The 71,093-nt window shown below is 38.5% G+C and overlaps 5 protein-coding genes across 10 annotated transcripts in view; 1 reads left to right on the forward strand and 4 right to left on the reverse strand.

The window, feature by feature from the left end:
- The first annotated feature begins 1,685 nt into the window (after positions 1–1,685).
- LOC143887907 (TatD related DNase) lies at positions 1,686–7,644 on the forward strand. Its single transcript, XM_077392150.1, has 8 exons — positions 1,686–1,912; positions 2,045–2,118; positions 2,258–2,339; positions 4,830–4,880; positions 5,039–5,139; positions 6,445–6,598; positions 6,702–6,929; positions 7,353–7,644. The coding sequence occupies exons 1-8, from the start codon at positions 1,772–1,774 to the stop codon at positions 7,470–7,472; spliced, it is 951 nt and encodes a 316-aa protein (XP_077248265.1). The 5' UTR covers positions 1,686–1,771; the 3' UTR covers positions 7,473–7,644.
- Positions 7,645–9,079: 1,435 nt separating this feature from the next.
- Positions 9,080–21,384, reverse strand: LOC143887908 (Methyltransferase MT-A70 family protein). 6 transcript variants are annotated; one of them, XM_077392153.1, is made up of 12 exons: positions 20,859–21,384; positions 17,155–17,404; positions 14,406–14,545; positions 14,047–14,080; positions 13,846–13,921; positions 12,470–12,647; positions 11,857–11,946; positions 11,647–11,746; positions 11,134–11,332; positions 10,122–10,224; positions 9,552–9,602; positions 9,080–9,397 (listed from the first exon to the last, which is right to left on the reverse strand). In XM_077392153.1, exons 1-9 carry the CDS (start codon positions 21,132–21,134, stop codon positions 11,181–11,183), a joined length of 1,296 nt encoding a protein of 431 aa, XP_077248268.1. In that variant the 5' UTR covers positions 21,135–21,384; the 3' UTR covers positions 9,080–9,397; positions 9,552–9,602; positions 10,122–10,224; positions 11,134–11,180. The 6 variants fall into 6 exon arrangements, with proteins under 6 accessions (XP_077248268.1, XP_077248267.1, XP_077248270.1 ...); XM_077392152.1 differs by having other exon boundaries at positions 9,552–9,636; XM_077392155.1 differs by having other exon boundaries at positions 9,552–9,636; positions 10,122–10,240.
- Positions 21,385–25,631: 4,247 nt separating this feature from the next.
- SIP1A (small and basic intrinsic protein 1A) lies at positions 25,632–44,571 on the reverse strand. The gene is made up of 3 exons (XM_077392157.1): positions 43,607–44,571; positions 40,986–41,258; positions 25,632–25,980 (listed from the first exon to the last, which is right to left on the reverse strand). The coding sequence occupies exons 1-3, from the start codon at positions 43,910–43,912 to the stop codon at positions 25,834–25,836; spliced, it is 726 nt and encodes a 241-aa protein (XP_077248272.1). The 5' UTR covers positions 43,913–44,571; the 3' UTR covers positions 25,632–25,833.
- A 4,366-nt stretch (positions 44,572–48,937) lies between these two features.
- On the reverse strand, positions 48,938–52,222 carry LOC143887222 (uncharacterized). The gene is made up of 5 exons (XM_077391332.1): positions 51,973–52,222; positions 51,110–51,761; positions 50,387–50,974; positions 49,260–50,266; positions 48,938–49,161 (listed from the first exon to the last, which is right to left on the reverse strand). The coding sequence occupies exons 1-5, from the start codon at positions 52,084–52,086 to the stop codon at positions 49,102–49,104; spliced, it is 2,421 nt and encodes an 806-aa protein (XP_077247447.1). The 5' UTR covers positions 52,087–52,222; the 3' UTR covers positions 48,938–49,101.
- A 3,018-nt stretch (positions 52,223–55,240) lies between these two features.
- Positions 55,241–71,093, reverse strand: part of LOC143887910 (heat shock 70 kDa protein 17-like) — a 24,123-nt gene continuing 8,270 nt past the window's right edge. Inside the window, exons 3-15 of the mRNA XM_077392158.1 lie at positions 68,033–68,265; positions 67,298–67,457; positions 62,397–62,642; positions 62,142–62,278; positions 61,576–61,915; positions 61,265–61,426; positions 60,640–60,714; positions 60,366–60,463; positions 59,940–60,009; positions 58,700–58,756; positions 58,497–58,558; positions 55,842–55,914; positions 55,241–55,741 (exon numbers count right to left, since the gene is read on the reverse strand). Of these exons, the coding sequence (XP_077248273.1) occupies positions 55,538–55,741; positions 55,842–55,914; positions 58,497–58,558; positions 58,700–58,756; positions 59,940–60,009; positions 60,366–60,463; positions 60,640–60,714; positions 61,265–61,426; positions 61,576–61,915; positions 62,142–62,278; positions 62,397–62,642; positions 67,298–67,457; positions 68,033–68,265 (1,917 nt within the window). The 3' untranslated portion in view covers positions 55,241–55,537. The remainder of the gene's footprint in view (positions 55,742–55,841; positions 55,915–58,496; positions 58,559–58,699; positions 58,757–59,939; positions 60,010–60,365; positions 60,464–60,639; positions 60,715–61,264; positions 61,427–61,575; positions 61,916–62,141; positions 62,279–62,396; positions 62,643–67,297; positions 67,458–68,032; positions 68,266–71,093) is intronic.

The following is a 71,093-nucleotide window of genomic DNA, read 5'->3' on the forward strand; positions in this document are numbered from 1 at the left end:
TTAGCTTTTAAACTTTGTTACAATTCCCAAAATGCTCTCAACATAATCAATCTAAAAACTGTAAATAGTAGGTGCCATTATTGATACGAGGGAGTTGCAATATCATTTCCCCATTTGATGATGGAGGAATTTCATTTCAGTGTTCTCCTCAAGCAGGACGTACATAAGACCCTCCTGACATAGTATAAAAGTTAAGTGAAATGATATATTTGCCCCCTTTTCTTCCCCCGAGCCACCCTTTGTGTAAAAAGAGTAGTCATAAATAATTAAAAACAATAGGGGAAAGTAGCCTAGCGAAGCTAATTTATCTATATAATAGCAGCATCTCCATTTGCTTGTTATATTGCTCCTCTCATAGGAGTCTCATTGGTTTTTGGTCCGTGTTAGACTCATGACTAGTGTCCATATGGGGGTCAATAATTAAAAGAAAACAGAGAGGAAAGCCCTTTTTAGGTCAGAAGACCTTACTTACGTATCAACCAAAGAGGTCCTCACTCAGAGGAGCTTTTATCGTCACCCATATTCACCCCTCATTTGTCTTTCTCTCTCCTCTTCTCTCTCTAACCCAGAGGAGAGAGAGACATAGGGGGTCGATTTATCACTGCCATAGTTCAAGTTTCATTTCCAGAGACCCTTAATTTAGGCTAACGATATTGCAGTTTGACACTATCATGTATTAGCAATTGCACAAACTCAACTTCTCTTTTAATTATTGGAAAACGATTCCAAACCCGGATTTTCTTTGGAAAATAAAGACAGTGAAATTGATCAACAATTTTGTGTCCGCGTTTTTAGGATTTTGTGGGGGATTTGAGCTCACATTCTTGCCTTCTCGCACGTGTCACAACATGAAATTTCGTATTTAATTTTCGAACGAAATCCGAGTTGGTGCAATTATAAAAACATGGTAGTGCCAGTAGCTTTAATTTATAATGGCTACTCTTTCTGCACACTACAGTCTACAGACATGGCCCCAAAAGAAAATGGGGGCACGAATTTATCATTTTCCTTTAAATTGTGAAAAAAAAAAAAAAAATCTTTCAGCACAACCATGCTTTAATAATTGCACAAAACCAAATTAGGGGTGCAACTCCCTACCTGAGAATTATCATGGGTATGGTCTAATTTTTTTACTGGAAGACCCAAGATCCGTAAACCGGACTCTACCCAAGATAGTTTCTCGGGTCGGTCGGGTTTTCATTTTTCAGAGTAGGATAGTGACTAATTCTAAAGATTGTAGAGAAAAAAAAACAAATGCTCACACCAAAAATCTCTAAATTTATGTCATTAAGTGTATAAATTTAAGGACACTATATTTTCACATAATAGACATGATCACCTCAGTGTAAACAATTGTATCAATATATTTGAAAATAATTTGCTATGTTATTCAAGAGATATTTAAGAAAGTAGCTGTACACCCATATGAGTCACATGTTTCGGTTTCTTTTGCTATAAAACCCAGCCTACTGCCTACCCATGATTGAGTCGGGTTTCCCAATTTAAAACCCGACCCTAGCCAAGACCCATGATTTCTAATAACCCTTGAGGAGCTCTTTAAATAATAAAAGACAAGATGGTTCAGTGCAATTATCAAAACATGGTTGTGCTGATATCATTTAAAAATTTCCTTCCCTTAATCCCAAACAGGGAGCTAACAATAATTAATAAAGAGAGGGTTGACCAAAACACAGGCACCAAAACAAAGTGGGTGAAATTAAAGACACCAAAGAGGTTTTCTAGAGAGAGAGAGAGAGAGAGAGAGAGAGAGATGAGGAGCAACAGAGGGTTGAAGCTGTTTGATGCTCACTGCCACCTGCAAGACCCCAGAATCTATGATTTTGCTCCCCAAATCATCCAAACCGCTCTCAATTCCGGTGTCCTCCGATTTGCAGTCAATGGGGTCTCCCAGGTATATTATTATACTTTAAATCTAACCCAACCCATTTCTTCTAACCCTCTCCTCTTCACTTTAAAAGGAGAAAAAAAAGTGAAACCCTTTCTGAGTTTAGGGTTTAATGGAAAACTACACTTTGTTTTTCAGAAAGACTGGCATCTTGTCAAACAGATGGGTGAAGATTACCCATCTATAATTCCCTGCTTTGGTCTTCATCCCTGGTTAGCTTTTACAATTCTTACCACATTTTTACCACTTTTTCTTTCTTTCTTTTTTATTGATGGACTCCATTTCTCTGTTCCCTTTTAATTGTCTACTTTTTCTGATGTTGTTGTGAAAATAAATATTGATGAAAAACAGGTATGTTGCTGAGAGAACCCCCAACTGGTTGAAAGAAATGAGGGGATTCTTTGAGACTACACCTCATGCCGCAGTCGGCGAAGTGAGTTTTTTTTTCCCCTTTCATTAGCTCAAATGCCAGTTTTTGAAGTTTTTTATTGTATTGTAGGATTTTGGTCATTGATGTGAAATGGGTATTGATAGAAACTTTTAGTACTAATTCAGTGGTCCTGTACGCAGAATAAGTTTGAAGTTTTATGGAGATTCATTGAATACTGATATCAGTTATGAGGGCCTGTTTTTTTTTTACTCTTTGATTGTAGTTTTTTGGATCTATTGTCCAGAAATTTCTTTATATTAGCGCATAAGAAGAAAATTGGAAAAAGAGAAGAGCATCTGATGCACACACAATCATGCTATTTATTACATCATAGAATTCTCATTAGGGTTGTCGTTCGGATACCAAACCACTATGTTTACTTGCCAAAAATAGAGTTATTGAGCTCCACATTTGTATAATAAGCCTACGCATATTTTGAGCTGTTGATACGTAAGAACGAAGACAAGCTCCCCTCATTTGGAAATGAAATCTGATAGTCTTGTTTATCTTCACATCCAGATCACTCTTGTTGAACTCAATTTTCTATTGTCATTGCTGGGAAACTAACATTTAATCCTCTCAGACCATAGAAATGTGGGACCTCCCCGTGGCAAGAAATGTTATATTAGACTATTCATCCAAACATTTGCTACTATATGCTACATTGGCTTCCCTAAAGATTTATGGAAGATTGCTGCATTGTAGGCCTTGTGGAATGAGAGAAATGGAAGGATCTTTTAGAATAAAAGCTGCACCCCTTGGTAGTTGATGAATGGCATTAAGCTAGGACATTTCTAGAAAAGAATTTTGGGAAATTTTGGTTTGTAATCTTTTGCGCAAATAAGTTGCATAGAGTTCTCTAAATGTGGATGAAACCAAGGCTAGATGGTCTTCTCCTCCCAACTGCCTAAAGTTAAAACTTCATGGTAGTTTCAACAGGCAATTCTGGAGCCATTAAAAAAAAGGAGAAGAAGAAGAAGAAGAGGTAATTCTGGACCCTTCAGCATTGGTGAGTCTTTAAGGAATGAGATGGAAAAGATCATTAAAGCACTCTCCAGCTGGCCTATGCACTAGTCGAATTCCAATGAAGCTGACACGTGTGTCCTCCTAGTATGTCTTTGTAATTTTAAGGAGGAACACTCCAAATCTCTTGAGGAAGGCAATCTGGCCAATTTAATTGTTTGGGTGTCCAAAGTCTAAACATAAAGTGTTTCCATGGAGACTAGCAAATTTTAAGTTGGGAATTTGAGACTTGCATAAGCTATTCTCTCTCTCCTATGCGCACGCCCCTTGAAGTGGCCAATGAAACTGCTGATTTGTTAGCAAGTGAGGGTATTGATTGGGAACTTTTATTCATTGGGAATGCACTTTATTCCTTTTTTTTAATGTTCTCTTTTTATGTTTTTTTTCTCCCTTTGTCAGTCTTTTTTGCTGGGGCATCTCTGCCTGCTCATGTTTCTATTTTTTCTTTCACAAGAAATTTTTCTGTTATCTTTCATCAAAAAGGGAAAATGTGTACCTCACTAGAATGGACTGCACTATAGCCCGGAGTCAATTCTCCAACCCTGCACTAACATTACACCATCAAGGCTGAAATCTTCTTGCGTCAATGCCAAATTGTTGTCTTTTAGAGTACTAGGAACAGGATTAGATTATTTCTACCCATGTTTAAAAACTGACTCATACAAAACTATGCTAGGGTAAAACCTATTGACTCGGTCGAGTTGGTGATTGATGCGGTGAATTTTTCATTAACTTGAGAAATTCAAAGTCGTTTTTGTTGAACTCAGTAGGGCCAAATTCGGACACATACGAGAACTCGACCAAGGTAAAATCAAGTTGACCTCGACCGAGGGTTTTTTTTTTTTTTTTGAAAATGCCGACCAAGGGATTTTTTAAACAGTAAATTCTACATTTTTTTCAGCCCATGGACAACGAGTGGGTCCTGTTGTCTCATATGCACCATGCATACTCCAAGATCCATTTATAGTTTCAGATGTCTCTTTGGTTCTACTGAATAAATTTCAGGGATGCATTGATACTCCAAACCCATTTAAAGTATGTGAGAGAATTTTTTAATGATTTTACTTGAAGAAAATAGAAACAAAATACAAGGGGGCAGAGGTTGCCCTTGATAACCCTTCTCTCTGTGCTCCCAATTTGGCCAAACAATCCGCTAAATAGTTTGTGGTCCAATAGATACAAGACAGTGATCCAAGATGAATGCAACTCCATCCAATGTAGAGATCTGGAACAGAACTTCGCATCACCCATATCAGGCCAAACCTTCTCAATGAGAGGAGTTATTTGTGTCGGCATGGTTGTATTTGGTCTCCAGCATTGAATTGAGTAGATTGATATCTTCCTAACCTTGAACCAGAAAGTATTTAATTAGTTTTCTTGCAGGAAATATCCAATCAAGGCATTTGTTGGAAATATTTTTTATGTCAAGCATCTGCATCTAATGTCTCCAAGCATTTGAAAATTTTTCAGGTGGGTTTGGATAAAGGTTCACATGGGAAGGAAATTGACTTCTTGGATCAGGTAATCACAAATTATCTCAACGTTATCTTTTGGTGGGTTTGTTGGAAAGGGACCTTTTGTAGAGTTGAATTTTTCATAATACAATGTATTTGTTAGAGTTCTTTTTTCTTATATTTCAAGAATCATATCCTGATATCTCCAATAATTTCATCTTTCAGGTTCAAGTTTTCCGGGAGCAACTTGAACTTGCCAAAGAGTTAGAGAGACCAGTTTCTGTCCACTGTGTCCGTGCCTTTGGTGACCTTATAGAAATAATGCAGTATGGTTCTTCTCATTAACCATTTGAATTTTCAAATAATTGTCTCTCTAAAACATTATAATTTTAATACGTTTAACCTTAATATCATCCCAAACCTCAGATTACATTTTGATATTGACATGAAATTCTTAGAATGATCACACATTCTTCATAATTTTTCTCCATTAATTTATACCCTACGATATCTAGTGCCGCAGTTGACGAATTTTGTTACTGTTATCTGATCATTTCATATCAAACAAACAAAAACCCTCCTTTCTTTGTCATATCCATCATCAAACACGATTGAACATATTGATAAAGAAGAAAACTGTCATATCCATTCTTTTTTTATGCAAAACATAAGAGGCGAATTTCACGATGGGCAGGATTAGATAAGATGTAAACATAAAAAATAATTACAGTACCATTCAAGAAAAAAATTACAGATTGCATGCTAAAATTATAAAATAATAATCGGTATATAAAAGTACTAATTACAGAAACTGGTATATATTCTTACTAATAGGCCACAAGTGTATCGGAATTCAGACAAACTGAATAATAGCTACACTATATTAAACGATTTCCATTTTGTAGTGTCTCGTAACTTCCTTTAAAGTTCTCTTTGGTTGATACATTTGCCCCACATAATTTAAGCAAATGGCACTTCTAAGCCATTTGAAAATAATCTCATATCACACCTAGGATATTTACTGTTCTTCATGGGCCTAGTCCATTTTTGAAGTCATTCTCCAAGGATTTAGACTTTTTTAGAAGCTCGAGAAATAATTACTAGAATTCCTTTCAACAACCCACCTACCATTTAACTTGCTGCAAAATAATATAAACATTTACCATTCAAAAAATAATAATATAACATTAACCTTCTAGAAAACTCTAGTTTCTGGTAGCTGTCCTAAATTGATCTCTAGTAAACAAGGAACTCGACTGGGCATGTCAAACACTGTCGAAACATAGTGGAAATTCATCACTTCATTATCTGCTTTTAAATAATCATGCTTTAGAACCAATAGAAAAATAACAAGTGCAGAGAAGAGTTGGGATTTGAAGACCAAACACGAACATATTACCAACAGGAACTCTCTCATGGTCCAGAACCTCAAATCAAACCTTGTAACATGTTGACCACTGCAACCAACTTGGCAGTAATTCACCGATTTATTATTATTTACTTTAAGAAGTGGTGTTGGAAATTGTTGGGGCTTCAGAAATATTTGATGACACATTCTAAGTTCTGATTAAATGCTAATTGCTAGTACACTTTCTTGGCCACTCAATTACCCCCTATATTCTCATGGCCAGATGCACAGGACCATTCCCAGCTGGTGTGATCCTTCACTCCTATGTAGGATCTGCTGAAATGGTTCCCATACTGGCAAAGCTTGGGGCTTATTTTTCCTTTTCTGGACACCTTATGCCCATGAAATCTCAGAAGGCAAAGAAAATGCTGCAGTCGGTTAGTTGACCATGATTAATTTGAACCAGATGTAATTTTAAATGTTCAGAGTTCAACCTCCCAAATAGAAGGTCATGCAACTGAGCTGCAAATTCATTTGTAGGTACCTACTGAAAGAATTTTGTTGGAGTCAGATGCCCCCGATGCATTACCGAAGGCGAGTTTGAGTTCTCTTTTACGGGTTCAAGGGGACTCTTGTGTTCCACAAGAGCTAGAGAGGCAAGGAGGGAGTTTAGGGTCAGATGTTGGCCCTGATAATGCATCCCATACTCTGGAGGATACATCAACTCTGATAAAGGAAACACTTAATCATCCAGCTAACATTCACAGTGTGAGTTGATCGCAATATATTGGTTGTTTGATGCTGATTAGCACATGATGATGCTTTTATTCTCAAATCTTATCCAACTTAATGTCTGTTTATTTTTATCCAATCTGTTATGCTTAATTGCTGACATTATCTAACTATTGCATCTTTTATTCAGCAGCGCAATATAAGCTTCTTTGTTGTTATGTATACTAATTTAAATGTGAGATTCATCGTGCTTATAAGTTTTGATTGCTAACATTTCAATGGTATTTGCCATTTCCAAATGACACTTCATTTGTAATGATTTTACAACTCGGCTATGAATTCTGTATTTGAGATAAAAATGATGCGGTAAGGCAGTTCAACCAATTACGAAAGAATTGTTCTCTAACATCTTGTTGATTTTTCTACGAACAATTTTACATGGGAAAATTCACTTTTCAGGTACTGAGTTATGTGGCTTCTTTGCTTGAGATGCCAGAAGAAGAGCTCGCGGAGATAAGCTACAGAAATGCAATGCGATTGTTCTCTTACCCTGGTTCAAAAGTCTGTGTGGAAGGTTAAAGTCAATTGTGCAGGATTTCTTCTCTTCACTAGAAACATGATTATGTAAATATTATTTGTATCAGAGAAGTTACAGACATTGTTGTAAAGAGACTGGACCAATACAAGTTGTATGCATAATCATCAATCAAAAATCAATTCTAGTGTCCCACATGAGGGCATGTATGTGCAATCAAGAGCGTTGATATTGTAGAACATCATGGAGGGACCCACATGGTCTTAGTGCCATGTAGAACAGGGCAACAGGCATCCTATCTGTAAGATAAAGAACTAGAAAAACCAATGGTTTAGCTTTTACAGAAGGAAAAGCCTGTACTTAGAAAAAAGAGGAAATTGAAAATGCCTGGCGTGTTTCATGGAAATACAGAGTTTTAACAGTTTTCGTTAACTTTGCCTTTATTCATAAAAGCACAAGTTTGAATCCAATTATCTTGTGTTAGAGCTGAATGCTCCTTTTCTGCTGCCTGCTTTATATATTTGAACTTTCCCTTAGAAAAGTTCATTCATGCCTAGATTTACAGTTGACATGTGATACTGAAAAATTCAGAATCTGGGTAAGACTTTTGGGAGGCTGAAATTATTTCTGGATACAATTTGGTTTTCAGTGTAGCTGTGTAAAATCAGTAAAAACTGGAAATTCTGGTTATTTTGAAAACAAAGGGATACTTTCCTATCCAAATCCCCCGAGAAAAAAAAACAAAGGGAACCAAATATGATCGCATCCAATGTGAAGACAGACTCAGCAAAACATGCATCAGAGCTCACAAGTAGCCATCTAACAGCTTATTGTTGCAGAATTCATGTTCTGTGACCGATCTCGAGTTCCCTTACCATCATAAGGGGCCGTTTGGATACGTGGATTTTAGAATCCGGGATTTCTTCAAAATTATAGCTAAGAGTCAAGAGAAGAAGCGGACCAGCCGTCGTTTTTGACTTCTCGCCCTTCTTTCCTAATGCAAGAGTAGCAAATCCTCTTATATTTCCAGGTTTTAGAAATCTTAGAATGCAGGAGAGATTTTTAAAACCTGAATTTCTCACTTAAAATCCAAGAAACGCTGTCAGGACAGTATACGGCAGCTTGGTCATGAACCCTCTTTTAGACTGTTTTCAAACTAAGAACCTGGATTCTAAAATCCGCGTATCCAAACGGCCCCCAAGTGAAGGATTACATAGGTATGGGACTAAGTAGGGTCGTAAGTGAAGGCGAAAGTATGAACTGGGTAGGGCCTAGGACAGGTTTAAAAGGCCTAGCTGTACGCGTACCATCAATCTTGAAGATTTTGACGTATTTGTTAGGTACCAAACATTTGGTATCAGAGCAGTTTGGTATCCGAGCAGTCATGAACATAGATGTGGCAACCTGCGGAGATGTAGAAGCGTGATGGAATGCTACACTCCGAAGAGAGGGCCTACTGAGGCACCAGACTATGTGGGACCCAAGCTGATATGGGACAGGTCTAGCCTAACATGTTCCATCAGTCTTGGGGCTTTCGGCATATCAGTTAGGCACCCAACATATTCTGACTGATGTTCAGAAATTTAGAGCATTAATAAGAATGCAAGACATTTTATAATTTCAATCAATTTCAAAAACAAAGACGCCAATCAAACAATAACAGGTGAAAGAACTACAATAGCACCTCATAATATCTCATATGTTTACAGCTAGCTGAGCTTCCTGGATGGCAAAATTTACTATGGTAAATGAAATGACGAATATGTTCACCTCTATTAAAAGACACCCTTGGCAACACTTCAAAAAATATGCAGCGTTTCTTCTGCTATGCTACAACAAGAGAAACATACAGTCCACAAGTAAAATTCATCTGCGGAAATGAATATTCACAACAGATGCCGGCTTGAATGTCTGCTAGATTGAAAGAGCCAACGGTAAGATCGTGTGGAAGGGGGAATGTTGAGACCATCTGCACCACCAGCCAAAGTCAGCAGGTTAGGGAAATTTTATTTAAGAACATGGCAAAGTCAGCGAGTTGCGTAGCCAGAAACGACTCATTATTCAGTTCTTCGAAGCAGCAAATAAGGTATGACTCAAATATTTAGTAACTAAATCGTACATACATCATATAAGTCAAAGGAATAAATCCGAATATGGCTGACCAAGCAAGTTGCCTGAAATGAGTTGGTCTCGTTACTGTTCATGCAACTGGAAAATCGGGTATGGATCGGAATTATTTAGTAAGAAATAAATCCATCAGAACTAGTTGGCTCATTCAGGTAGAGACGGTTACCAAAATTTCTCTTATAGGCCCTGTTTGGTTGCCAAAATCGTAGAAGACGCTACTTTTTCAATTGTTCCCTTCTCTCATCTCCTAAGCAAATTTCTCCAAAAAGTAGGTTTTTGGGTGGAAGAAAAGTAAAATAGTCTTGTCTTATTCTCTCTCCTTCTCTCTCTCTTCCCTTTCTATCTCTTCCACTCTCTATTTTGATAATGGCACCCCTACATTTTCCACACGTCTTCTATGCCCAACCAAACACCACAACCGCTCTTCCCCTATTCTCCCTATACCACTCTACACATCTTCCATGCTTGTTACCTCCCTTTTGACTACTTCTTCCACTACTCTCCCAGCCAACCAAACAGGGCCCTAAGGAATCATGAGCTGGTTGTCAAGTCTTGCATTAGCTTACCTGGCTTTTATCTTGGACTTGAGGGAATTAGGCTGTGTCTCCTTGAAATGAACTTGATGGGATGCTCAGTACATTGTCTATGCCTTTCTGTTGCAGAAATCAGCTGGAACAGCAGGGATCTAGTATTATGAATAGCTAACCTTAGCTGGACAAATATAATTAATTATTGTAGTAAAGGGTGCAACATCATACATGAACAATCCACAAGCTAATACTAATAATACATATTTCATAAAGCCAATATATGAGGAAAGTGTTTCTGAGCTCGAGCTCAGAAACTCATGTGGGACACATTTTTTGGGTCATCCAAAGCATTCATTTGAAAGGCCCTTTCATGGATAGGGTGTGTACAAAAAATTAGGTGGGGTGTGTACAAAAAATTAGGTGGTTAGGATCATCCTAACCCTTCCATTTGTATAGGGAAAAATTGGCCAGATCCGTGGAGAAACAATATCTGTCCATTTTTCCCTCCACTTTTGGATGGGTAAGGATGATCCTAACGACCTGATTTTTGGGGTGCAGAAAGCATGAATGATAATTCAAGAGCGTGATGCGTCTGAAATATGATTATTATTTTAACCAACAGAATGACCGATGAAGCATCCCATAAGAGAATTGGTATCTTAGCATGCCATATGTGATATGTTGGGCCTCCACAATTATCCAATTGATCACATATTGGAAGACAGTCTTGACTTGACGTGTGAGTGAATGATAGGTGTTGTCATCAATCACCATTGGAGGGAGGGAGCAGCAGATGTAGTTGAGAAAGACAAGGTGAGGAAGACTGTGTCCAGGACAAGGGATGCTTAGGTTTAAGAGGTTAAGGGGGTAAGAAGGGAACTAACAAAAGAAAATAAAATCTTAAAAATTAAAATTAACATTATAAAGAAGGGTAATTTCAAAATAAAATTATTAATAATAGTAGCTTTAGGAAAGGGAGAAAAGGTTAGAGCATTTATTTCTTCATTTTCCTTTGTTCAACAAATTTCCTGGTGTAGAGAAGTGTCACCTCTTGAAGTTTTGATAGAAATTAGCAACCAAGACTCATATATGGCATCATCCTTCCATGGCTTCATTTGTGAAATATCTTGACTCTTGAAAGCGAAGTGGTTCGTTCCCCCATGAAGTCCATCCAGCTGTCAATTCTCTAGCAAAAAGTTCGATACACCTAGCAGGTCTGGGCCCTGGTATGTAATCCGATAGCAACTCTGACAAGGTCAAGGAAAAAATAACAACTTCCCAACAGCCAAGATTGAGTGATGATTTTACAAATGTTACAATGAAGGCACATACAAAATAAAAAAATTGAATATGAGAAATGGAAACAAAAGAAGAGGTGCAACAATTATTACATTTCAAAAGATCATGGAGCAGCTAGAGTAGAATGTATGGAACTGGATTCACCAAACATGTAGCAAATCAAATCAAACAGGAGCTCCTTAAGCAGTTTGAATTTAGACAAACAAAAGAGCAAGGATTCTTACTTTAAATCTAGATTTAAAAGATAATTAGGCTAGGATACTTCCAATCGGGGGCTTCCTCGAGTGATCACCAGGGATGCTAATGATAACTTGATTATCTTGTAGAGGTGTAAATGCTGGCTGGTGATCATAATCTATACCCTGCGAAGGAATATCAAACAATAGTCTACAAATAGAATCTTCTCAAAATAACCAAAGAAGGAAATGTAAATTCCCATTTAGAATAGATATGCTACTATCTAACAATTAACCTTTCCATTGCTGTATCCCAAAATAAGGCACTCATATGGTCTATGATGAAATAAGTCTAGTTCACCAATGAGAGACCCGTCTGCTTTTACCTATATAAAGTTCAGAGACAAATTAAGGAGTCAGCAATGACAACAAAAATTACAAAAACCGATATTGACAAAAGATACATTGTAATGTTAATCTGAGAAACTGGCATCAGTTAATATAAGGGTGTATTTGGGTGTGCCATCTACACACACTCTAAAAAATTAAAGAAATTATAAAAACTGCCGACCAATAGTAGTTAAAAAATGAAAAATAAAAAGAAAAAATATTTTTTTTCCTTTGTTTTTTCCTTTTTTTTTGGTAGGTAACATGGATTGAACCCACAAGCTCGTGGTTGCCATACAAAGCACCTTGCCAATTGAGATAGGGTCGTGCTCAAGCCAGTGACAACAAAAGTAAGAAAAAGGACAAGAAGTTATCTTACACAATAAACATCCAGGAATTATGATATTAGAGACCAAAGAGATAATCTTATGTATGTAAGGGATTAGTGCAACTATAATTTCAAGTAGTGTTGTGTTCCACTTTTTTGCAAGACTAATTGCCCAAAACCAGAAAAAATATCACCTTCAACCAGTAAAATACAGTCGCATCTGTGACACCCCATGCAGGGAAAAGCTCTTTCTCAACAAACAACCGTAACTTCTCCCTGTTGGTCACCCACAAAGCCACAAGAGCACCTTCTGTATGAGCGAGTTGATTAACAGGAATAGACAAGAAGTATCGGTTCGGCATTGTTGGATACCTGCAATGATTTAAAAATTATAAATCTTCAAGTCTTCAACAACATAAAGCTTCCACAAAATGCAAAATGTGATAATCAATTGCAACATAAGTACTTGCAGTAAAAAGCTTGGATGGTAATAAATGACAACACCTGCGAGAGTTAAAATTCAAAAGTATCAACATCAGCTTGATGTTTTGGTGGCCTTCAGGCTTACTTTTGGCCCTCGCTTGACCATAGTTTCCTTCCAAATCATCTTTGCTGAATTTTGGAACTGTTCACAACTTAGCTTGCATCATTTTCTCTTCGCCATTTAGAGGGAAGAGTTTGAAAAGTCGGTTTCTCTCCGTTGTGATTTGGTTGTGATTTGTGGCTATCTCTCTCTAGTATTAATATTATTTGTAAAAATCTCAATAAAATCATTGTCTCTCCCTAGCATTTTAGAATATTTATTGGATTGTTTGTGTGACTGTTCAATTTTCTAGCAATTTTACTACTTTTGGTGGATTCCTAGTAGTTTGCTTGCATCGGAAAAGGCCCAAGCCTAAATCTAACAACTTGAATAGTCGGAAATGTCTTTTATGATAATTCTTTAACCTATATATTTTTTATTTTACCAACAAGTCGGTTTTTAGATTTTATTGAGACTAGACTGGCCTTATTTAAAGAAAACCGGCCATTTCTACAGAAAAAATAACAAAACATATGCACACACTCATTGCAAAAACCATAGATGGTAGTTTGTAGCAAGGGAAATTATATGATGAAATTCAATCTTTAGTTCCCACACCATACTTTTCAGCCATAATTTTTCTCCACAGAACCTCTTTTCCTTCACCAAATCTCCACAACTACTTCTCTAGGGGTGCCATATTCCTCAATCTTAATTTCCACACCCATACATCTTTTTGTTTTGGATATTCATTCGGTTATGAATCTGCAACTATCCCAGAACTCAGTAATAAATTGTAGATAATTTTCCTCAATGTAAGATAAAGCCAATCGTCAAAGAAATCAATCAAAGTCTTTGTTCGCCATCTTTATTTAAGTTTAAAATTCCCTACAATCCTTGCAGTATAATTATTTCCTTTGATAAAAAGCCCATATACATATGCTTTGTACAAAATATACAGAAATCACCCAAATTAAGAAGTTGCATGGCTGAAGGATATGGAATTTTTTTTTTTTTTTTGGAATGATGAAGGATAAGAAATTATACAATGATTTCTGATGTGCACTTCCATTCTCCCAAGGTGGATCAATGACTATAAGGTTGAAGCCATTATGAGCTTGAGCTGCAAAAAAATAATTGGCCATAACATAAGAAAGGATAGAATTAGCAGTAGTTTGAACAGTATCACCTACATGATAAAGAAGCAATAAAAGAAGAGGAAAATGCCAAGTTCTTGCAAAATATTACCAGGAATCAGGTCTTGAATTTGCCCTAAGTCCGACTTCCATGACCAAAATCAATGTGAAAATAAGAAACATGAGAAACCTTTAGAATAACAAAAATAAGCTGCCATCATTCAAAAAATAAATAAATAAAAAAGCAGCCAGTAGACATATGTATGCAACAAATGCTCATCACGTATTACAATGGCCGATTCCAACGTCTTATGCCCAGAAATAATCCAAAAGGGCCCCGTTGAACGAGGAAAAAAAGAATGAGGCTAGGAATAAATTGAGCAAGGATTATATGAGAAAATCCTCTTGCATATCATAGCACCTTGTCAATTTAATCAAATTGGTAGCCAATGATACAAGCCAATTTCATACCATGTGGAAGGAGCTTTTCATAGGCAATATGTACCAGTTGTTAAGAAATTCTGCGTCCATGTCATCATTTGTCTCGTTAGTAACTAAATTATTAAATATTGGCACCACTGTCCCTTCACTATGTTGGCCAAGCGGCATACCTGAAACCAAGTTGATAGCAAAGGTCATCGGAAAGACGATGCACAAGATACCACACAAATCTAACTCCAGAAGAAATTTGATAATATAGGAAATGAGATAAAATGTTATATCTGGGTAGCTAAATAATCTACCCAATCAGCCCCTCTATCCATAATATGAAACTGAGAACTTTTATATCGATGCAGGTTATGAACTTAAGCCCAAGAAAAATCCTTAACAAAATCTATCCCACCTAAACTTTATCAAACCATAACAAACCCAAAATCAGCCACTCTTCAAACCATGATCCTTTTAGCACGCAAAATCTGGCCCTCTAGACAACGAAATATCACACCAATTAGCGATTTCCCTTTCATTTTGGACCAGTTGAGCCCTCATTATTTTGCACAAGTGGGCATGCAAACACCTCATATCAAGATCCAATAAGCCAACATTTCAATGCCTTCTATAGAACACAATCCTGAGATTTGGACAAAAAAATAAAGATTATGCCCATTTTAGTGAAAATGGGCATAAAGGACCAAAAGCAAAAACACCTGCATGCATCTCATCCAAAGAGACATTTCCTCATTTAAATATCAAATTATATAGGGATTTGCTAAGGTCCATCGCAGAAGGCTTTTCGCGGCTGGTCTGTCGCATGTCAGACCAGCCGCATGTCAGACCAGCCACCTCGTGAATGGAGACAAAAGCTGTTGTCTTCATGCACGAGGTGGCTGGTCTGACGTGCGACAGACCAGCCGCGAAATGCTTTTTGCGATGGACGCTAGCAATTCTCAATTATATATTATAAGATGCATCATTTAAAAGGTCTCAGGTTAGAATGCCTTTCATGCGAGTCAACCTGATTAGTACAAGACATAACACACAGAGATATGTTATCCTGCATATGTACACTTTATGCATGCAGAGGTTTTTTTTTATGTTCAACATGAGATAGTGCATTTGACGGAAAAGTACATCACTTGGCTCCTCGCTTTTGAAGGTCCGTCATTAAAAAATCTAAAACCTAAAAGATGGCTAAAAATCCCTGCAAAAAAGAAAAAAAAAAAAAAAAAAGCTACACGAAGCTCTGCTCAACTCGAAATCTACCTCCCCAAACCCCTAGAAACCTCTCTTATCCTAGATATACCATCTTCCAACCTATGTCACTCAGACAAGGATATGCGTACAATGTATCAAGGATGGACGATAGGGATCCTCCAAATCTGATTGTCTCATTTATCATTTTGAAGGACCCGATAGCAGTGTCCTGATCAGAAGCTTGGATACTCTGTTTTGAAGGATTGAGTACTGTAGTATTTTCTTTATTTTAGAATGGCAGAGCTTTATTAGTTCTTTTCTCGACATCCTAAAAAGAAAGGAAACATGACCTTTTTGAAAGAGAACTCTTCAGTCTTCATTCTTTACTTGTTTGTTCTTGAGCTTGTCCTTGAGGACTTGCATGAACTTTTTCTATGATCCAGTGGACTCACTTTGTTCTTGAACTGGTGGAATTGTGTAAGTAGTTTTATTCTCTCTGCTGTCTTAGTCGTGAAAAATGGCTTCCATAAGAGGTGGGAGTGGGAATACTAGAACACAATTAGAAATCATGCTTCAAAAAACTGATGTCTTGTCTGCACCACATATATCCACATTGTAGCATCCATCAATATAGCCCAACAGGCTAACACATATTTCACTTGCCATTAATTATTGTCCTCTATATATTCCACACTAGGAAGAAATCTCAAATTTTCAACCATTAAGCTATTTGATCCAGCTCCACGCACTGTATTAGGCTTCTATTACACTTACGTTTACAGATGCTAGAAGTGAGTGCTTAGAGTATTTTGAACCCTAACTAGTTCAAGTCTTGATATCCAGACTTTCCACTAAAAGCTACCTCCTAAAAAGGTAACAGGCTTCCAAAAAACCCACATGAAAGGATTTGTTTAAACCATGGGAACAAGTTAACCTCCTTGGGTACGAACTACGAAGGCAATTTCATGCCCGTGAATGCATTAACCAATGTTTTTAGATGTTTGGTTCACATCATAAAACACTAAAGACGACTCAGCTCTTCCACAAGCCCAAACAAAAAATCATAGTACAATTCCATGGCCACGTCATTGATGGTAAACTACAAGTCTACCACACCACCAATCATTTCGTGAGGAGTTGGAACCTGGGAAACATTTTATTTGAATGGATTTAATTCTTTTGTCTGAGGAGTTAGGACACATTGAGTCCAGAATATTGTTCATGTCGTTAATTCACATGCCTCATTGTTTGGAACTTTATAAAAAATGATGCCATCTAAGTTTCTTGGATGCATCGGTCTTCACTTAAGATCTATGAATGAGAAAGTAAATAAAACGAATATATTAATTACAGCACCTACTCATATTAGATCGCAAAGGGAGTTGATATAAAACTGCATACAAGACTTTACAAATGAACCAATGTTCCCTCCACTGAACACCATCAAATGTGTACTAAGGCACATTATAAAGAGGGGGAAAAGGAATAGTGAGGAGAAAACAATATCCAAAGTATATTTTTATTGCTCATCAACATTGCATCCAGAACCGCTAAAAGACATCAAATTTTCCGAGTTGAAACCAACCTTCATCCTTTTCTAACTTATTTTGCGAATGGGAAAAAAGGGAAATCTCATATAAAGGTGCTTGCCAAATTCTTCCAAGCTCAACAAAGGATGGTTCCATGTCTTGTACTATATTTGTGATGTCTTTATTTCCAGTCGAAGGACATCGATCTCCCTTTAGACTGCAAATAAATGATAAGAGATCGGTGGCTCCCATAAAAGCTTCATGTGCCCTCAATAAGAGAGGCCTTGCTTCCTGCTCGAGAAATGTCTAAATTATTTTAACATAATTATTAGAAGCAGTCCAGTGTTAATGAAAGAAGCTTAACGAAGAAAACAGAATTTATGATTCCAGGCTTCAAAGATAATGAACAAGAGGAAAAAGGGAAAGCAATACATGAATTCATGAGCATTGAGTGGCAATAAGAGGTAGAGATGGAAGTTCGGGAAAGAATTATGGTGACTTAAATGGAAACAAGAAAAAATAACTCATTGTTACAACTTGCAAAGGTAATGGAGGGAAAAGAAAAATTACTATATGAATTTCATAAGCATCAAGTGATAATAGGAATTAGATTCGGAAATTCAGCAAAGCATTATGGTCATTTAAATGGGAATCATGGGACATCTCAAACAAAGATGCTTGACAATGATTCTAAGGTCAAAAATAGACATATAGGTGTCTTTTCCTATCATTAGCCCTTGACCCAAGCAGTGGATAGCATAGAAATAAAAAAAGATCAATGGATCCAAGAAAAGATACATGCACTCTCAATATGAAAGGCCTTGCTTCCTGCTAGGGCATTAGAAGTAATCCAGCATTAACCTAAGAATGTTAAAGAAGACAACGAAAGTTATAGTAAGAATAAAAGGTAACATTAAAGAGGAAAATTATGAGAAAAGTAATAGAACGATAATATAAATATGCACACACACAAACTCGAGATATACCTAGTTCGGCAACGATGCCTGCATCTACGGGCAATATCCGATCTTCCTCTATATAAGTAAGAATAAACATTTATTACACTAGGATTAACCCAACCTCAAAAATATTAAAAAACAAAAAATTAACCCAACCTCAAAAGCTCATAACACTTCTCCTTCTCTAACCTTGGAAAATCACTCTCAAGCCCTTTCTCTCCTCAAGACAACAAAGAGAGAACCCTCAATATCTAATGAGATTTTGTTATGCCTTGTATTGGTTTGCCCCTCATTCACGGTTTTGGTTTTTTATTCTGTCAAATAGTCCGTCTAACTAGGAAAACTCAAAGAGACCTAACCTAGTTTTGCCTCTATCGTTCTTCGAGCCCGACTAGTAAGCCTACAAAGGAGAAAAACCTGACCTACCTATCTCCTATTAGTAGGAAACAAAAGGATCTCTCAACCCAATCCTAGTTATACTAGGATGGGCACACTCCAGTTACGTGGAAACAAGAGGCCAAAATCCAACGAGGTAGATTTGGAAGTTTTTTTTTTTTTTTTTTAAATTAGGTAGGAAAGCATTACCATCATTTAAAATCTAAATAGGAAGACTGACTCACTAAAAGTTCTGAGTGCATCTCCCATCAATTTAATTCGGTAATGCCAAGACAGGGATAAATGCCACTACATGCTTCAAGTAACTGAAAGTAATACCAACTATTGATTTAGGTTTACAAATCCAAGAAGAACAGGGCTATCAGTCATGAGAGGTTGAAGTTAAGAAACGAGGTCCTTTTAGACAAGTAACTTGGAAGATTTATTGAGGAAAAAGGTGCTATTTGGGAAAAAGGTCAACTTAGCAAGTACTGAGCAAGCTGGGGAGGGTGGGAATCAAGGGTTATGTCTATGCGTATAAGCTCAAGAGCTTGAAGGTTCAATAAAGCATCTTGTATGGAGTTTTTTCAAGGGGAATAGATTTAGGACAGGTGGGAACAAGGGTACTGGGTTTTGAATCCTGTTATGCCAAGCCCACCCAGGACTACATGGGCTAGTGCCTCACACACAAGAGGTTAGTATTCAATAATGTTATAGGCTTATAGTAGAGTGAGGGAAATGTGATTATGCAATGGGATTCCAAAGGTTAATTAAATTGGACAAGTGTGAATGTGATCTAGCCTTGCTTGATGGTTTGGAAAAGGTTTATGTTCCATTATTTGAGTTGGAAAAGAAATTAGAGAGATGTAAAATTGAAGTTATTACAAGGATAGATGTAAAACTTTTCTTCTTAGGCACCTTCAAGTCAATGAAATCGTGTAATCCCAAAATCACGACCTCTCAATTATGGGCACTTAATAGGATTATTCTCCTAGAATTAGTTGTCGGGTTGATCATGTGGATATTGTTGCTCCACAATTTCAAAATAGTTTCTAGCTTTTGGGATACTTTTCAAAACATGAATATTTTTCAATGGCAACAATTTTATTAAAAAGACAGAGCCTGCAAAAGGAGACAGAGATGGTCGAAATACTAGCAATTTCCAAGTGTTCCTTCATCATAGCAAAGAAGAGTCTCTTATCCCTCCAGTAGGCACCAAATGGAAAAATAGATATGATATAGGTACATCTTTCTAAACAAATAAGATATTTGATTGATATTCTAGAGTAATCCAATCAACCATCTAACTTCATTGTTCAACTGATTGAAAAAAAAATTAAAAAAATTCACTAAAGACAAAGATATTCCAGTAAAGAATTGGTGTTTTACTCGAATACAATCATGTGATAATCCAACCATTTTTTGATTGAGGTTTTACATGCTTTATTCGCACAAGTCGTATTGATTTTGATTTCACCAAATACCGGAAAAGAATGGCGTAGTCTCAGTTACTAAATTGTAAGCATCACCTTGTTCCCTAGAATACAACAGTGTCATAGCATGGTTCCATTATCATTTGTTTCATAACTTGATTTCCTAACGCCAGGTCGGAGAGAAATTTAGCATTCCAATATAAGGAGCTATTGATGCAAATGGGATCAACCTTTTTTGCAAATGACAATTTTAGTTACATTTGTTGTTTGGGGAATTTCAGTTTACTAGAATTATATCCCAAAAGTGGTTGAAATTGTCATTTAATTGAGACAAACTTGAAAGAATTAGTTTATTCCAAACAGGGTATGATTATGAAGCTAGGGAGCTTTTGATTCAAATGGGTTCAACCTTTTGCACGAATGCCAATTTAACTAGGCTAGCTAATTAATCAACGAAATTAATGCGAATACGAAGAAAAGCATCCACATTCCAATTATCATTAACTAAAAAGAGAGAGAGAGAGAGAGAGAGAGAGAGAGAGAGAGAGAGAGAGAGAGAGAGAGAGAGCAAATAAGGCCCTGTTTGGATTGCAGGAATTTTCGGGAAAAGTTTGGAAAAGGAAAAAAAAAAATCTAAAATTTCTTTCCTTTTTTTATACACGAATGAGATAGGTAGAACAAAACCCTATTCAATTTTTAATTAGAGGAAGCTCCAAATTATGATGAGATGATATCACTCAAAATTTGCCATAATCATATAATTTCCCTCTAAATCATGAAAAGAAAAAACAAATCTCCATAGATATATTTTTCTTGCAATCCAAACATGGCCTAATACGAAATCTCTCTCTTGATAAACGAATTTCATATCATAACAGCAAAAATTCTTCTATAAAAAAAGAAGGCATTCATTTCAAGGGAGAAAAAAAATCACTGGTCTGCTAATTTGCAAGGCTACAAAAAAGGGAATAGAAAGAAAGGGTAAAAATTTACCTGATGACGTTTTTCTGCAAATTTTTCCCTCTCATTGAGAACATAAGATGGTCTCTTATTCCGTTTCCTTTTCCTGGAATCTACAGAAACCTCGAGTTTTCCCACACTTTCCTTTGTGAAACGCGAATAATAACGAGAAGGAGAAACCCTAAAACGGGTGTAGGAATGGTTGAGGACTCGAACTGGATCCATGAAAACTGCATTCGAGTTTTTCAATCGATAGATTCCACAATCCATGAACGAAGAGAGCTCTTCATCAAACACCTCCTCCGTCATTCTCTGATACCAAAACAAAAGCAGAAAGAAATGAGCTTAGTTAGGGTTTAGGGTTTTAGAATTTTCAGGAGTCAGAACTCAGAAGTTTAGGGGAAATAGGCGTGTTGTTTGGTTGCTTGAACTGCTGGGAAGAAAAAAGTTTTTTGGTTATTTTGGTTCCTCGGATTTCGTGCGGGAATATTTTGGTTCCTGCGATCTTTCTTTCCAGCTTTGGGTTTCGTGCGGGATTATTTTGGTTCATGCGATTCTTTTGTGCCCACTATATAACCAGCAACCAAATGTGGGTTTCCTGCGGAAATTCCACAAAAGTCCCAAGAACCAAAAAATTTCCGGCATCCAAACGGAGCTGACCGCGGAAAAAAAAAAAAACCCCCCGTGGGACAAAGAATTGTAAAGACCACATCATAGGTTGATCTAAACTGTCCATGTGATGGAACCATGGTTTAAAATTTTGGTTTCGGTAACTGTTTCGGACCCCACTGGTAATTTGGTTCCAAATTCCGGACCCAAAATTTGAAATTTCGAAATTTTCTAACACTTTTTTTTTAATAAATAATGTCATTAAACCGAAATTTCGGTCCAAAATTTGGTAAATGGCGAAAAACCGAATTTCGGAAATTTTCTGTTTCAGTCCCCACTGGTATTTGAAATTTCGGATTTCGGTCGAAATTTAAAATTATGGATGGAACACAACATCAATAGGTTGTGCCCGTAAAATAATTTTCATAGGCTGATCGTAGCCCTCCAATCTATAGGGGTTTCCATAATTGTTGTTCATCTTAAGGTGCTCAGAATTCGTCAATATTTTTAAAGGTCATTCATAATATCAAACTTTCCGTAATTTGACCCGCACATAGTGAATAAGGAAAAGTAGTTTTTTCGTCATCGTTAGGGGTGCAACTTGGGTCTCAACCTGACCCAACCCGAGGAACCCATATTTTCCAACTCAACCTGACCCAACCCGATTTCCAACCAGACTGGGTTCAACCCGATTTCCAATTCGGGTTGGGTCGGGTTGACCCGATTTGATATGGTACCAATTGTTGACCACCTCAACTCAAGCCCGGTTGTTTTGGATTTTGAGAACCAATAGTGAGTCACCAACAATCAATTTTTAACTCACAATTGATTCTCAAAATCCAAACCAAATAGGGACTAACAATTAACAAAGGGAAATGTTATCCGCACTACGATATTTTGATGATCACACTCCTCACTTTATTAAAGTACGGTATGGCCCGCACCATAGGATTTATCCAAACCGTCCATTGTGGACTGTGGAGACTATTTCAATGTTGAAAAAGAAAAACACATATACAGAACTTCTTCATATGGAACCCAAATTCGGGTTTCGGGTCCGGTAGGGTTGCCCGACAGCTCAACCCGACCCGATTTTCAATTCGGGTTGATTTTTCCCAACCCAACCCAACCCAACCCAATTTATGAAAATGCTTAACCCGACCCAACCCAAATTCGGGTTCAACCCGAACCGCGTGGGAATATCCAAGTAATAACGATAGTTTCAAATTATATAGTGCTAATGTCCTCACTACCATATTTTATAATGGTATTACTCACCGTATTTTGATGATCGCACTCTTCACTTTATTAAAATGTACGGTATGGCCCGTACCATAGGATGATCCAAACCGTCCATTAGATGGGCCACTGCCTACATAGGTTGGGCTCCAAAAATCATTTTCATAGGTTGATCCGAACCCTCCGATCTATAGAGGGTTATAGGTTGATCCAAACTGTCCATGTGATGGAACACAACATCAATCGGTTGTGCCCATAAAATCATTTCCATAGGTTGATCCTAGCCCTCCAATCGATAAAGGTTTCCATAATTGTTGTTCCTCTTCAGGTGTCCGGAATCCGTCAATATTTTGCAAGTGTCTTGCATAAGTAATATAAAGTAGTTCTTTCGTCATTATCATATGTCTTTACCTATTCTTGGTAGTTTTTTTTTCTGTAATTGTCATAGACAAGTACCCGTGTCGGTACTTTTTGTATGTAGATTACGATTTAACTCTCAAATAATTTCTCATAGAGATAGATGTTAGATATCATCAAAGGGGTTAATGGTAAAAGAGTAATGCTGATGTGTAAATCCCAGATAAAAAGAAAAGAAATTCCTCTTTCCTCCCGCTATATTGTAGTAGATGAGTCGATTTTTACCGGTTGAATACATAATTTTTCTTAAAAAAGTTTGGAATTTTTTTTTTTCCAAAATTTCCTATTTTCAATTGTTTGATTACAAATGAAATTCAAAGTGTTACTTAAAGGGACCTTCAATTTATGGTGGAATGCCATGCATGCACATGTAGGACCAAAATGCAGTGGGGCCCACATTTTTTGGGGTGATTCAAACCATTCATTTGTTGGACCTTGATGTAGATAGGATGTGCTCAGATAATCTTCTCCTTCTTGGAGGTTTAAAATGGATGGAACAATATAAAAACCTCTACGGACAAGGTCAATTTCAAGAGGGGTGGCATGTTACGTTGAATAAATATTCGCAAGAGGCAGAGAACACCGATTTCCTTTCTTTCACCGCTTTTGTTTTGTATTTAGCCTACTACAGGCAGTGTAAAAGAAAAAAGAAAATGTGAATAAATAAAAATATGTACATAGGTATTGTACTTATTTTTTTTTGTTTAAAATTTTTCTTGTTATCTTATGTATGGAGCAGACCATGACTGCAGAGGTGATGTCCGAATGGGTTCGAAGTTATAGTGAGTCGAAGAGCTTTCTCACCATGAGCAAATATTTTCTCTGTTTGAATCAATCCAAATAGACTAGAGCCTTCTTAAAGCAGCGACAACATACTGGGATCCCCAGTATCATGTCTTTCGCTTTGGTCTTCAAGAAATGTGTCCCACCTTCGAAGAGGGTTGAACCTTGTTATAGTACCTGCAAAACGGACCTCTCATCCGTCCTGAGATCAGATACAGATTCAAAAAGTTCATGTGCCTCCGGCTACTATGTATGCCGGCACAAGATCCAGATGACTTCATAACATCAGATAGTTTATATGTCGATAGGCTTATCGAAGCCTACGCCCTTGAGGGAGATTTAGAAGACCTGATATTTCAGCAACGTCGTCACGAAGCTGTGTATACGCTAAATATCTTCTATGTCAGAGATCCGATACGGTCTCCCTTGCTCTCCTCAGTGTAGTTGACTTGTCACTAGATGCCAACCCTATATCAACTATACTTGCTGAAACTTTCAGTGGACTTGATGATATTTCTCAGTATTCTCGTTTCTCTTTCACATGGTGTCCTACCCTACTTTACATTTGGTTATGTCTAAAGCTTCGCATAGCAAAGGGATCGAGAATGGGCAATGGAGGATCAACCCTCTCATCATTCAGCTTCACGTCCGTATAGAACAGAGGCCGAAGAAGGCTCCTTCTGAAATAGGTAATAGCTTCACGTCCGTATAGAACCCAAAGCAACTACCATGAATGCTCGCTCCTACAACAACGACAAACAAGAAGAAACGAGGAGCAGTGTGAATTCCATCTCCAGCTATCCTCCTGTTTTATAATGAAATAGGTAAAGCTGCAAAGGGCTGGTAAAAATCAAAGGTGGGAGATTCTTAATTTACTACAACTCATCAAATTAGATGCTGGATGCTGATGATTTTGTTCTAAAGGCCATTGATGAGATAGGCACGACAATTCAGTCAACGTTTCTTATGTTGTAGACTTGTAGCACATCCATAATAGGACCCACCACCATCCTACGGATAATAAAGAATCCCCACAACCCCTTATCCCAAGAAATATTCCTGTTACATTGCACCCGATACTAATTCGTGGGAAGACTATTATAATTTGTGAAAAGGGAAATGATATCAGCACAATCATATTTTGATATTTTCACAAATCATCTTATCTTTTAGTATTTAAAGAGCTGTCAAAAGGTTATTACATTTCCCAAAAAGATATCAAGAGCCAATTAAACAAGAAAAGACAGCAGGAGCCAATTAAACAAGAAAAGACAGCTGGGTTTGTGCAAATATCAAAATATGATTGTGCTGATAACATTTCCCATTGTGAAATCTCTCTCTCTCTCTCTCTCTCTCTCTCTCTCTCTCTCTCTCTCTCTGTGTTTTTATAGAATAGCACTATAGTAGCATAAACATATATTGTAGAGGTTAGTTGACCGGGTAACTTAGATTTGCAAAGCCATTCAATGTAGTATGGTTGGACCCAAAAATTGACCCCCAATGAGAGTTAAAGAACATAAGCCCACTTCACCGAACGTATTCGAATGGAACTGACAGCAGAGTTTTTATATCTAACCCCCTCTGGGAGAACAGTCAGAGTTTTTATATCTCGCGGGGCATGTGGCCCTTCTTTTGAACCCACAGGGCAATTGCTCCGGTACCATGTGAAACAAACAATTACTCCAAAAGCTTAAGCTGTTGGGGATGGCGTTATTTAATCTTTTATACTTTTAACAAACTAGGATTGCACTAATAATAGATATGAAAAACACTCTTGGATATGATTAAGAAAGGATAGTTTCTTCAAATATGAACTAAGCTAAACCAGGGCTTAAACAATATAGATTATAGGATGATCCAGAAAAGAAATGATGATGAAAGAAGTCCACACACTTGACACTTTTATTTCCTTGAGAACATTAGACACAGAAACAACCTGACTAGATGTTTTATTGTTTCCTCAGGCTTTCTTCTGCTTTGTCGGAGGAGGGAAGCAGAAGCGAAATGTCCAAGCAGCCAGAATCGCTCCAACGAATGGGCAAATCCAGTAAACATAAAATTGCTCCCAGGTATTGTGGCTATTATAGACATATGCCCAGCCAAAAGCCTGCAATTCAGTTACACAATCCAAAATGAAGGCTAACTTCAATAAACCTCAAGAATAACAAGGACAATCAATAGCACAAATAAATGTGGCAGTGGACAGCAGAGCATAGAGATGATTTCTGTACATTCCTAGGGAAAATAACAGCATTACTACAATGATTTTCACTAATTTAACATTTGCAACTCTGGAAAACACTAACATGTTGGTTATGTACCTCCTGGACAGAGGAGAACCTCAAGTCGTTGTTAATATGTTATCAGTGATGCAGTTAATCTGTTCTCAAAATCCATGTCAGCCTAATTAGTTTGTTGCAGAGGTCCAACAAAATAGATCTACCAGTAAATTTTTTGCTGAAGTTACTAAGGATTTTGAGGCTGAGAACCAGGTAAGATTATAGAACATTTTAAATTTCAGATTCGGTCACCATAGAAATGAAAACATTCTGGTTTCGGTTGGATTTTCGGTGAACTCTCTTTAGAGGATAATTTGCATTACATCATTGGAGAATCCACTGTCGATCCCGCTTGCTGCCAGTGCACCATTAGCTCACCGAGCAATAGAATATCATTTTCCTCAATTCAATTACTAGAACGTTAGAAATACTTTGTGGCATCCCTATCATGACCAGGAGACAGATTCTATGAAATTAATTTTGGACCTCCTCGAGTCCATGAGCAACACAGGGACGCATCTCCCCCAAGGTAACAAAGCTTTTATGCAAACATTACTGTTATTCTTATCGAAAATGATCTTGTCATAGTTATGAATCAGAGATGTCAGAGGTGGGCTCCGATCAATCGCGCTCGATTGTATGAGATTGACAAACTAGCAAAACTTAAGTCTTAACCGTGCTTCAGATATCAAAACCCAGTTGTAAAAAACAACTAGCATTTGTACCCACAAGAAGGGATTCACATCGTTGAGCTTCATCATGACCCATGATACAAATCTTCTACTTTGTGTTTCAATTCCTAAAGGGCGCGCACACATCATCCAATTCCATCCAAAACTACGTCCCATCAAGGAAATTAAGCTGACCTGTGTTAATCTCATACAGTAACAAAAAGCCTGGAACATGCATTATCTACTGCAGATCCTCATAACCCAAAACCTTCCAACCCTACTATCTAACCATCAAAAGAAACACCCCTGCAAAAGACCACTAGACTCCAATCTGTTATATCTCAGCATTGTTTGGAAAAGAGAAATCATTGCATAACTGGTCTGCCTTGGCATTCAGCAAAAGCACAGATCTAGGTCATGGTTTCAAGTCGCTGTAAGGTAAATTGAGCTGTAATGGAAAATGGAAGTGTTCATAAAACTTGCTACCAGGCAGCCCAAGAAACAGAATTAGAAAAAAATGTGACAAAAGTAAAACAACCAGCAAGTGTTAGAACCTTAGAATCACGAAGCGGGTGCGGGCACTGGGGCGGGAGCAGGGGCGGAGAACCGTGGGTCTAGAAGAGTCTAACGTTGGGATCACCATGGGAGCATTTATGTAATATTTTCTTTTTATGTTTTTCAAAGTTCGAGTACATCAAATAATAGTAATTTCCAACCATCTTCAAGTATATCTTTCAAAATTTAAGTAAATAAAAAAGTAGTAATTTCAAAACATCTTCAGTTTTTGCCCTCTTTCCTCTTGACTTCTGAAGTCGCCTTCGTAGTTGCTCCAATGAAATACTTTGAAGAGTCGGAGGAGTTTGATGCAAGTAAGTTGGTGATGGTGGGATTGATGGAGTAATAAGAGCAGTTTGAGAGCGACATGGGAGCGGTTTGCTTCCCAAAGAGTGCTGAATTGCGGTTCTAACGAGGGAGCAGCACTCATTTGGAAGATGCCTGCTTCTAAGGTTAGAACCTTGGGCGTTTCATAGTAGAATCTATGCTTAGGGTTCTTGAGAACTACGTTCTTGCAGCTTTGTTGTTCTAATTCAAAAAAACACAGAGACCTTTTGAAAATTTGCTTCCAAGGGATACGATATGAAACTTTAGCATCATGTTTAGAATATTATCCACGAGTTCTGACTGGAACTCTAGTTCTAACCTGAACTCTAGCTCTTACATTGTTCATGTGTGGAGAAGCCATTAGCCATGGAAGTACTGATAGTGCACAATTGGAATAGGATTTGCATGGAAATTTTCACAAAACTCATTTAAGGGCTACATATTTGCAGAGCACTTACCAATTAGATGTAGAGAAAGACAATCAAATGGAACCTTCACAAGATCTTCTACAACCCAGCAGCTCTAGCGCGACCCAGTGATTGGTCACAGCTTCAAAACTCTAATAAAATCATTCGATTTCAGCAACTATTCCATACACAGAGACTAAGAAGTAATTCTGCTCTTTTCTCGAATGGATCTTTTTTTATTGAATGATCGCAAAATTTTCTCAGATGGATCTTGTAAGAGAACTTTGATAAATCCAAGCAGGGGGATGCCTGGATGCTATTCAATTGGAAAGAACGCTTGCTTTCAGCAAAGAATAGCGAGGAGGTTAGCTTGAAGAAATCAAGCTCAATTCCTCTCTTGCTTACGAATTCAACATTGTTGAAGAGTGTAAGGGCAGTTCGGTCATTATGTGTATAAGTGAGGGGTATTGTAGTCTTTGTACTCAAGGTGCCCTACTTTGGGCTTATATATATACATCATTTACTTGTGAGAGCTCCTTAGTGGAGAATCTCACCATCGTCTCCCTCACTCTTCTCCTTCTTTCCTCTTCTCCTTACTCTAGCATGGTATCAGAGCAAGGTCCTTAGGAAAAAAAGAAGAAGAAGAGGAGTTTCAAGCATCTATGCCACCATCTCTCTCTCTCTCTCTCTCTCTCTCTCTCTCTCTCTCTCTCTCTCTCTCTCTCTCTGCCATCTCTCTCTTTCCCATCTCTCCCACTCACGCACCTCTCTGTCTCGCATAAACCTTCTCCCTCGTCTCATCTCGTCTCACACCAACACCCCTTTCTCAACTCACAACCCAAAATCCCTACCCCAAACCCTAAACCATTTTTTTTCTTTGGCTCCCTAAACCCTCACTCCTTATGAGTCCCTAAACCCCTTTTTCCTTTTGTAAATACCATTTGTAAATCCACCATTTTTTTCCCAAAAAAAAACACAAAAGATCCCTCTCTTGTATATTCTTTTCTTCTCTTCTCTCCATCCATAAATCATTTTCTTGTTCTTTCTTTTGTTTTTTTCTCCATAAATCTAGTTCTTTTTTGTTCTTGTCCATTGTTGATGTCTTTCTAGGTCCCTACCATCTCTTTATGTTTTAAATCCTTTCCTTCATGTTTCGAGTCTCATCCCTTTCTACTCCATCCACATTCTTGTCCTATCTCTCTCTATTCATTGTTTCGTATGGTGTTTGTGTTGATCTCAAAGGTGCACGCCATGTGTCTATTAAAATGTCCGAGAGGGATATTGTGTGTTGTTGAAGGCCTTCGGCCTCAACTTGAGGGGAGTGTTGGAGCCCTCAAGTAGTTCTATGGATGGAGTGTGGTGTATCCTTGTTGTTGTCTTATTGTCATCTGTTTCTTCCCATAGTCTTCGATGTCTTTTGCGTTTATGTCAAAGGTGCACACCAAGTGTTTGATAAAATGTCTAAGAGAGGTTGTGTGCCTTAAAAGTCCTTATTTTTTTCTCGTAGCAAGTTGAATGTCTTCGGCTTCAACTTGAGGGCGAGTGTTATCATGTAGTTGTTGGTGTTATCTTTTCTTGGTATTGTCTAGTGTTGTCATGTAGTTCTTCTTTTGTCGTCTTCTCTTGAGGGGGAGTGTTAGTGTTGTCTTCTTGTTGACTTGTCATGTTGCCTTCTTGTCTTCTTCTCTCCTTATCGACTTTTCATGTGTTGCCTTGGTGTGTCTTCCTTGTTGTCTTCTCTAGTCTTGTTGTCTCTGGACTCATGTAGTCTCGCCCGAGAGGGAGTATTGTTGGTGATTCTGTTCTTCACCTTCTTCATGTTATCTTCTCCTTGAGGTATTTCACCACTCTTCGAGTGTCAGTTTCATTCTTTAGTTGGTTCTTCTCTTCATGTTCTTGGCACAGCTTTTACGCATTCATCTTTCTTTTTCGGCTTTATGCCTAATCTTCTCCGGGCGATGGTATCCCCATTGTTGGTCGGCTCACTGGCCGATGGTTTCCCCATCATTGGTCGGTTCTCCGGGCGATGGTAACCCCATCGTTGGTTGGTTCACGGCGATGGTTTCCCCATCGTTGGTTGGTTATCTTCTTCATTTTCATCTTCTTATCTTCAGGCAACGGTTTCCCCATCAAACTCTCTTTTCAGGCGATGATGTTCATGCCGTCGACCTTCTTTCCAGATCATGGTGTCCCCATCGTTGGTTGGCTCTCTTCGGGTGATGATGTTCATGTCGTCGACCTTCTTTCCAGACGATGGTGTCCTCATCGTTGGTTGGCTCTCTTCATGTGACGATGTTCATGCCGTCGACCTTCTTTCCAGACGATGGTGTCCCCATCGTTGGTTGGCTCTCTTCAGGTGACGATGTTCATGCTGTCGATATCTCTTCAGGTGACGATGTTCATACCGTCGACCTTGTCTCCAGACGATGGTTTCCTCATTGTTGGTTAGTTATCTTTTCCTTTTCTTCTACTCTCAAGGCCTTCCCCATCGACCTTGTCTCCAATGATTTCCCCGTCGGTGGTCTTGGCGTTGTGCTACTCAACTGATGTCTCTGCCAGCCAATGTTGCTTCACCGATGTTCGGTGTGCACACCTTTGATATGCCTATGTTGCTCGTTGGATCGTTGCTGGTTCTTGCCATGACGTCTCCATTGCTCATTTATATGCAAATTTGTTCAGCGTGCTCTCATTCAGGGGAGGCCTTGTTTGATCGCTCTCGCCGTTGTGCTACTTCATGGGGAGCTGCTCTTTTTTTAATGGCCGTTGATCTCGATGCTGTTCAATGTGGTGGTTACTACTTTTTATTATGCTTTTCATTATGTATTCATCACACCAGCTTGAGGAGTGTTAAACCAAGCTGGATGTGTGAATGGGCTTATTGTACCTTTTATTGTATGGTCCTTTTTAGTTGTTTGTTTTAGTTTCTTTGTAACAAGCTGGAGTTCCATAGTATATACACTCCAGCTTAAGGGGGAGTTTTGAAGAGTGTAAGGGCAGTTAGGTCATTATGTGTATAAGTGAGGGGTCTTGTAATATTTGTACTCAAGGTCCCCAATTTTGGGCTTCTATACACATCATTTACTTGTGAGAGCTACCTAGTGGAGAATCTCACCATCTTCTCCCTCACACTTCTTCTTTCCTCTTCTGCTTACTCTAACAAACATTAGGGGAATTCCTCCCATAACACAAGATTCAAATGAAAATTCATCAAATGCTCCCTCACAAAACGAGAGATTAAGCATTATATACAGCCCATTACCATAAGAAAATGATCTAACTACGATTGCTTAATGAAAAATGACAATAAAGCCTATGAAACATCACTAATTGTCTAAACTACCCCCTACATGGCTAATACACATGAACAAAGATAAAATTCCTACGCCAATGAGCCGACGTAGAGTTTGCTAAGGGGATGCTTTTGCATCAGCAAGCCACCAAGTTTAGATTCACTGACCATCCCATCTACATATGATAATGCTTTCAAAAACTCATCCATTGAAAAAGAACGAGTCCAAATGGTTAAAGTTGAAGCACTTCAGAGATTTTTCTAGAACATAATTGTTTGGAAATTTGTGGTTGTTTAGTTGACATGTAGCGTGGCTTATGTCGAAGTAGCTCGAAAAAGGTGGAGGGGCAAAAGTCTAAAATACATTTCTAGAATCTACAAGCATTTTGTAAGGTTGGTCATGTTTCTCTAAAAATATATGTCATGTGTATACTATTGATAGAGAAAATCCAGCAAGTTTGAAGTTCTATGTTTTTCATCTTCGTACCTCCTAAAAACTGCATTATCATGAAGTCTCTTTCTTCCTACTTGCCCCACTTCCATTCTTTCCACCAGAGCGGTATCAGAACCTTATTCGACTACTAGCTGGGCATTTTTCAACTTGAAGAGAAGAAGTTTACCAAGTCATAATGAAAAGTAACAATGATGGTTAGAACTTAGAAGCCTTTCCCAACCCACTATCTATTCTTCGGATGAGAAAACTATGAATTTTGAAGTGCCAAAATGAAGACATTATTTTTGTACCAAAATGATCAAAATGAACAATTGAAGACGAGAAAAAGGATGCTAAGCAGTATTTTTGGAGGCGAAAGTATAGGGCAAGGCATTTTTTTTTTCTCTTGAGATGTGAGGCGTAAGCGTTTCTTCCTACTTGCCCCACTTCCATTCTTTCCATCAGAGCGGTATCAGAACCTCATTCGACTACTAGCTGGGCATATTTCAACTTGAAGAGAAGAAGTTTACCAAGTCATAATGAAAAGTAACAATGATGGTTAGGAGCATTTCCCAACCCACTATCTATTCTTCGGATGAGAAAACTATGAATTTTGAAGTGCCAAAATGAAGACATTATTTTTGTACCAAAATGATCAAAAGGAACAATTGAAGAAGAGAAAAAGGTTGATGTTAAGCAGTGTTTTTGGAGGCGAAAGTATAAGGCAAGGCATTTTTTTTTCTCTTGAGATGTGAGGCGTAAGCCTTTCAAAATTTCTGAAGTTTTAAATAAAAAATTGAAAAATAATGAAAAGACCAGAAAATTATTAAAATTTTAGGAAAATATATACTTCATTTCCAACAAAATATCCTCATCCAACCATTGATACACAAATAAAATAAGGTAAATTATCATTACCAAGTTGCCAAACAAATAATACAAAGAAAATAGTTATAGAGTGATCAACAAGTTTATAATACATTCCCTAATTTTGCACAACTAAAAAAATAGGCTGATACTATTTGCACTACCATATTTTGATAGTAGCACTACTCATTTTGTTTAACACTTATCTAAATGGATGTTAATAACACCTTAAGTAATTTAACACTCATTACAAGCTAATTAAAAATGTAAAAAACAAAGTGAGTCGTACCATTATCAAAATGTCGTAGTGCAGACACTCATCCTTAAAAAATAACGACACAAATTCATAACCCATAAAATATAATATATGTTGTTGTGCAAGAGCCTATTCTATGGGTGAATGATCATCAGTTTTGGACAATTGACTTTAGAGTTTAGACCAAAAGTTCGTTATGATAAAATTAAAAATAAAAGCACAAGAAGCTACATATTTTAATTCCGTTGAATGGTTGGAGAGAAAACATAAAAAAATCAATGGAAAAAAGTTTCTAAAACCCCAAAACTCACAAAAAATCTCTTAAAAACCCTTCTTTCATCTTCAAATTGGTGTTAATAGACCATACTTAATCTAACTCAACTAATAATTGGTGATCAAAGGAAGAAACAAAGGGAAGAAGAAGAAACAAAAATGATAATATTTTGAAATTTAAGGGATTTGTGCAAATGCATGAAAGGCTCACGCCTCATTGAAATCACGTTATTTTTAATGCCTTGAGGCATCTGCCTTAGAATATTTGAATACACTGATGCCAAGGCTCTCTTCTTCATTGAACAAGGAGTATCAGAGGGTATATTTTGAAGAATTGTTGGCACTACCAAAGCCAAGGAAGCGCTGGACATTCTTCAAAAGGAATTTGAAGCTAACAATATGGTGATCAATATTAAACTCCAATCTCTCTGAAGCAGTTAGAAAATACTTGAATGATAGAATATGAGATAATAAAAATCATTCTCTTGAATTATATAGATATTAAATAAAATGAGATCTTATGGAGAAAATATAACCAATCAAAGATTAAATAAACATACTGAAATATCAGTTGAAATGCTTTCAATCTAAGCCAACACTTGGCTCCCAAGGTGCTTTTGACAAAATGGAATTAGGATTTGTTAAGAGATGGGATGATATGAACAAATGTGGAATATCAAGAAGAGGATGTGGACCAAACTCAAGAGAAATAGGTAGAAATAATAACTAGAGAGGGAAACAATCTGCAAATTCTAAATCTCAGTGCAATATTTATAAGAATAGTCATCTTGGAAAAGATTGTTGCTATCACGGCAAACAACAATGCTTCTATTGAAAGACATTTGGGCACTTTGACAAATGATGTTATTTTAATTACAACAGTCTAGTAAATTTTTCAATAGAGAAAATAGAAAGGAATTTATACTATGCATGCCAAAATCAAAAAACAATAAGAAATGATTTCTTGGTACAAGCAAAAGGAAAAGCAACTATTTTTGACGAAACCAAGAAGCTAAGAATATTCATGGTGTATTATTTGTTTATAATTTAGATCAAAATCTAGTTAGTGCTGACTAGCTCAATATGGCTATTTTGTAAATTTTGAAAATAATTCCTACATTAATATGATAAAGCACCATATGATTCTAAGTGCTTAAATCTTTTAGGAATATGGATAAGTTTTCCCATCGAGGTTAATCATATACTCAGCAATCTATGGAGGCAAAAGAAAATTCAAGTACAAATTTGTCGAATCTGGAGTTTTTTTCTAAAACATTGCTAAGTTATAATAGGAATTTTACTTTATGTTAGAATAAGAGTTATTTATATTGTAGAAGGATGAAAAGTCAACGGACATGTCACAAAGTTATTGTTAAAAATTATAAGATAAGATTGACGAGTGCTCCTGAAGTAGGACTAGGAGTTGTGTCTAACAAGGAGGAGGAAGCCTCCCCATAGATTTTTGTTGGTTTTTTTTCTATAAATGAAATGTCCTTTGGCCATTAAAATTACAACATTGAATGACATTAAGAATTTCTCCCAGCTTGGGCTTGGTTTGCTGTTGTTGACTTGCTGCTGACTTGTAAATGACCTCTCTCCCTCTCCTCTCATCTACCCCTGGTTTCCTGATTGGCTTACAGGCCTCTACACTTCAGCCCTGTCCATAATCACCTCCTAGTGCCCTTCAGTCCACGAACACATCACAGTGCCCTTTCGGCCCATCGACCACCACTAATCCCAGCATAACCGGTCCCTTTAAGCCCTTTACCTCTACCTTAAACACCACGGACATCAATCCCTGCTCCTCAACCTTCGAACAAGTTCCATCTTTCTCTAACCATCAGCCATGAACCCTATAACAACATCTGCAGAGCTTTTAAACCTGCAGTCTCTACCAAACCTTCCACTTAATCCCTATTTCATCTATCCTCAACAATCCTTTAACTGTCAAGAAATAACCCATATCTCAGACCCTTTCTAGGTCTGCCCAGAAATTCCAAAACAGCTCCAAATCAGACCTGCAACCTTTTAAAAAAAAAAAAAAAAAAACAGTTCATTTAAACCAGTCCACAAGCCCGCAATTATCATCCCCAAATATGTTACAACCAATCCCCCTAGTATTAGACCTATTGAAGCCTGGTTACGGACCTGCAAACAATCCGCTAAACAACAGCCTACTGCCCGTTCCTATTATCCATACCAGTGGCCTTTCAACGTAAAACCTTAATCATAATCCCAGTCAACATCTACTATCCAGATTCATTTCAGATCTTCCATAACCCACTTTTAAACCCAGATCTTTTGAGATATGTTACCAACTCTCTGCCTATTCCTTTATCTACCGAAGATCCGGCCTAAAACTTTATAGAAAGATTATATCAATTGGGTACCCTGTGTCAGGCAGACGTTGGAACAATAATATCCATGTGATTTGGCTGATTAATTTTGCTATTGTTAGTGGCCATCTTGGGAATGTATTCAACAATGAAATTTTGACTAAAAAGCAATATTTTCAATAAAAATTGTCTCCTGGAGAACCCCAATCTCCCCACGAAAAAAGAAAGTATCGTGGGTGGATGAATGTAATCAAGTCCACCTGATCCCAGTCGAGCAAGAGGGTAGTAAAGAAGAGAAGCCAGAACTTGAGGAATCAAATGAATCATGGCAGGAATTTGACAAGAAAAATTGGCCAAGACGCTCACAAAGAAAAGAGCCCAACATACCCTACCGAATTAGCTGATTATGTAACCCACAAGTATTGAGCATCTAGATATCTTAGGCATGGTGTTTGTCGCTTAGAAGTGCAGAGACTTGTGTCACGGGCCAAATATTTGAGCAACGGAATAACCCGTGCGGCGCCCCAACATGCACGAATGCTAGGGCCAGCCTTCAATCGTGCAAGCCTTTAAAGGCCCTACACGCCAACACCCCTTGATGCTTCGAATGTGCACACAAACTCTAAGCTGTTCAACAGGCTACTTGGCCCAGATCTTGACATGCGCTTCTAGATACCCACACTCATGATCAGCCTGCATCACGAGTACATCGAACATGAGGCCTTGGGGCCTAATGCAAAGTCCATCGAGTACGAGGCATGACGATGCCACGCACCAATCCGCCAAGCACTAGGGCTTGGTCATCAAAGGAGCAAGATGCCCCATGGACTGATCCGCAAGGTGTACACCTCGCGAGGGCAACCGAAATCGCCCCGGCACGAACCCATGAAAGACCTAGAGAATGGCCTACCCACGAGACGTACCGCGGTGCAGAGGGGCAAACAGTATAGGTAGCCCCTGCACCGGTCCGCCGCGCAATGCATGTGGGAACCCAACCCAACATGCACCGTCTTTGGCCCCCATCCTCAACCAAAGAAACTGGAGCATCCCTATGGATAGCTCGCAGTCCGCACCCAAAGTTCCCTTAGGGCACGCCTACGAGTTGAAGTATGATTTCCTACTGTGTGCAACAAATGCACAAGTAAGTCCTCTTGCAACCCATGAGCAAGCCACCAAGGCTCCTGCCCACACCTGCTGGGCCTAACGGGGGAGGAGTCAGCAAGTCACGGGGTCAACTCCTCCTATAGAGTTTGGCCAACCAACCAGCTTAGCGGCGAGTGGCGACCAAAGGTGCTATAAACAACGCATTTCCAAGACGCAACGAGACGAGACGAGATGGATTTTAATACCGGTTGTGTCCTGAACTGTTTCCCCGTGACACTCCCCCACCTGATAACGTCGACGCCCTCGTCGACACTGAACGCTCTGTAAAGCTCAGTTCCACAATAACAATGACTTCTCAATCTTGAAAACAGCTGCCAGTGGTACTTCGACAATCAGCGTATTCTGACTTCTACTGCATACCACACTGCCTCAAGTTCTGCCAATCACTGCACTATAGCTCTGCTGGAGTTATCTTTGACAACGATGGTTTTCCCGGACTCCATCAAACTAGGCGAAGGTTTTCTGACGGTGCCTACAAACGCTGTGGATGACGTGCCATCACTTTCGGCACGGAAGGTTATGGCTCACCTACAACCGGATGACGTGCCACCACTTTCGGCACGGAAGGTTTTGGCTCACCTACAACCGGATGACGTGCCACCACTTTCGGCACGGAAGGTTTTGGCTCACCTACAACCGGGTAGCGTGCCATCACTTTCAGCACGGAAGGTTTTGGCTCACCTACAACCGGATAGCGTGCCATCACTTTCAGCACGGAAGGTTTTGGCTCACCTACAACCGGATAACACGCCATCACTTTCGGCATGGAAGGTTTTGGCTCACCTACAACCGGATAACGTGCCATCACTTTCGGCACGGAAGGTTTTGGCTCACCTACAACCGGATAACGTGCCATCACTTTCGGCACGGAAGGTTTTGGCTCACCTACAACCGGTGATGATGGTTCTGAGCACTCCACCAAACTCCATAAGGGCAGAGCGACCAAACTTGAATCCTTCCTTCAAGCAACTCTCAAGTTCCTCCTTAGCTACACTCGAGCTTCCTCTGGAGTGGTCTTCCGAAATGACCAACTTGCACCGCTTCGTCTCTCCCTGAATGTGCCACCACTTCCGGCACAGCACCTACCTCACTTTCGGCCAAGTGCAGCACTTGCCACCCGCAAAGTGCAAGCCAACCACGGAGTCCACAAGCACTCCCAAGCAAAGAGACCACCACATCGGTCTCGCCTCCTCCTGAGGCCAAGAATCCCCTGTTGGGATCAATCAACGCGACGCTTAGTCTTGCCTGCTTCTGTTCAACACTATAGAACTTGATTTGAACAATCAACCCTTATGCCACAAATGGTCTCCTTGGGCACTTGCGGCTAGTACTCACACTGCTAACCACCCAAATATTCCATCATTCAGATTGAGCTGTCCTTTCAATTTCGACAAACAAAGAGATTCTAAAGCAGCAAGAAACACACAAACATACCATGTCGTCCCATACCAACACAGTCTGCCCATATGCCATCTGAGCTCACCACACTGTCCCATATCAGCACAGGAAACCCATTATCAAATCTAAGCGGCCTTGGCGTTCGTTCCAAGGTCTTTCTGAGAAGAGCATCACGCATGCTCGATTGTAATTGTGAACTGCCATAAAAGTACTTCAGTCATTGACCAACTCTTCATCCTGAGCATGTCTGCTAGTTCGTCAAACTGGTTATGCCATCACACTAAGCAAGCAAATTCACTTCGATGAGCGCTTTGGTGCCGACACGTTCAACACCTCATCTGATAGGGGAAGGCTTATGCCAGCAGCCAACCCTTTTTTCATAGCAAGCCCTTAAGGCCATATGCTAACACATCAATGTTAGCCAACACTGCAACGGAGCATTCACAACTCCCCAACTGCCACTTCTGATCTCACACATCGGTGGGTCACTGAAAGATGCCAACCTTTTCGCTGACGGTTGCAGCTCTAACACTGTATCAAGCTTCGAGCAAATCCATTGAGCAATGCTTGAACAAACACTGATGGTACTAATCTTTGCAGGCCATCGTGCCTCTGTTGCACGACTCAAGTAGAATAAGGGGGAGTCCATCGAAAGGAACATACCCACGCAATTTCAGCTCTTCTTCGGCTGACTAATGGACTTTCAAAGTGTTAGATTCAAAGACATCCGCAACTTAGCACTTCCAACTTGGTGTGCTAACATTCAAGCTATTTCCAACTCCGCCACAACAGAAAGCATTTCCCGTTCCTTTGTGCAAAGCAACATGCACTAGAGATGCGCTAATCATAGCCGCAAACACTGCCACTTGCTGCAACTATGCCAACACAGACACCAACCGTATCATAGCTCCTTGAAAAACTCTTGATTCATAACTGCTCTGATCTGGCACTAGATACCATCTAGCACCAATTCTCAAAGCACACTCTGAATACATAGCTTGGACATTCTGCTCTGATACCAACTGTCACGGGCCAAATATTTGAGCAACGGAATAACCCGTGCGGCGCCCCAACATGCACGAATGCTAGGGCCAGCCTTCAATCGTGCAAGCCTTTAAAGGCCCTACACGCCAACACCCCTTGATGCTTCGAATGTGCACACAAACTCTAAGCTGTTCAACAGGCTACTTGGCTCAGATCTTGACATGCGCTTTAGATACCCACACTCATGATCAGCCTGCATCACGAGTACATCGAACATAAGGCCTTGGGGCCTAATGCAAAGTCCATCGAGTACGAGGCACGACGATGCCACGCACCAATCCGCCAAGCACTAGGGCTTGGTCATCCAAGGAGCAAGATGCCCCATGGACTGATCCGCAAGGTGTACACCTCGCGAGGGCAACCGAAATCGCCCCGGCACGAACCCATGGAAGACCTAGAGAATGGCCTACCCACGAGACGTACCGCGGTGCAGAGGGGCAAACAGTATAGGTAGCCCCCTGCACCGGTCCGCCGCGCAATGCATGTGGGAACCCAACCCAACATGCACTGTCTTTGGCCCCCATCCTCAACCAAAGAAACTGGAGCATCCCTATGGATAGCTCGCAGTCCGCACCCAAAGTTCCCTTAGGGCACGCCTACGAGTTGAAGTATGATTTCCTACTGTGTGCAACAAATGCACAAGTAAGTCCTCTTGCAACCCATGAGCAAGCCACCAAGGCTCCTGCCCACACCTGCTGGGCCTAACGGGGGAGGAGTCAGCAAGTCACGGGGTCAACTCCTCCTATAGAGTTTGGCCAACCAACCAGCTTAGCGGCGAGTGGCGACCAAAGGTGCTATAAACAACGCATTTCCAAGACGCAACGAGACGAGACGAGATGGATTTTAATACCGGTTGTATCCTAAACTGTCTCCTCGTGACACTTGGCTCTAACTCTCTCACATGTTCCGAGTTAGGGATGGTTTTTGTGTCTATTATTGTATCATCTTTCTCTTTATCAAATAAACCGGTAGGGCTGCCCGCCAAACTCCAGCTTACCCATAAAAAAACAATCACCAATGAAAAATCAGATTTCAGCAGAAATGTCAATCAAGTCTCATGTGGCAATAAATCTCCCAGGTCTGAGAAGAATCAGAATCGCAAGTGTTTTAGGATTTGCCAAGATTTTGTCCTCTATGCTAAAAGCATACTAAAAGCACACTACATGATTGTAGTGCTTAAATCTTTTAGTAATATGAATAAGTTTTCCCATCAGGGTTAATAACATACTTGCCTCCAAGTTATCAAAGGGGGCAAAAGAAAATTCACAAGTCCAGCATGGGAAAAGCATATGCCTGATTGAGTAGTGGCACTTGAAGTGGGTCCTTGATAAATGTTTTCTTTGTAAGCTATGTCAATCATAATTTGAAACACCAGATGTATGCACTTGAATGAAATACCAGCTAATTGCTTAATGAAATAATTCTAGTTGAAGGAAATAGTGGTCAGACAACTATTGGATGAAATACTAGTCAGTCAACAATGATTTGGTCTGAAATGCATTATAGTGGAGAGAATCGCTGTTTGATAAACCCTTGAGAGCATCTGCAGCAAATTAATAATTTTACTATTTTAGAAGTTGTCAGCACATGCTATTTCTTCAGATCATGCATATCAAATTCATTCTGAAATGCATCCCCTGTGTCCTGTTAACACTAAATGATGGGGTACAGTTGTGAGGCATAAGTTAGATTTGAACAAAAAAAACACAGTTAACTTAACAGGACAAAACAAACAATTTCTTCTACAGAAAGAACAAAAAAAAAAGAAGAGAAAGAAAATAATAGGGCGAAAGAGAGAGAAGGGGGTCCTCACATTGACAGGATTCATGGAGGGCCCAGTGTAACCCGACCCTGCAATAACCAGTAACACAGTAGAAATGGCAAGCAACCAAGTCTTCAAAAAGAGACTGTTTGGACCTTTTAGGAATATGAAAAGAACAGCAAAGCTGATTAGGAAGGTCAACACCCCTTCTGCAATGGCCCCAGTATGCATATCAACTTTCAAAGAAGGCCCTCCAAGCATATGCTTATACTGAGAAGGCATCAATTCCATGATTGCCAAGGCCCCACCCACTGCCCCTACTGCCTGCACAACCCCAGATAAAAGATATAATTAACAAGGTTTTCAATACAAAAGAAAAAAAGAAAAGAAAACTCATGTTATGCCGTAACGCAAATAAACAACTAAAAAGAGAGAAAAAGATAAAGAAAGTGGTTGATTCGAGGCAACCGGACCTCCTAACGGCTCTCCCTCTCTCTAAACCTCCTCATTGTCCACCCTTCTAAATTGATTTAGAGCACTCATGCATGCTTGTCATGATGATTCAATGAGAATTGCTCTCTGCACCATGCATCCTTAACTTGGTTTGAGTTCTGTTATGGTTTAGATTTATATGCCACTGTAAAATACAACTATGCTACACACCCCCAAGTTAACTGATGCCCAGACTCGAGCATAGCAAATAAATCCTTCTCAAATTCCTTTTCCTTTTCCAACTTCCAATATCTGTTTTAATTGTCATTCTTTTCTCAACTCCCATCTGAAGTAGATTAATCAAATTGCTATGCTAAACCATTATCAAACTGTCTCATGTGACGCTCAGTGATCACTTACCATTCATCTTTGGTTCAATTTCGTGTAGCAGAAGTGTTTTTTTTTAGCAACTGTGCAATAGTGTAGGAGTATGCTGTAGTTCTTAGTTATTGTTCATTTTCTTCTTTTCTCATGCACATTTTTTCTTAATATTGCAGAGAGATTGCAAAACAGCTTTCACTTCCTCCGGTGAAGCTTCACTGCAGTATGCTTGCAGAGTATGCGATCAAGGCAGCTGTCAAAGACTACAAAGCAAAGAAGGCCAGGTTGGGAGGGGGAATTCTCGACTCTGCACCAATTGAGAAAGCTGCTGATGTTTAACATGTATGTGTAAAATCTGTTTAGTAAAGGATTATATGTTGGTGTTCATAACAAGGATGATGGTCATTGAACATTAGTCCATCGCTTATCTTGGCCTCTGATAGTTATAGTTTAAATATTATGAGCTAGCTGGTGAAAACATAGTTTAAGAGTTTCATCTTTTGGTTTCGTAGACATTTTATCATATCTTGGCCTCTGATATTCAAAGTTTGTAATATGTAAAAATCTTATGAGCTAGCTGATGAAAACATTGTTTAAGTGTTTCATCTTTTGGTTTTGTAGACTTTGATCCCTAGACTGTTTTTTAGATGTATTTTTGTTTTATTTTGCTTTGGTTTGTACTGACTATCTTGATCCTCGGTCTTTGGCCTGCGTTCTTCTTTTGAATATATTTATCGTTACCATTAAAAAAAGTTTTATCTTTCTAACATTTTGGATCATTTGCCTACCTGAACCAACTTGGTGGTGGTCCTTCTTTGTTTTGCTTAATTTAATATTCCACCATTTAAAACAAAAACATTTTTGCCCAAATGGAGATGCTGATATGCATATTAGAAGCCAACATTTGCATTTCGTTTTACGAGAATTTGTACCATTTTCATCTTTCTTCCAAAAGATCTCACCCTCAAGTTAGCTACATAAAAAATTATTGTCTTATCACATGAACGATGTGCAAAGATAGAACAGAATAATTATTTTCATTTTGTTTATTCCCTACATGTTTTTTTAATGGAATTTATTCCCTACATGTTGATTTATACAAAGGAAAATGATATGGTAACTGAGAGCAAGATCGATGGGAGAAACCAACAATCATAGTGTGCCATGGGTACAAAAAAATCACCTTTTTGGCGAGTCTACTAAACCAAAGGCCATCTTTGGCAACTATGAGTATTTTTCTTTCCATGGAATATTAGCTTACCCAATGGTGAGGGAGGGCAAGAGCCGGGAGGAGAGACCCAAGAGGGATTGAGTAAGTAGAGGGTAAGAAAAGGCTAAGGTTGCGTTCTTAACTATTCCAGTGAGTAATTTTTCGCATTTTTCACTCCGTCGAAAGAGAAATTTACAATACAGTTCTCTAACTCTAATATCAGTTTCTAAAAAAAGTAATCCTAACTTTTAGGCTATATTCCCTGTTTTTAGACACTTTTTACCCCCTCCATGGTTGCCACTTGCCAAACACGGCCTTAGTTGTCCCAACCTTAGATAGACCATGGCAGAAAAAATATTCTTGAGGAGATGATCCATGCCCTTTACTATATTAGATTACACAAAAGATACATTTATCCTCTGCAACATTGAAAATCAAATATGGGCTTTATATCAAAGAAAAAGTGCTGGCAATGGACGGGTCTGCAATTTTCATTGAAATACATGAACTAAAATACAGGCACAAAAAGATTGCAACATCATCAACCCATTTACCCACTAACATGCCAGATAATAAAAACTAACACCAATAACTCTAGATCACATACCTACAAACCTAAAATCTATAACTGCTCTGAAAAACCACGGACCTGTGCGGGGAGTCGAAGAGCGATGGAGAAGAGGTTGTCAGGTCCAACACCAGCAGCATAGAAGGAGGCAGTGCCAGTTGGATTGAAGCTGGCCCCACCCATGGCTTCACCAATTATGTTGAAAATAAATACGAGGGAAGCAACTATGGCAGTGGTTATGACAAGAACGGGAATCCCTCCTTCAAGCTGGAGGGCAGATGCTATCACCGATGTCACTGCGCCCAGCGTTGACACACAGAATACCCACATGAAGGTGATTATCCCATCACCTATGATATTCTTAACCACACTCCCCATCGTCGTCATTCTGCCCTTCTCTCTCTCTCTCTCTCTCTCTCTCTCTCTCTCTCCCACCTTCCCTACTACCTCAGGGTAGATCAGATCAGATGGGTCAGATGAATGACTCAACCAACTCTCTTCAGATTTCTCACGTCTGCCTTTTGGCTTTTCTTTTTTTTTTTTTTTTTTTGTAAGGATTGGGGTTTTTATATGTGATGCCTAGAAAGGTCTCTCTTCTCACCTTCCGTTATCTACGGCTCTAACGCACCGGATTTTTCTGCGATTGGATTGGATGTATACAAATCTTATCTGTTGCTAAACGCACCCGCCACGTCTCTCGTCTCTCGTCTCTCGTCTCTCGTCTCAAGCTCCCCTCTTCACTTTCGTCTCTTATTCCGTAACCGTGCGATGTGGTGTGTGGATGAGATTAAATTTAGGAGGAACGGAAACCCAGTTACAAATGTAACCGGTGACCCTCTTCAACTTTTTCCTATTTTTTTGGGTCGCAAATAAATAAAACTTCCTAATCCATGGAGGATCTTCTTATTTTCTTTGACGGCATTTGCAGGAGGAGAATGACTACTTAATTTGTGTTCTTATTCATCCGAATTGGGTTTCGAGACTGTGAATCACAACAATTTCTTCCCCAAATTGCATGTCTTTCTCAAGTTTATGTTACGAACCTAAATCGGTTAGAGGGAAGATCAGCCTCTTGACCCTCTTCAAGGAAAGGGTCATTATCCTCTGTGCACAAAACACACTATTTTGGGGATAAAATTCTCATTGAAAAAAAAAAGGTTGCGTACAAGTTATTTATTAAAAATCCCTAATCTAGACAAGCTTTATCTCAAAGACTCCTAACGAATTACAAATCAAATTTCAAAATAATAAATATCTCAACTAACTTATTTCAGCTAAGGTGGGACCCAAATAAGCACGTAACATTCTTCCCCCCTTGAAATCAACCTTGATGACAAGGTTGGATCGTTGGAGAAGATAATTTCTTCCGCCGGTGTCCCAAATCTTAGTGGGCATCATCTTCACGAAAAATAGATTTGAAATCAATGGATGAAACAACTCCATCTTCCAACCGATCTCATCGTGTCGTTCATCAAAGATCCTTCGGTGCGTGTTTTTGGAATGATTTAGATGATAACACACGAATGGCCGTGGATGGGAGTCTTTTCGATTACGGATGACAGATTGAGGGGAAGATGAACGGTGGCTTCTTCGATGATGACCTCTCTTTTGTGCCTACTTCGCCTTTTAGAATATCTGCTTTCTTTCTCTATCCTTATTTTCTCCTCTTTTTCCATTTCGTTGTTTCTTTTTTGGAACTTTCTTTTCTTCGATTTGCTTTCTTTCATCTTTGCGCATTTCCTTGATCAACATGCTGATTTTGTTGAGGCCTTCCGCAAATCGTCGTTGCTCTTCTATCATTCTTAAAACAAAAAATTTCATCTTCTGAAAATCATCGCGCAGGGAATCCAAAATCTCCAATGATGTATCCATGGCGCAGGACCGACTGCTTTGATACCAATTGGTACGAACCTAAATCGGTTCGTAACAGATTTGATCTTCTTAGAGGGAAAATCAGCCTCTTGACACACTTCGAGGGAAGGGTCCTCTTCCTTACTGTGCAAAAACACACTTTCTCAAACAATTTTCTTCATTCCTTAAAGAAGGCTATGTACAAGTTATTTAATTTAATGAAAATCTCTAATCTAGATAATCCTTATCTCTTAGACTCCTAACCAAACTAAACAACTGGAAAGTAAATCTAAAAGTAAGAAATATCTCAACTAATTTATTTCAGCCAAACGTAACAGTTTATGAGACCTGAAAATCTCTATTATTCACACCCTTGGTTGCTTTTATGAGACGTGAAAATGTCTATATACTATGGATTCTTTTCGTTGTCATTTGCTTTGTTCAAGGATTAGTTTTTTCCTCCTACAACATGTTTTGATAGGTAGGATGGGTACCCATATTTTTATAACTAAGAAAGGCCTACCATTTTACACTAGATCTGGTGGGTCCATTAACTGTATGCATACAAACATGCATATTGTGGGACCCACTATTTTACTGTTGTGATGGGGTGGGGCCGAATATTTAATAACCATGTCTAGCATGGGCTCACCTTCTCTACCTAAATCTATGTTTTGATGGCATGGGCTCATCGTTTCACACCCATGCCTATCATGATTGAATAGTACTACATCATACACAGCTAAAACTCTCAAAGTCAAAATAGGGCGAGCCGGAGCAGCAATGGCACAATGGGTTAGGAACTTAGGCTTTGTTTCACTGGCATAAAATTTTATTCCATAGAATATTAGTTTTGAGGAAAGGGTTCCTGCAGCGTAAAATAAGGGTGGGCCACATTGTTGGGCTGATCCTAAACATTCATTTGAAAGGCCCCATCATGGATGGAGTGTGTGCCAAAAATCAGCTTCATTGGATGTCCAAATATCTGGTGGAGATGGTATTGTTCACATTTCTTTGCAGTTTTTCTTTTTTGAAAAGAAGATTTGATGTTACATATCAATTTCAGGAATTGCTCGATGCTTCACATTTGTTGAGAGGAGAAACCAAGTCTAGCGTGATCCTGAGATTGAGCCACGATCAGTTTTATCAAAATGTTCTCAAGCATGTTGTATGTTGTTTTGTTTGGAATGTTGTCCTACTGCTTCGCTTTGTGGGTTTTGATTGCATATGTATACTGCTAGATTCTTGGGAATTTTGTATGCTTTTTAATTTTTTTTATAACAAATTAGAGACACGATTAGAGCCGAGAAGATTCCTTTCATTTTCTTCATGAAATTTTTCTAAAAGATTCATTCAGCCGACCCCAACTAGTTTGGGACAAAGGCTTCGTTGAGTTGAGTTGAGTTGAACAAATTTATTCAAATTCAACAGTTTCTTGCAAAAGGAGCTCTCTCTATTTTTCTGACTTTTGTCTGTATTTTCCTGAATTGGACGAGGATTGGTCTTTAGCTTGATTACAACAGTTTGGCATGCTTCAATGATCTGGTTTGGAGTGTTGACATCTTTTTTAATTTTATTTTGTTGCCGAGTTTCTTAAGAGATGATGGAATCAAGCGTGGCTGCCCATTTCCCATCACCACCTAATGCTAATTGGGCAGTGAGAAAATATACTTAGTATGAGTCTGGTCACACACATGACTCTTTGTTGTGATATGTAATGCTTCTACCAAATGTCATTTGATCTTTGGTGACACAAAATGGACTTCGTTTGTTTTTACAAAAAAGGGCATATGATATAGTTATGCCATTGATACAATCATTAATAGTTATTGACTTCTCTGACATGGAAAGATAGAAGAGGATTTCTTAGCAGTTTTTACTGGATTTCATGTAAAGAACTGTTACAGATGGGTGGATTTCTGTGCATTTTTTTTACAGGATTTCACATAAAGTTTAGTTACAGAAAAGGAATTAGTCTACTAGAAAGGGCCAACTCAAAGGTGTTCGGGGAACTATCATTTCCAATTTTTTTGGCATTTCGACAGCTTCTTTAAGATTAAGGACTTCTTCAAGTCATCCTTCCATCGGTTGTAAAGAAAGAGGAGTGGAAGAATTGGGTATGCCCTAAGTCTTCTCATTGTTGCTGATTTTAGCTCTTAATTAACTGTTTATACATTGATGTATAATTTTTGGTAATTGGGTTGTTTATATCATTGTATCTACTCTTACAAATTTTGAGCTCCAAGGTTGGTTTCTTTTCCTTAAAGTGTTTGTGTCAGCAGCCTTTTTGTTTTGGTTTTAAAGGTAACATAGCGAATTAGAAGTACTAAATATATTTCAGAATGGTAATTTCATATTTCTAGCCTATCTCATACCTTCCCTTCCTTTTTCTCTCAATCCTCTTCTCAAAGAAGAACAGAGGTGAAAATAAGCCTTAAAACCCCTTTATATATGAAGGGGACCAAAACTTACTGGAATCGGGCCGAAAACAGATAAAATGGGTTGAGATTCGAACTGTGTTTATAATTGAAGACTTCAACAATAGTTCTACCTTGCAACTATCTTCTATACACCATAAATCTCCGTTTTTGAAAAAACGTGTGCTGTTTTAAAACTCCATTTAAAACTCTTTCAATAAATAAATCTCCTTTTTTTTAGGCAAACGTTTTAAATGCATTTTAAACATTTTAAACACTTTTTTTTCACCTACTTTCCAATTTTACCCCCACTATATTATGTAAATGACAAAATTCTAAACTCATTTTCTTTTCTTTTTTCTTTTTTCCCTAAAAACGTAAGAAGTTTAAAATGCAAATTTTGAATTCAGTGTTAATAACAGGAGGTGATTAAAAAATTCGAATTTCATGGAAGGGAGGATTTTGAGGCTTGAGTTGGGGTCTGATGGTTTAGTTTGGATTAAGATTTAACTAATCTTGCTTTAAGCGTTTAGGCATTAATCAAGCTTTAGTGCCTAGATTGGGTGGCTTAGGAATAGGATTCAAGGTACTAACGTGATGATTGGTGAGTCTGAGTCCCGAGTGATAGATAAACCCGAAGAGTCCCTCACACTCATTTTCCCGAAATTCGTAAAATTGCAAAAAGAAACCCCAAAGTTTTGGTATTTACACTCCCCTAGTTAAGTCCCTAGGCTCTAATGATTACCCCCACACACCATATTTTGATATGCACAATAACTCATTTCGTCTTAGTGTTTAAGGTGCTGTTAAGAGGTTATTACATTTTCCAAGATAGCTCTCGAGAGTTAATTAAAGAAGAAAAGACAGATGAGTTAGTGCAATTGTTAAAACATGGTTGTGCTGACATCATTTCAAAAGAAAAGAGTGTATTTTCCCCTTCCTTCTTACCTAGCACCCCTTGATATAGTAAATACACTATCAAGGGCTGTCCATGGGAGAAATGGAGGCAAAATAATACATCATAGAGTGGGCTAGTTTTCTTTATTAATATGCCCCTCTTCTTACTTAATCCTGAAGGCTCAAATCCGGAAGGCTACTGATGTTGGCACTGGCAGCTCTTTTAAATAAGAAAAGACAAGATGAGTTGGCGCAATTATCAAAATCAAAATCAATTCTGAAAATGAAAAAAGGAACAGGGCTTAATAAAATCAATTTTTGAGTCTGGTATGGGAACATATATAAAGTAATTGTAAGCATTGATCTTGTAGATGGGTTTTCAGAAAAGGAAACATTCGCGCATTCAACTGTCTATGTCTCTCTCCCTAAACAGTTCTCATTCACCGTTTGCAGAGCAGACCTCCTCTCCAACTGCACAAAAACACATTTTTACCAGTCAGCCAGCAAAAATTAAGAAAATAAGAAACAGAAATGAAACAAATTAAGGGTGCGGATATCAATTTCCACACCTCAATGTTGGTGGTTTTGCCACCAGAGATCTTCTCTTTGACACGCCGTTTCAGTTGCCTTAGGCTCAGATGCTTCAAAGGACTCTTCACCTCCTCTTCCACATTTCTTCCTCCCATACTAAGCATGTTTTTCTCCTTCCTCTCGCTTTTTCTGCTGTTCGAGCAGTTATTCTCCTTATCATCGTCAAAAAGCTTGCTTCTTCTGATCGGCGTCAGAATCTTAATTTTAGACAGACTCTGCCTCTTCTTCTCATTTCCTACAGTAGAAGAATCTGATTCAAGTTCCGTAGTCCTTTTCAAATCCGCCTGGAAGCCAAGGCCAGAGATCATCAAGTCATTAATCTCAGTAGCTGAATCCATCTCCAAAGGAAATAGTATTTCATCCGTGATCGGATTCTGGCCTTCCACATCTTGATTTGTAGCCACAGGAGCATCTGAACTGCTGATTTTTTCGCACATCATCTTCAGATTTTCGCAAGGCAATGAAGGATCGAAGTCGCTGAGACTTTCACTGTCCGCTGGAATATGGACTGTGACAACATTATTCGCATCCATCTGGAAGCCAAACTTTTCGCTCTCCATCTCTTCTAGATCTGGTGAAAGAGATGAATCTAGAGATTTGAGCTCTTCCTTCAGACCTTCATCAGATTTTTGGCTTTCTGATATTAACTTGCCGGATAAGGGATTCATTGACTGTTGAACAAAGCATTCGTTGGCGGCTGATAACAACTCTTTGTTTGCAGATTCTTCCCTCTCTGTCAGGAATTCCACGGAAACTTCGCCGAAAAACAGATCCTCAACGTTTTTCGAATAGGGAACTCCATCTACATCTGCAGCTGGATCGCCATTTTTGTCGAAGTACAACTTAGGACTCTCAGATGGATCCACAGGAATCTCAAGAAAGAGTTTCACAGGGAACAGATTGATCATATTTTCCAGATCTAGATCTAGATCTGTATCTAGATCTAGATTGCTTTCATCGCAATTGGACTTCTTGTTTTCTGCATCTGATGAATCCAAAGATCTTAAAAAAATCAATAAAAGTACGAGAAAAACCACGACAAAACAAGAGAAAAAACAAAAACAAAGAAAAGAAACAATTAGTTAAAGCTTGATTTAATAAAAACCTGTGTTCTCTTCAATTGAATCTTCTTCATTAATATTCTCTTCAATGGTAGGTAGATCTTCCTCAGCACTCAAGCGCTCTTCATTCGAGTCTCCTTCAATAGATTTCTCAATTTCCTGATCGCAGATCTCCGTCTCCATTGACGATTCTAGAACAGAAACCACGATATGGCCAGTAACTTCACCAGTAGGCAGATCTTCCTTAGCAATCAAGCTCTCGCTCTCTTCATTCGAATCTCCTTCAATAGGCTTCTCAATTTCTTGTCCGGATTTTTCCCGAAGCAGAGGAGATCCTAAGACGGAAAATGCGGAAGCAGCCTCTTCCGAAGCCAGATCTTGATCGACACTCCGGTCTGGATCACTTTTCTCGCCATCGTGAGTGTCATTTTCCGGCAAATAAGATTCCTCAGTTGCTCTATTGTGGACGGAATCTTCTCCGGGAATCGCAACAGTAACATCTTTGAAAGTCATCTCTGGATCAGCACTAGTATAATTATTGCCTTTCTCGCCGGTGTCAATTTCCAGCAACTGGCAATATCCCTTGGTTGCCTTAATCTCACCGGATTCAGCATGAACGCCGGTGTCGTCTCCTGAGTAAGATAATTAGGTCAGAAATTTTCCCAAGGCATTTTTTTCTTTAATCACCAGTTTGTTTCAGTGTTTTTTTTCAGTAGTTGGGAAAGAAAAAAAAATAGAATAAAAGATCCAAAGTGTTTAAGGCATACCTTTTACATCTTCATCTCGATCTTCGCCTCCCAAAACAACATCAACAACATCAGTTTTCTCAGAATCGTCTTTTATTTCCTTCTCAGTCTCCTCTTCAGATTCTTCAGACAAAGCTGCAATCTTAACAGCCTCTTTTCTTCCTCTGTTCTTATTCTGAATAGATGGTACCTCTTCAGGCAATCTCTTCTCAGACAACAATCTCATAGATCTTCTTGTACTAACTCTTGACCCCATCTCGACCGTGACCGTATTTTCATTCTCCTTCTCTCTTTCTTCCTTGACAAGGGTTTCAGTTTTACGCCGGACTGAAGTCGCCGTCGCTCTTTTCCGGACGGTACGGATCACAGGTGTTTGGGGTATTTCCAATCTGTTATTCTCCATCAAAACAGATGAATCTGCTTTTATTTGATCTTGCTCTGTTTTTGCAGAGGAAGCTTTTGCCGCTGTTCCACGGCGAGTTCGCAGAGGCCGCGAACTTTCCACAAGATCTTTGGATTCATTCTCCGTCTGATCGGAATCTTTAACTGGTCTTCTCCTAGAGGATCTCCGGCAAGTGCGTGGAAGATCCGGCGATCCCATCTCTGATTTCTCAGGCGATTCTGAGAGATTTTCAGGTTGGGCTCCCTGTTGATTGTCATCAATTCCTTCAATCTGATCAGTTGAGTAACAAAGAAAAGATTAGGGATAAAATAAAAACAAGATGAAGAAATAAACTTAATCCGAGAATATAAAAGACTGAGATTTAAGATAAGGATACGAGGAAAACAATATAAAAGACTGAAATTAAAGATAAGGGATACAATGAAAACACACAAAAGAAACTGAATCTATGAAATGGGTCTTGAAAACTGATAGTGCTTACATTATTAAGAGCTTTGAGAGCATCGGCCATGGCGACGTTGGTCATGTTGGCCGGAATCTTGTTCTTCTTGCAGAGTGTTTGGAGTTCTTTCCTTGAGAGACTGTGGAAATCCATGCCTGAAGAAATGGGGTTTTGGTAAAACAAGAAAATCCTTATTAAAAACAGAGGAAGAGCTTTTTTCAGCGTAATCGGTGGTTGAAACGAGGGTAGTGTACTGAAAGAAAAAAGAAATGGGTTTTGGTGAGGAAAGCAAAGATGAGAGAGGACAATTTTTATAGGGAGAAAGGAATGAAGTAGCCGTTGTGCAAATTTTGAAAATATGACCGTTGTGTAACACGTAGGGTTTGAAATTTGAATTTTGCCAACTCAGTCATAGACACGCTCTCCTAATTTCTCGGCGTGCGTGAATTTAGCGGAGAAGTAGGGATTATGTTTTTATCATATAACACCACAAACTAAACCTGTCAAACACGGACCGAAATGTCCAAATTTTGCTTCTTTCTCTGTTTAAGCAAACTGAGTTGCCCCTGAAAATCTCGTAATAATGTTGATATTAATTTTAAGAGGAATGCTAAATTGAAGGGCGGCCTTGCAAAAAACCAGCCCAAAAGCATCCTAGTGGATCCACTTTAAACCGCATTAACAACAGCACTGAAAAATATAAAATTAGAAGAAAAATAAACTGGTCCGGGTTACGTGGATCCAACGAGGCACCCTTGCAAAGTCGCCTTTTAGTGTAGCATTCCTCGTATAAATTGAGGAATGCTAAATTGAAGGGTGCCCTTGCAAAGGCCATCGGCAAAGGCACCCAAATGCACTTTGATGATGTGGATCCAATGGCGGCGCCCTTGCGAATGGGTTTTCTAAGGGCACCCTTCAGTTTAGCATTTCTCATAAAACAAAAGTATCTTTTAATATTACTTTTTTCAATTTTTTACCATAAACTCATTTGGCCAGTGTTAAACGGACAAGATCCAACTGGCTAAGACAATTCCAGCCCATTTACATTGCTGCCATCTTGAGCTATATAAGCCTTTTTTAGGGTTCTTCCAAAAGAAGCCTTGACTACTAGTTTCGTTCTCCCACTAGAAAAGCAGATTAAACAGGCAGAAACGGAAGAATGAGAATTGAATTGCCCGAGTCGATCTGAGTGGCTTTAGGGTGAAAACTCATCCTCCCATGCCATTTTATGGGTTAACTAGAGAATCAGAGGCAGAAACAGGTATATATGTATATATATAGGGGAAAGTGATTGTGAGCGGCCCCTCATATAAGCTTATATGAGGTGACTGCTAAAATCATGGTGGGCCCACATTTTTGGGGTGATCCGAACCGGTCATTTGATAGGCCCTGACATAGATAGGGGGTGCCCAAAAAATCAGCTCCATAGGATCATCCCAACCCTTCGAACTGTGGAGGTGAAAGAGGGGAAAATGGACGGGTAAGTGGGGAAATTTATACCCGCCCATTTCCCCCTCTTTCTTCTCCACAGTTCGAAGGGTTGGGATGATCCTATGGAGCGGATTTTTTGGACACCCCCTATCTATGTCAGGGCTATCAAATGACCGGTTCGGATCACCCCAAAAATGTGGGCCCACCATGTTTTTAGCGGTCACCTCATATAAGCTTATATGAGGGGCCGCTCACAATCACTTTCCCCACAAATTAGTCCATTTTTTGCCTCCACAGTTCGAATGGTTAGGATGATCTTATGGATTTGATTTTTTGTGGACACCCTATCTATGTGAGGGTCTTAAAAATGAATGGTTTGGATCACCCAAATAATGTGGCCCTCACTGTATTTTAAGCTAGTGTGTAGATAACTTATCTACACATGTGTAGGAACCGTTCTCTCTCTCTCTCTCTCTCTCTCTCTCTCTCTCTCTCTCTCTCTCTCTCTCTCTCTATATATATATATATATATATATATTATTTTTTTTCATTCTTTTTTTTTTAAATTTTTTATGACGTAGGATGTCCCCACCCCCTTCGGGAGTAGGACTACTCCCTATGGATACACCACCACGTGTATCAGGTAAGTCGGGGGCGGGATTCAAACGCTGGTCAACAGGGAGCAAACCCGAGCAAACCCGTGAATTTATGCCAAAGAGCCAATGTGCAAGACAAATAAGAGAAGCCCTCTGGAAAATGGGAAAATGGTTGCCGAACACGCCCTAAAATTATTGGTTTTTGTAGGCTCCCATGAATATTGGTGATACTAAAGTTTAATATTGGTGACTCCCATGAATAGCAGTTATGAAAGTGGGCTCATCTAATCCAATGAAATTGTTACAGCAAGTGCATACTAATCTTTCATTACAAGGTGTTAAAAGGGATTAGGGGTTGAGGGTTTATGATTGTGGTTCGCCAAGACCTTTTTTTTAATTATAGGTGATTCTACTAAGGGTTCTCATTAATTTGCATTTGGAGGTCAATCCATCATGCCAGTTTTACCACTTGAACACAAAAAAAGAAGGTATTCCAGGCTTCAATTTTCCTCCATTTCAAGTTTTCAAGCTTGAATAAATAATACACCAAAAAATGAGCTGCCCCAGATGCTGAAAAACTCATTTTGAGTGAACTGTTTTTTTCAAAGGAAAGGATATCATCTATAGCCTATACATCCAAATAGCCCCAAGCGCACAATGGTTTGGTCTACTGCCTTCACATGTGTACAGGACCGCTGATTCAATGTGGCATTAGATAAAGAGACTGACTAGCAAGACCATTTCATCTTGACAAGTAAAAATGACTCAATGAACAAAGGGCACATCTTGGCGATCAGGATCATTGATCTAATCGGTCATCCCAGTGGGTCCAGGTCTGATGTGGAGATCTCAGGGGGCAAAAATCAACATCTTGACGACATCTTAAACAACCATTTCCCCCTCATGCTTGATCAAAGGTCAGGAACATACAGTAAAACAGAAACGAATGCTAGTCTTAACAGAATTTTCATTTAATAAATGACCCACAGACCCAGAAATTATGGCAATCAAACTGTCATAAATAAATATTCAGTGGCCAACATATGGACTTTGTAGTGAAATCTGAAGCTGAAATAGCAACAAATCACATTAAACAGCAAAAAGCTCACCTAATGCATGGTCTGGATTTTCTGATCATGAGTTTTTTGGGTTATGTCCCATTAATATTGTAGCCCACAAATCAACTGTTCATATTACCATCCACATACGAGGCAATTGTGTAATGCCTACAATTTGCTGAAACCATGTAAGATAATTACCAAAGTGAAGGGTAAAGAGAGTTATATGTTAGGCTAAAGCGTGCATATGTAAATTAAGTTCAACCGAAGAATCTTGAGAACAGCTTGCGGCCTTCCAGAGGAGGGCTCAGTCCAAACTACAAAACATTACTGCCTAACAAAACTGTCAGCCGCACAAACTACCGCCTCTCTGTGTATCTTTTCTTTTTTTCCATTATATTCTATGTTTATCTTTTCAACCAGTGACTCCTATAATCACTCATAGCAAAAACAGAGCACCTTCTACTATATATGGTTAAATAACCACAATTTTGAGCCTTTACCTCATTAAGGTTCAGATCACAACTCGTCATGGGGCTCAGATTCTGAATCTGCTTCGTTGTTTGATGAATCAATGGGTTCTCCTGTAGGTTGTTCAGATTGGGAATTATTGTCAGAAGTTGAGTTTGATGAGGTTCCATTCTCACCTCTACTTTCTTTTTCTTCCTTCGGAGGTTTCTCGATCTTTGGCTTCGGTTTGGGGATTTTATTAACTTTCGCAACCTATGTAAATATCAATATTCATTTCGGTAAGTAAATTGTGAAGTAGATGAACAGCATTTTTAATGGTCTTCATTTGAAAAGTAATGGAAATCTGCAGTACCTTTTCTTTGAGATCCGCTACCATATCATACACTTCTTCTGAAGTAAAGACTGCTGTGTCAAACCCAGAGGTACTGTGAAAGAACCCAAATTACCAAAATAATTAAGAACCAGTAGATCCATGTACAAGTTAAAAATGAAAAAAGGCATTGAATTTGAAGCATTGGAACTCTGGCATCAATGACATGAAATTAGATATTCAAGCAAAAACTTGAGATGTTGTCAGTTTATTTGCATGGGAACATAGAAAGTATAAATGGTAGTCAATCTAACTTGGCATCAACCAGACTATTCATTCGCATGAGTTCATAAATATTAAATGGTGGATACTTCGATAACTTTAAGATTACTACAAAGTACAAACAATGTAGCTAGATTTTTCCCACTCTAATCTGAAACATCTTCAAAGAATAAGGTCTTCTATGTCATATCCATTCTTATGCAACAGTACCAGAGAAAATAAATATTGTAGAATCTCCAACGATAAATGTATTCATCTATATGATTGTAGATTTTACTAAATGCATCCACTTAATAATAATCTAAGCAACATGAGCATTAAGGAAAAACCTTTATTGATGTCAATGTGATATATATGATTTCTCGGATATTAACCTATGATACCACATACAAATAAGGATGCTGATATGGATACTAGGGCAAAGATACAATTCCACATTTTTAGAAATCCAAGAGGAGGATATAGGTACGGGTAACCCAAGACACAAACATATATTGAGTGAAAAAAAATAAAAAAATAGGACTAACTTAAAAAAGAAATACATACTGATTATAGCATCTCCAAGACTCGCGCATACTCAAAATTCAAAGCTAATTCGGCTTATTCATCTCATTATGACACCCACTAAGGACCTTATATAGTATATCAAGGCATGCTCTAGGTACTTGTTTTAGTTTGAATCCTACTACACCATCCCGGCATCCTTTGACAACTACCCGGTTTGTGTCGGCACAACTTGAAACCTACCCAAAGCCTCCTTTGAGGACCAAAACCTTCCACATAGGCATATTGCTAGTGTGTGAGACCTTGTGAAATTTCGTACGTGGGATTGGAATACATTTTGTGGGGTTAACGAAATTTCTTGTTTGTGAGAATTGTGATTTCTTGGAATTCTTGCTATTTGCATTCATGTGTAGATTGATTTACATAATTAAATTTACTCATGGATAATCTTAAAATCTCAATTGTTTAATCATATTTTCATGGTTGAATCATAGAAGTTGTTACCGTCCTATGTCAGACCTATTACCAAAACTGTCTCAATCAGGTATTATTTGTACCAGTACAAATCTTGCAGAATTGTTGAACTGTGTTATGCTTAAGGAAGAAGTCGTTGTACTATGTTTCCCTGAACAAAATCTTGCAGAAGTGTTGAACTGTGTTATGCTTAAGGAAGAGGGCTTCTAGCTCCCATTGCCACCAACTATTGAGAACTCAATGGGACCTATGTTCTTAAGGATAACAAGATTAAGAAGCCAGTAATAGTGATTTTTCCCTTAATATGTCACCTACTTCATTAACTGCATCTCTTAGTTCAAACTGATGGCAACAAAGGCAATCTTCATGAAAAGAGTGGAAAGGAGCTTTACAACTTTGAAACTGCTTTCAATTGACCTATTGCTCCGGGCATGGTTTTAAATTTCCACCGGCAATCAAAATGCTTCAGCTTTCATCACCGCCAAACACATACCGTAACTGAAACACATAATGAAATCGAAATACAATCTGAAACCAAAACCATAAGTGTATTGGTGGTATATTATAACAATACATGTTACATAATTATATTTGTATGAATTTCATGTGAAATGTGGCCTATGTAAATATAAATATTTATATGAATTACATATGAAAGATCAGATATAAGGAATTATCAAACATGTGCAACAGCGCATGTCACTAAGGCCATATTTGGCCACCGTGAAATTTTTTTCATGGAATATTAGCTTACCAAGAGTAGAGAGAGAGGTAGAGAGTGTGGGAGAGGGAGAAGAGTTGAGAGGGCATGAGTGAGGATATGGTGCGAAGTGGCTGAAAAATAAGGAAAGAGAAAACTTTATTTTGCATTGAGATTTTCTTCTCCCTGTTTTTTCAGTTACTTCACACCATCTCCTCAATCATGCCCCCTCAACTCTTTCCCTCTCCCCCCTCCTTGCCCTCTCACCACTTGATAAACTAAAATTTCATGGAAAAAACTTTCATGGCCGCCAAACATGGCCTATGTGTTCGATGGTGTTAAACCATTATGGACAGTTTTTTACTTGTGTGATGGTTTTGGTGTGTAGTTTTGCTTATTCTAATGATTCATGAAGTTCATCTCAAATGTTCATCATTTGCATATATTTTCATATGTTTCCGTAATTTTATAGGATTTCCATCGAAATTTTCATCTCAAACAACATGTTTTCATTTCCATCACGACTGAAACACATACCAAAACCGAAACACAAAACCTTGGTTCCAGATGATACGCGAGCAAGATATAATATTATAAATAAAAATAATGAACAGACATTTTTTTTCTTGAAAAGAATACTCATAAGATATATCATAAGTGTACAAATTATAAGCCATATTTGAATTAGAAGACTAGTAAACAAAGTAATTATCTCAGAAACTAAGAACCTAACATACATCTTTTGTTGGGCCTCCTTCTCCTCCAACCAATTCTTGAGCTTGTCAGCTTCACTCAGAATCTGAAAGCAAATGCTTTAGATATGTTACAATTGTAATATTATCAGGCCATAAATATCTAACATGCCAACTAAAGATTAATCCATCAAATCCAAGACAAAAAAAAGTATTAGAAGTTAACAAAGTTTGTGTTGATGGCAAACCTCGTCTATTCTAGCTTTGGGAAGCCAAGATTTATTCTTCTCCCAGCCACTTACAATCTGAAAAAAAAAACGAGATCAAGTTAAGGCACCAGCAGCATCTGTTGCATCCAAAAATAAGCTATGAGAGAAACTCAAGCCAAAGAATGATGAGCTGTCATGCATAGTGCAGGAAAGAGCATATAAATACCTTTTCTGAAAAATAAAAAATGAAAACATTACAAAAATAAAATGGAAAGAGAATTGTTTTTCAAGATGGACAATTATAACTACTGCTTCATCTCTGCGATAAATGTACTACTTTCGCAGGCAAACAGCTATTGCCAAAGAGGAAATTCTTGTATCTGGTATGGCCAATATTGCATATGTGGACTAGTAGTTTGCATGGATACAAAGGTATAAATGTGAAGTAGAAGAAATGAGGATCTTCCCCCCCCCACAAACCAAAAAAAAAAAAAAAAACCCCTCCAACGACACACAAACACGCGCGCGCGCCCCACACACATGAAAAAAAGATTAGTTGGATTAGGAAATATATCAATATCAATTTTTCAAAATTAATACTTTTATATAATAATATTAAATAATGGGGACTTCAATTGGATAAATAAAATGCGGTGTTTTATTACCATACAAAAAACTCACCATTAGGATGGATGGAACTCAAACTCTACGGAAAATGTAAATCCAGAAGTGCCACCCCCAGATCCATGGAGTAACAGTGTATGACATGTGTCTGATAAGGGTACTTTACCCATTTAGAAGAATCTGTGTTACTGCCACATAGCCTATACGCAATGATATTGTTGCCATACACAAGGTGTGGATTCGATTAAATGCCATCTGAAAAAATGTCTGATATAAAAAAAAGGATTCTTGGATAGCGAAGTTTCTTGGCTGGAAAGGGTAGGAGGTGCTACTCCAAAGTAAATATTTATTGGATCTACAAGACTCGTAACCCCGATGAATTTCACGTAGAACATAATGGATCTGACTTTAAGAACTCCAATCATAAGAATTTTATTGTCAGATATCAGCTAACTCAGATGTGTAAAATAGAAATCGGTTCAAGTTATTAGCAAAAGATGCATGAATAATCTTAATCATGTATCTGACAGTTACCATCCAGATTCAAGCTTTCAAGCATGATAGGCTGGTAGCCCACCCATGCTCAACAAAGCAAATATTCTACAGCATTCAAGATAGAACATGGTTATCACAGTGTGCCACCACTCTCTAATACCTTTTGTAGCTCACTGAGATATCTCTGAGCATTTTCAGATGCAGCTGGCCGTGCGGTTAGCTCATTTAACCTGTATAAAATAGTTGAATCATAACACCATGGATTTAAATTTCGGTTTCGGTTTCAGTTTTGGACATATAGCTGAAAACAGAAATTTCAGCCGAAATTCAATATATAAAAAAAAGCAAATTTCATTGATGTACCGAAAATTCGGCCAAAATCTTGGAAACAAACTTAAAAAATCACATTTTCCTGAAATTTCGGCAAAAATTACCGAAATTTGGTACTCTTGCCGAAATTTTGGGTTTTGAGGATTTCGGATTCGGTCCCAACCGAAATCTGAAATTTCGGCCGAAATTTAATACCATGCTTAGTACAAGTTTCCTTGCCTGCAAAAGCAGCTCTTTTAAAATTGAAGTCACCGACCTGAAAAATATGGGATCACCTATAGCTTTCAGCAAGCTTAGGCGTTCTTCAAATTCACTTGCAGGAGCATCCTCGCCAGCATATAGCCATTCTTGTACCTGAAGCCATAGTATAGTAGAAATTTTATTCTTGAGAAGTAAATAAAAGTGATTTGATGAGAAGAAAGGAAATAATTTGCAATCAGAAGTCAGAAATGAAGGTTAGAATGCAAAACAATGAGAGCTTCCAAAGTAACAATGGTCTACACCCTCTGAAGCACAAGGTCCGTGCGTACCTCATCAAGCTTATCTATGAAAGATTGACGCTCCTGCTTAGTAGAAATTTTCTCGAGCTTCGCAGAAGCTTCTAACTGGCATTAAGCAAAAAAGTGACAGCAAAAAAAAATCAAGAGAAGCCTTTAATGAAAACTAAACCAACTAAAAGTAGGAGAACCATGTTAGCAACAAAAACACAAAGAAAAGAAACTGAACTCTTAATCCATAACATGGATTTGAAACCGAAACCGAAATTTCAGCCAAAATCAGGTAAAAAACGGAATTAATTATTACTTCGAAACTTCGGGAAAATACTATATTTTTGAAAGAAAAAAATCAATTTCTCAAAATTTCGGGTTCGGGGGATTTCGGTTTCGGTCCCAACCAAAATCCGAAATTTCGGTATTTCGGCCGAAATTTAAAAGCATGATCCATAATAACAAACACGCTAAACACATGAAGCCAAAAAGTTCACAAGTTACAAAGACGAGATGTGATTCCAGACCGCAGCAGTAATACATTCATCAGAAATTTTAATGACTTGAAAGTGAGGAAAAGTACACAGAGAGCAACTTCAGTATGAGCAAACTATGGAATGAGATGGAAAAGCCAACAAAACCCCCAATCATTGAATATCGAATTTACCTTTTCTCTTGTAGCATAGATGTATCCTTCTAGGCTATTTTTGAGTTCTTCAGTTCTTCTTGTCTCTGCATCTTTCTTATCCAGCATCTCCAATCTAGCTTTAGCTTCAGAAAGAGATTCTTCTGAAAGAGACATTCCAGGTCCCACCATAATCTCCACAATCTACTTTAAAGTTTAAAATATGAAAAAGTTAACCAAAGGCAATGATGCAATAATAATTCAAAATGACTTGAAAATTTAGTCAAATTACAGCCACTGTCTGTCACTAAATAGTATTAGAACAAGTAACAAAGAATCAATCCAATGTTCACCTTTAATGGAACCCTAAAGGTCCGTTTCTTCAACTTTTTTTCTGTAACAACACTCGCGCTACTTTTTTCTTGTATAGTAGGGTCAGATGTATTACTAGCCCCACCCTCGATGTTGGAATTCTCTTTGTTCCCATCTGAACTCTTCTCGAGACTTGCTTCAACAGAGCTGTTAGAAGTGACAGTAGATGAATCCTCGACAGTCAAATTTTTAACTGGAACGTCTACCCATTCTGAAATCTCAATAACAGCTTCCGCTTGGTCAAAAGAAACTATTCCACTTCTGCTCAGAGAGAAATGTAGATTTGCCTTGATGGGAGAAGAGAGATTGCGAGATGCATACCTAGAAGGAACATATAGTACACCATCATGAGTAGATTTTACCTAGCTATGATTTACTAATGCAATTCCAACAAAGAAGATATAAGTGACAACATTTAAGCTTCATTTTTTCAGAAGAATATCACAACATTTTTTCTAAGAAGCATGGTTAAGAATATTCCTTCTATGTTTAAGCATACTAAGACATAATACAGCTCTAGTTATGGTATAATTAGTCAATTCCTTACTTCTCACTGGCATCTGTCAAACCAGACACTTTATACTGTGCAAACTTATCAGAAGGAACCCCTGGTGGCAATGGATCTGCACTCTCATAGCTAAGTGAAACTTCAAAATCTTTGTTATGCTTAATAGACCTGAACATCTGTCCAGGGACAAATAAACTTAAATATGATTAGCAAGAAGCTTAAAGGCTATAATATGAGCTTCATTTATCATTTTTGGGTTACTTAATAAACAGCTTCAAATCACGTTGCCCTTACCTTACTGGGGAGTTTCTTCATTCGTGGTACAAGTAACTGTTTAGAGTTCTCATCTTTCAAAAGATCAGGACCATCTAATTCAATAAAATATCCATACGAAGAACCATCAATCATCCCAAGCTTACGATTCAACTTGATTCCATCACTTAGATTTGCAGCATGAAGTGCTCCCCCACGTACCATTGCTTCGTCAGCATCAAGGTGCTTGTCTAGATCCTTCCTCCCAAGAAATTCCTGGAGCATAACCTTCAAGAAGATATAGAAACTAAGAATTATGACCCATGCTTACCACGTAACAATTGATGAAAGCCAAATCCCAGAGTTATCCAGATGCCCACTAGAACATAAATTAAATATAGAAGGAAATGATATCCACACTCCATTGTTCTGATATGGCACTCCTCACTTTATTAAACACTTGTAATTAGCTGTTAGAGGCAGTTTCGTTTCCAAAAAAGCCAATAATAGCCAATCGAAAAGTGCTTATTAAGGAAAAGGGAGCGCAGATATCAATTCATATTTATCATGTGGGTTTATCAGGACCAGCAAACAACAGATCGCAGATAACATTATATACTAAAGCAAAAGTTTATACAGGAAGACCATGTTTGAAGTAAGGGATTTGCTAGGGACCATTAAAGAAGGCATTTCGCGGGCCGGCTGTTGCATGAGAGAGCAGCCACCTCAGATGAATTAAATGAATAGGACAAAATCTCTTGAAAAGTGAGCCTATGTGGCTGCTCTCTCATGCAACAGCTGGCCCGCAAAATGCCTTATGAGATGGACCCAAACAAATCCCTTGAACTAAATAATATATAATTATATGGTCTGCTCAAAGAAATCTTTCTTTTTGTTGTGAAGAGGTCTTGTATTCTGGCATTATCAGGACCTGACGGACTAATGTGCGCAACACACACGAGGGTCGAGCTACGCGGTTAGCTCGCTGGGGTACCGGGAGCAGCGCACCCTGGCTGGGGTTTCCGAAGCAGCATCCTGGAAGGTAAATTTAATTTTTAGGTTTTCACTTAAGGGTATTTTGGTAAATTTCTCCATGTAGTGGCATTGATATATAAGCCACATGTTAGGGTTGCGGGATCATGTTTTTCTCATGTGTTCCTTGGCCAAGAAGAAGAGAGTTTATAACCCTAGACCGAAATAGTGAAAATCTTCCCACCGTGTACGTAGGCAGTGCCGAACCACGTAAAATCTTGTGTTTCTTGTGTAATTGTTTTCTTTGCATTGTTTCTTGACGTTTTTGACATACATCGTGTTCGATCCGTGCTGAGAAGCTATTTCTCGGTTTTTTTCTACAGTAATATCATGTGGGTTAATCAGCTCCAGCAAACAACAGATCAGATATAGCATCAGATGGGAGGATGGCAAGTTTTTTTCTTCTACTCAAAGAAATCTCACGCTAAAATACCAATGCATACCATTTCAAAAAAAAAAAAAAAACCAATGCATATAAAAAGTTTCTACAGGAAGACCATACGTGAACTAAATAATTTATATTTTTCTGGTCTGCCCAAAGAAATCTCTTTTTTTTTTCTACAGTAATATGATGTGGGTTAATCAGCTCCAGCAGACAAAAGATCAGATATAGCATCAGATGGGATGATGGCAAGTTTTTTTTGTTTTCTACTCAAAGAAATCTCACGTTAAAATACTAATGAGTATAAAAAAGTTTCTACAGGAAGACCATGCTTGAACTAAATAATATATAATTATCCGGTCTACTAAAAAAATCCCTTTTTTCTACAATAATAATAGCTCTAAGGAAAATTTTGAATTTTTTTTTTTTTTTTGAAGAATTCATAAGAAAAGATTATTTAGAGAATATGTAACACAAAATACCAAAGGAGAAAGAGGATATCAACAGATGGGAGGATGGTAAGCGAATCAACACTCTGGCTCTGCACTAATATTGACTGATCAGCCTGCCATGAAGTCTACTTCCAGCCCGACATGAGAGATCGAAAGCGATGTGACACAAAATCATAAAATTCACAGGAAATTGCCAACTGTTTCTGCTGGGAAACAGGCACACATGGCAATCACACCAAGTACATGATCAAGTGCATTTAAAACAACATCTTACTTGGTATACAAGGAGTATAATATTTCTACTGGACATCTTGGGAATTTTACATGGGGTTGAAGATAGAGTCCAACATAACTTTGTTTAAATTGTTTTTAATAAATAAGTTGACAGGACCCATCATTACTTCTTTGCACTATTTTAATAAGTGTAAAACATGCGTAATAGAATCATGTGTGGTGAGCTAATTCACCAATTTCACCCACATGAATTTCTTCCCCTCTCTATTCTCTCTTTTCTTCTTCTTTTGCACTCAAATTTCTTTTCTTCTTCTACTTGGATGCATGTCAATTAAGCTGACATTGTAACAGAGCAGGAGCCATGACCTTGGATCACTATAATATTTTCTTTTGGGTTTATCCATTAGATCTGATCTTGCATTTTCTCCTTCTTGGAGACAGCTTATTCTTTTATTATGTCTTCTTCCTTGGCTTTCAAGATGCGGGCCAAGATCTGAAAATTCTAGATCTCCACTTTAGAAATCTACATCTACTTTTAAAAACCCCGGACCTAGACTTCTAAATCCTAGATCTAGTGCTCAAAATCCTAGATCGAGCCATCCAACTTCTAATTGAAACCCAATTTCTTGGACATTACCGCACATGCGCGCAAGGAAAAAAAACTATCCTTAGTGGACATCACTTCCTTCGCAAACCAGAACCCCACCCACTCCCCCAAAATCCATACCATCTCTTTCATTCGTAGACCACACTCTCTTTCCTCTTTGTTATCCCATTCAAGGCATCATTACACTTGTTTGTGTTGCACCTAATGAGGCATCTAAATGAACATTTAAATAAATCAAATGGCATGAGTTCTGGACTATTATGACTTGGACTGTTGGACTGTTAATGACTATTGTGGATTGTTTCCATTGTTGTCCCAATCATTGTTTTGAAAATCTTATGATTTACGGTTCGATTTACGATTCTTAGGCAAAACGATTTGAATCCCATGATTGAATCTTAATTTGTATGAATCTTACGATTTTTTATTGAATCTTACGATTCGATAGTAAATCGTACGATTTATACGATTTATCCAAATTAAGTTTTGTATAAAAGAAAATATGTCTTTCTTTCAAAATACCTCATTTCCTTTCTACATTACAAGAAGCCTTTGAAATCCCTCTCATTAGAAGGAAGAAGATAGAGGAGGAGTAGGACTTTGAACGAATCGAACCAGTCGAGACAAAGCATTTGTTGAGGGCATTATTCACATCGAGGTGGGAGTCGAGGTGGGAGACTTCCATAATAAGGACAACATTGATTCCCGTCTTTTATGATTGATATTTGTCATTTGATGTTTGAGACTTTGAGAATTGATATGATATTGTGTCTTTTTTTAAAGATTATTAACCAAGATGCATGGGTTTGGATGAGAATGAGATGATTTGCATGTGTCAAGTTTGTCACCAAACAATTCATACTACGATATTGAATGCTAATCATGGTAGTTTCTGTTTGAATTAATGAATTTGGACGAAAAATGAATAATTGGCAATTTTTATTCTTTAATTTATTTATAATTTTTTATTATACATATTTTTTATATTTTTGAATGAATCTTACGATTTACGATTCGATTCCGATTTTCAAAACATTGGTCCCAATGACTGGACTGTTGTGGAGTGCATTGTAACATCCTGTGGACTATTTGTGCATCTATGCGGACTGTTGTGAACTGAATCTGAACACCTTGTGGACTGTTGGGACTGTTGCCCTCTTCTGAGAGTTGCCACCCATCCTTGTGAACTGTTGTGCTGTATAGACTGCTGTGGACTGAATCCAGATTCCAGACAACTTGCAGACTGTTGGGCCGGTTGCTTCCCATCGTTGTGAACTTTTGTGTCATGTCTGGCATGTAAAATTAAAACCTTGTGGGCTCTATTGGGCCTTGTGCGAACTGCTGTTCCATTGTGTATGTGCTTCTATGGCTAGTGTGCCAGTTAAGAAATGTCAAATGTTATCTTGGGCCACAAGTGAACTGCCTTGGGTGCTGTCTCCTTTAATTTTCTGTGGCTTCTCATTATAGATGAAACAAAAAATCCCGGTCATGGAGCTACCCTCTTCAGCTGACTCCAGTCAAACTCAATGGGCCCAATTAATTAACGAGGCCTCGATCTGTAAAAGGTACTTTAGGTGCACGTGGTAAATTGAAGTTCTGACTGAACCCAAAATGGATCCGAAGTATGGCAATTGTCTCTGAGTAATTATCAAATTATGGCGTTGTTGTGGCATTATGGAACAGCATCTGAGTGCCAATGTCATATTTCTTAAAACAGTTAAGGACGTTTGAGAATCCATCCGAGATACATACTCTCTGAAGCCAGTATCACTCGAATTTATGCCCTGCTGGAAAACACCTTGTTTCAGCAAGGAGACAAAAGGCTGAGTGATTACTACAGTTCATTGCGAGGTCTGTGAGAAGAAATCCATTTTTATCAACCTCTATCCAATGACCTACGTATTCTAAAGCATCAGCAAGAGGAGTTTATGGTTGTTAGACAAAAGGCTGAGTGACTACTACAGCACATGGCAAGGTCTGTGGGAATGGGAAATACTCTAGTAAGGAAATGCATTTATTTATTTATTTATTTTGAATGCGAAGGTAAATGCATCTATGTCGGTACCCAAGCCAAGTTTGAAGAAGATATTGATAAGATTACTGTTTCGGGAGATGGATCACATGATTATTACTCAAAATGATTGCTATTTCTACGGCTCAGAAATTGCAACCATGCAGTAACTGGCCAATATTGATTCATCTCTCAGATATGTGAATAAAAAGTGCAGATATTAACCTGCAATTTGGGAACACGAGTAGCGCCGCCTATCAACTCCACTGCAAATAACTTGTCAACCTTCAAACCGGAATGCTTGAGCACTTCTTTCACGGGGATAAGAGACTGCTCCCACAAATCAGCACATAGTTCTTCAAATTTTTCACGAGTTATAGTGCTCCTAAAGAAAGCGAATAAAAAAAGGAGATTTAGGACAACATAACTAATTCCTGTCAATTTCCTAAGCCTAAAGACATGCAAAACAAGAAAACCCCACAGAATTTAATTAAGAATAATTTCAGATTTCAAAAACAAATAAGAGAAAAAATGTGAACGGGCAGCATCTTAAGTTACCCGGTGTGTTTAAAAGTCAAGTAACCAAAGTTTTTTTTTTTTTGGTCGGTAAACTGGGATTGAACCTACAACCCCAAGGTTGAGATACAAAGCCTCGACTATTGAGCTATAGTCCTAACCCCAAGTAACCAAAGTTATAAACATTAACAATATGTTAATTTTGATGGTGAATGGTAGGAAGTGTTTGCGTGTAATAACTCATGCTGGATGCTAAGTCAAATGATAAATGTTATGAATAAAAGGAACATGGATGGTTACATGGAGGAAAACAGCATAGTTACAATAGCACGTGAAAAAAAGACACAAGCATAAACAGTTACAGAGCCTCCTAGAGTCATTACATATCTAAAAATTGACCATTTCATCATAGGAATTTGGAGAAGGAACTTAAAAGCTGCCTACCTATAATCAATATCATCATAAATAGATTCAACCGATATTGGAGCGACTGTGTTTGCACTTAAAATTTCTCTAGTACGTTTAACCTGCTTCTTCAATTTTGCCATTGCCTTGGGAGAATTCCTCACATCTACCCCATTCCCAACCTTACTATTGAATTCATCTGCAAAATACTCCACCAAATGTAAATCCATATTCTGGCCACCAAGTTTTGTGTTCCATCTAACATCTTTGACCTGCAACAGATTCAGGAGTGTAAGAACTAACCATGACAAATCTAAAACAAACCAGGAAGCAAAAAAAAAAGTAAAAAACTATAATAGGCATCAAATATGTAACAACCAAACAAAAAAAGCTAGGTAGCATGGCAATCTTCAAAAAGAACAAAAATACAATAGACATATGAAGAGAGAGAGAGAGAGAGCAGATACGATTGCACAATACAAAGCTCTACCAATAGACCCCTTCCTCAGCTAAAGAGGCCCTATCCACTCCATCTCCAGCGAGCCGATCAGCTTCTCTACTTGCCGGCCGTCAGACATGGTGAAATGCTATCAGGAAACCACCTGTACAGTTTGGGATCTCTTCCAACCAATTCGCAAACCTCCACAGGGGCCAAGAAGAATCGTTTCGCCAATGGATCACATTGAGGGAATCACTTCCCACGACAACCTTATCTAGAATAGAATGATCTACTGTTATCCCTAAGGATTCCCCCTACCCATGATGGTCCAGGATTCCCCAAGCTAGACCCGTCGAAATCGAGCTTAAAGCACCCCGGATTGGGAGGGCACCAACTCTACAAGATGGTAAAATTATGCTCACTACCCCAACAAACCTCTCTCCATCCATGCCACAGGTCGAAAACAGAGACGAATCTGAACGAGGGAAGAGTCCGCGACCAAGCAATGGTAACAAATGAAAAGAAAAGAAAAAACTGACGAAAAACAGAAGAAAAGAAAAGAAAAAAGAAAAGAAAAAAGATAAGAAAAACGGAAGAAAAGAAAAACAAAAACGGACAAAAAACAGAAGAAAAGAACAGAAAAAAAAACATACTTCTGTTGTTGTTATTGTAGGATGAGTATAAACTATAAATATAAAAAAGATGAAAAGAAAAGAAAAGAAAAGGACAAAAAAAATAAAAAAATCAGCCCTTACCTTCTTCTTCTTCTTCTTAAGGAAGCACAAAAAGAAGCTAAGTTCACAAGCAAGTAAGAAAGCAAAGGGAGCAGAAGCAAAGGCACAAGCAATGGAGAGGAAATCAAACAATCTCTATTGCTAAATTCAATCATTTACAACTTTACAAGGTAATTGCACACCCGAGTACCAAATTGATATTTACCCCCATATATGATACAAGCCATGAGCATAAGCCATGCAAACACCATTGAACGAAATGGTCGTGACACACCCCCACCTAATTAGGTCGACACCCTCATCAACAACTGCAAATAGGCTGGAACTTGTTCTTCTAGCAGGTGGAGCTTCTTTCTATGGGTTCGCACTGGATTCAAATCCTGGTAGGCACTTTCCACTTCATGAGGTACTCTGTTGTCGACTTTGTAGAACTTCCTCAGGGCATTATGCGCTCGGCCATTATGGTTTCAACCTCATGCAGGAAGGACGTTGCATGTGGTTGATGTGATTTTCTTGGGGTCTTTTCTGTCGACGTGATATGGCTTCAAATAGCTTGGATGGAAGATGAGATGGATCTTCAGCCATGTAGGAAGTTGAATTCTAAAGAAGACTTTTCCAACTCACTCAAGAATAAGAAGTGGGCCTTCAAACTTTTGAACCAAGCCTTTGTGTGCCTTGCACGTGAATCTAGGTTGGTTCCGATTGAATTTCACGAGCAATAAGTCTCCAACCTTGAAATTCATTGGTCTTCAGTCCTGATTTGCTCACTTCATTCTTTTGGAAGCTTTTCTCCATGTAGACTAGCAATGTCAGCATTAATGTGACACTCCTTGGTCAAATGATAAGCAAGTGGGCAGCTTATTCTATATTCGGCAATGATGGCATGGGGCATGGAAGCTTGCCGACCAGTTACCAGCTTGAACATGCTCTGGTTGGAAGCAGAGCTCCTTTGTAAATTCTAACAAAATTGGACTACATTGAGCAAACAACCCAATTCCTTTGGTTGGCACTAACCAAGTGCCTTAGGTACTCTTCAAGGAGAGCATTGACCCTCTCTGTTTGTCCGTCAGCTTGGTGTTGTAAGCTAGTAAAAAATTTCAACTTTGCTCCCAATAGTTGAGGACTTCCACAAGCTTCCAGTGAATCTTGAATCCCATCGCACAGTACTTCACAACATGATGAAAGAATGGCTTGGCTGCCTCCTCTACACCGCAATGCAATGGTGCAGGGATGAAGGTTGCATCCTTTGAAAATTGTTCTAATACCACTAGTATGGAGCCCAACTCCCCCACCTTTGGTAGACACACAATAAAGACCAGGAGACACCTTCCTAGGGACTCTTTGGCACAAACAACGTTTCTAAGAGCACCAATGGCTTTGCCTTTTCCACCTTGTCCTACTAGCAAGTTAGGAAAGTTTGAACATATTCTTCAACGTCACAGCCAATCCTGGGCCAATAAAAGTCATGTTCCAACAAGGTAAAACTGTAAAAGTACGATGAATCTCAGGATTCCCTACCCATAGTGTCTAAGGCACTCCCTGAGAGAGCTCCGTATGTCTCCTGATCGAAGTTAAGGTTTAAAATTTCGATTTTGGTAAGCACAGAAACGGAAACATTTCGGATTCAGTTGGAAATTTTGTAAAATCACGGAAACGCATGGAAACATATGCAAATGATGAAATTTTAAGGTGAAACTTCAGAAAATCCTAGAATAAGCACAAATACATACTTAGAAATCATCAAATAAGTAAAAAAGCCATCCATAATGGCTAAATCACATCGAATACCTAGTAACATGCATTGTTGCACATGTTTGGAATAGTAAAGTTAAAGTACAAATGTAATAAAGCCTAAGAAAGTACAACGACCAGTCAACCCTTCAAGGACTCCAACTCTATGTCAATACCACATAGAGTTACGGAGTGG

The sequence above is a fragment of the Tasmannia lanceolata genome, unplaced genomic scaffold, assembly GCF_043159265.1.
Source record: "Tasmannia lanceolata isolate RefF3 unplaced genomic scaffold, GAP_Taslan_0.1 ptg000012l, whole genome shotgun sequence".
In the NCBI taxonomy this organism is placed as follows: domain Eukaryota; kingdom Viridiplantae; phylum Streptophyta; class Magnoliopsida; order Canellales; family Winteraceae; genus Tasmannia; species Tasmannia lanceolata.

Excerpts from the sequence above, each read along its gene's own strand:
- LOC143887907 (XM_077392150.1), top strand. The coding sequence starts at position 1,772 with ATGAGGAGCAACAGAGGGTTGAAGCTGTTTGATGCTCACTGCCACCTG. Across the intron at positions 4,881-5,038 it reads AAATTGACTTCTTGGATCAG|GTTCAAGTTTTCCGGGAGCA; the intron begins GTAATCACAAAT and ends TTCATCTTTCAG. Across the intron at positions 5,140-6,444 it reads GACCTTATAGAAATAATGCA|ATGCACAGGACCATTCCCAG; the intron begins GTATGGTTCTTC and ends TCTCATGGCCAG.
- LOC143887908 (XM_077392151.1), bottom strand. The coding sequence starts at position 21,134 with ATGACGGAGGAGGTGTTTGATGAAGAGCTCTCTTCGTTCATGGATTGT. Across the intron at positions 17,405-20,858 it reads TTGCAGAAAAACGTCATCAG|ACATTTCTCGAGCAGGAAGC; the intron begins GTAAATTTTTAC and ends AAAATAATTTAG. Across the intron at positions 12,648-13,845 it reads AGTGCACATCAGAAATCATT|GTATCCAACAATGCCGAACC; the intron begins GTATAATTTCTT and ends AAATCATTGCAG.
- SIP1A (XM_077392157.1), bottom strand. The coding sequence starts at position 43,912 with ATGACGACGATGGGGAGTGTGGTTAAGAATATCATAGGTGATGGGATA. Across the intron at positions 41,259-43,606 it reads CTCTTCGACTCCCCGCACAG|GCAGTAGGGGCAGTGGGTGG; the intron begins GTCCGTGGTTTT and ends GGGGTTGTGCAG. Across the intron at positions 25,981-40,985 it reads CCTCCATGAATCCTGTCAAT|GCTTTTGGCTGGGCATATGT; the intron begins GTGAGGACCCCC and ends ACTGAATTGCAG.
- LOC143887222 (XM_077391332.1), bottom strand. The coding sequence starts at position 52,086 with ATGGATTTCCACAGTCTCTCAAGGAAAGAACTCCAAACACTCTGCAAG. Across the intron at positions 50,267-50,386 it reads TTCAATTGAAGAGAACACAG|ATGCAGAAAACAAGAAGTCC; the intron begins GTTTTTATTAAA and ends TGGATTCATCAG. Across the intron at positions 49,162-49,259 it reads GCAAAACCACCAACATTGAG|TTGGAGAGGAGGTCTGCTCT; the intron begins GTGTGGAAATTG and ends GTTTTTGTGCAG.